The sequence below is a fragment of the Equus asinus genome, chromosome 11 (assembly GCF_041296235.1).
Source record: "Equus asinus isolate D_3611 breed Donkey chromosome 11, EquAss-T2T_v2, whole genome shotgun sequence".
Classification (NCBI taxonomy): Eukaryota; Metazoa; Chordata; class Mammalia; order Perissodactyla; family Equidae; genus Equus; species Equus asinus.
This window is the reverse complement of record NC_091800.1, coordinates 40911919-40984007: the sequence shown is the minus strand read 5'-3', so window position 1 is coordinate 40984007 and position 72089 is coordinate 40911919. Positions and strand designations below refer to the sequence as shown.

General features: G+C 33.9%; 1 pseudogene; it reads right to left on the bottom strand.

Annotated features, from left to right (window-relative positions):
• Positions 1-27587: 27587 nt before the first annotated feature.
• Positions 27588-59830, bottom strand: LOC106827595 (ras-related C3 botulinum toxin substrate 1-like; annotated as a pseudogene).
• Positions 59831-72089: the final 12259 nt, after the last annotated feature.

Sequence of the window (72089 nt, the reverse complement as noted above, 5' to 3'; positions counted from 1 at the left end):
AAAAATTAAAAATAGATCTACCATACAATCTAGCAATTCCACTTCTGTTTATGTACCCAAAGAAAATAAAAACAGGATTTTGACAAAATAAATGCATTCCTATGTTTATTGTAGCATTATTCACAATAGCCAAAATATGGAAGCAATCCAAACGCCCATGAATGGATGAATGGATAAGAAAGATGTGGTATAGATACACAATGGAGTATTATTTAGCCATAAGAAAGGAGGGTATCCTGCCATGTGCAACAGCATTGATGGACCTTGAGCACATTATGCTAAGTGAGATGTCAGACAGAGAAAGATAAGTACTGTATGATATCACTTATACGTGGAATCTTAAAAAATTAAAGCTGTGAAAAACAAAGAGTAAAATTGTAGTTACCAGGGGATAGGGGTTGGAGGGATATGAATGATGGTGTTTAAGGGTGCAAACATGTAACAAATAGTAAATAAGACATAGAGATCTAATGCACAGTATAATGAAATATAGACAATGATATCGTACTACAGAAAAAAAACTTTGACAGATTATTAGGGTTACACAAAAGTACCAAGTGCAATGCCTTTCACTGAGGATATATTCTATACTGAAAGAGATAAATTGGATCCTAAATGCAAAGGCAGTACATACATTTAAAGATTATAAGTCTCAGCATGAACAATAATTAAGTGGAAGCATTCCATAAGAATTTACTCTAAACCAACTATGCCCTAGATTCACATGACATTTCTTTTTGTCCCCAGGAGCATCAAAAAAGTCTCAGGCAAATGAGTAAAACAGACTCACAATCAAATGTGACTATTATGAGTATTAGGATAATAGTCTCTAAAGTGGTCAGCAGAACACACCGGAAAGAACTCTCACTAATAGCTAGATTGAAAGTATAAAGACTCCATCCTTGATATATTAGGCAGTCTCTCCAATTTATATATTCTCTCATTTTTCTTATATTCAGTATCTATATTCATTACTAATCCCATATCACAGTTGAATCTGATTTTAAACCTTCCAGATTTTAAGTAATAATGTGGCTCCTCACATCTTAAAAAATTACTCTTATGTGTAGTTGTTTTTAAACATGAATCAAAGACCTCAGTGTTAGACTTTGAGAGTGGCATTTTGAGCATCATCCATTAAAATATATTTATTTGGAGTTGGGATGAAATTGACATTGTCCAGAAATCACATTTAAGATAAAAATGAGTATTATTATTTGTTGATGTAATAAATTTCTAATGAAAAACAATTTTGACTATTACCCCTTAGAAGGGAATAGTCATCACACTAAAATAATTAAAATTTAAGTCAAAAGTCTAAAGAAAAATGAATCAATTAATATGTGAACTGAAAATCATGTTTTTAAGTTCACATGTACACATATTCATTTATAAGTAATTCCAATTTATTTTATGCTTACTTACTCATGTAACCCCAACAAAGCTTGGTATAATAGTTTCATAATATTATGAATTAAAGAAATATTTGTTTTAATGTTTACAATGTACTTGAACAGGTAGTGAGAATTAACTTAAAAATCAAGGGTTTTCTGCATGAAGAAAATAAATTATAGCATATTCTGACATTAAGACACACATTCAATTTTATATTCAGCTTTTTAATAAGAAATTAAAATGAGAATGAGGTGTTAAATTATGCTGAAAGCTGCCTGGTTGCATTCTTAGACAAAGTGGTTCTAACTGTAGGTAACCATGAAAAAATCCAGAAGCACGAACAACAGCGGTGCAGAAAGGCCTGAAGCTGAGTGAAAGGACAACAACAGTTTACAGGTCAGTCTTGATAGATCTCAGCGTGGATCTTCTTCTGGGGTTAGAGATTTCTGACTTTCCATAAAAATCCTCAATAAAAAAAATATCACCATATCCCTATTTAATTAATGACAGCAGAGCTTAGACTCCTCCCTCTCTTCTGCCAGATTCCTGGCAAAGAAAAGTGTAGGTATCTTGTCCTTTACTTCTAGGCATAACTGTGACCTGCCTGTGACTCACCATTTACTGGAAGCTGCGAAAAATTATGTATTAAAATAATGTGCGACTATATTTCAGCTGAAGTAATGGCATCTTTTGACTGCTGCAGGCGTCTTTGCAAAATGCCACATCAGAATTGCTATCCTTTTCTTACTTTATGTGGTTGTGTAGGGAGCTTACGTAGTGAGTCTCAAATTTTAAAGTTCTTAAAAAGTCCTAATAATATGTATGTCTCCATCTGCTATGTATTCATCACAGTAATCCATGGAGCAAACCCGCATAGAAAGTCTTAGCGCGATACTATGGATGAAGATGAATAAGACTGTTCCCTTCTCAGGTCATGCAACATATTGAGACAAATGTAGAAAAAGTCCTACCCAGAATGGTTATCTGTACTTAGAACATTCAAAGGATGTCAGTGAGGAGATAATCTCTGAGTAGAGCTAGAAAAGAAAAGGACAATTTCATAAAATTAGAATATTTTCATTTAAACTTAATTATATATATTTCTTTTCATTTATCTGTATGCCATCGATATTTCCTCAACTTTGCATCATTTTAACAATTAAAGTGTCCAATCATGCCATATGCACTAAGTTTAATGATAAGTGCATTAAACCGCACTTTAATGCAGGATTTCTAGTCTCATACATGATAAGCAAATGAGTCTATTTCTGCTCACAATTGCATTTGCTCATCAATATTTAGCATAAGCCTGTGAGGGGGAAAAAAAACCCTATGCTTTTTATTTGAATTTCTGTTGAACTTTTGTCTGGTTTTGATTCTGTGATGATTTTTCAGAGAATGGATTTGAGCTATGCAAGTGCTGCATTTCCAGATGTGTTTTTGCACTCCTTTTTTTATATTTTAGTAAATTGAACAATTTCTGAATGTGTTGGATATCTTTTTAACCCACTACCCCACTATAAAATAGAGATGGAAAATGCATGCCTTCAAAAACAAAAATAGTCCTTTTTATCATAAACATAGAGCGACTTTAATAGAAAACTGGCCCATCTCTATAATCGCTGTCAGAAAAAAATGACATAAAATCAACCTCCTCAAAATAAAAAACAACAAAAAATATTTTCTAGCTAATATTTTCCAGGTACTATTTGACATATATTGAAATTTATCAGTGGGTCAATTAAGCCAGTTTCCAAATATCTACTTTACAAATATTTTATCTTAGAGTGTTCTCAAAAATTACTTCTGAGAATATTTTAAGGATATGCTTTATATATATATATAATATATATATTTTCTAGCTAATATTTTCCAGGTACTATTTGACATATATTGAAATGTATCAGTGGGTCAATTAAGCCAGTTTCCAAATATCTACTTTACAAATATTTTATCTTAGAGTGTTCTCAAAAATTACTTCTGAGAATATTTTAAGGATATGCTTTATATATATATATATAATATATATATACATGTGTATATATGTATGTGTATATTAACCTTGTCTTCCTTTCACAATTTTATTTTCCCCGCATCACCTTACTTTTCTTATTCTATCATTGTCTATCGTATATCTTTGCTAATTACTGAAAATCTTCTGTAAATAAATCAGAGAATAAGGGAAGAAAGGAATGAAGGGAGGGAGGGAGGAAAGAAATGTTATATAAGTAAGACCTAACTACCAGAAAACACACATTCTAGATCATCAGGAAAAACATTAAATTCTTGAGACAGGATCAGAAGATGCGTGAGCCACCTGTTGGCCATCCTCTTATTTTATGGCAATGAACAGAAATCTTAACAGAGGGCAACATCAATTGTAGGGGAAGAATCACAATGCTTCATTTCTGGGGCTTTTAAGTTGCAAGATTAGGGAAGCGTGGACCCCTTCTCTCTCATAACCAGGGACCAAGTTATAATAGCAACGAGATGTGGCATATCTTGGTTCCAGGCCTGTCTTTCCAGTTAAGCATTCATGTGTACAAGGAACTCCAGACTCTTCCCTGGTGTGATCATCTTTCCAAACACTGTTTTTATTTCTTGATTGGTGACTTAAATGACTTCTCAATACTATTTAACGTCGTAGAACACTCTCCTGAAACACATTTTTTTCCTAGGTATATCAAGATCATTTTCACTGCAAGTGACACAAATCACATTAACAGTGAATTTAACAATGAACTCATTTATTTACTCAGATAATAAAATAAGATCTAGAGAGCTTCTAAAGTTGATTCATTGATTCAATGATCAAACATCTGGTACTCTCCATATTTCAACTCTTTCACCATCAATGTGTCCCCACACCTCCATTCACATTTATAAGATGGCTTATGCAATAACAAATATCATGTGCTCCCATGACAACATTCAAAGGCACAAAAGCAAGCCTCTCTTCTTTTCCCTCATCCAATTACATTCTAAAGAGGGTAATGGTACAGTTTATACTACTTGGAAAGGGCAAATTTTTCTTGAAAAAAAAAATATTTGGGGAGGACTGGTTTACACATTCTGGGTTAAATTTCTACCCAGGTACACTGCTTAAGTCAATCTGTAAGATTTGAGAATAAACACATGAGAACTGTGTTTGCCACTCTAGATTAAAGGCCTAAATAATAAGTAAGAAAAGTAATACCTTGGCTCTCCCATACTCTGAAATTATAAGAGGTAGGGTGCCACCCAAAGGACACAAGTACTGATAAATCTTAGTGTATCTGTTATATTATAATCAAAAAATAAGCAATTCAAATATTAATAAATGCCTATGAGGGAAACATGTCGAATGTAAGCTAATTCACTAATGAAGGGCCCACTTACATGAAACAAGGGTCTGCTAAATTTTAGTCCCTCTCTTGGGGAAAAAAATTGCTTCAAAATTTAGGAATTTTCATCAGTGAGCATAGCATTTGCCCAAAAGTTCTCTTGCTCTCCTTACTGCTTGTGTGTTACTTAATCCTCTGACATACAGTTAGCATGTGAACTCACAGAAATAAATTCCAACAGAAATAGACGACTTTTTTTCTTCATAATGCAAGGCTCTGAGCCATGGCTGAATTTGAGGAATAAAGAAGGAACTAAAACGACCAGAATCTAACAAAACTAAGTCCAAAGCCTACACCACCAGGCTTTGCCTATTTTGAACAGAATGTGACTTAGCTTTATATCTCTGCTAATATTATTGTCTGCTTGCTCAACATCAAGTATGATCTATTAGTCATGAATATGTTCTTGCTATTTAAGTCTAAATTGATCCTGATACAAGCTTTACACATGACTCACTTTTTGTGTTTGTATGAAAATACTATAAAATCTTCCCTAACTTATAATTTGAGTCTCAGATGAGGTTTCCTTGGCTCTAGAATGACAGAGGATCATAAAAGGATGGAGTGATACATATTATCTAGCAGTGCAGGCACTTTCCTCTATGTAAGGAACCGGCCGTTTAAAAGATGCAGCTGGTTTTGAAGTCTGACGTTTCCGAGAGAGTCTGCCTCAGATCCTCACCTGTTTGCCAAGCTACACCAGGTGTCAGACGTGCCCCATGAGAGTTAGCCTGTTTTTTCAGTCTCTGAATTGCCAGCCAGCTGGATGCTGTGGCTATTGCCACCCCTGCCATTCTACTGGTGGATATGTGTACAGCAGGCACTACAGACATATGCAGTACTTCCTAGGGAGGAACACGGCTGCCAGCTCCTCTGTAGTCGGCTCCCTAGTGAACTCAGCTGGAACATGCCTTGAATACTCCTTTGCTCTTCTAGATTAAGTCCTAAAACCTAAAATAAGCTTTTAAAATCAGGCAGCTCCGATATTTACCCTGGCATCACTCTAGTTTACGTTTGAATTTTCAAACAAAGAAGGGACAGTCACACAAACAAGACGGTGAGAAGATAGGGTTTCTGGGCTTCTTCTTAAGTGGGTAGAGTTCTTTGGCTATGTTACTTCACCAAGCATGGAAGGAAATTATTTGAGAAAAGAATTTTAAAAGAGAGTTATCTCAGAAAGAATACAAAGTAATGACGGAAAAGATGGAGAAAAAATTATTAGCAAAGGGCAAGAGAGAAAGAGAGAAGCAAGAAAGGTAGCTATTCTATATTGAAGATAAACCGATTTTGTCCTCTTGGCCAAAACTAAAATTTCACTTCTGAGGACTGTGGAGGTATTGTTTTCTTGACTATTCCCAAGATTTTTTTTTCTTAGCAATTTAGAAAGTCAGGATTGAGATGGGCAGAAACCATGGCAAGTCAGTCTAGAATTCCTCCTAGGGGCTAGATTAGACAATAACATGAACAATTAATACTAATGATTAACTATTTTAATGTCATTATTTTCCAGGAAAGGCATGGCTACCTGAAATGGTAGTCAATATACAGTCACGTGCTCCATAGTGACATTTTGGTAAATGACTGACTGCGTATACAGCAGTGGTCACATAAGATTAGTACCGTACAGCCTAGGTGTGTAGTAAGCTACTGCATCTAGGTTTGTGTAAGTACATTCTATGATGTTTGCACAATGACAATATGGCCTAAGGACACATTTTTTAGAATGTATCCTCATCCTTAAGCCACCCATGACTATACTAACCTAGTTAATTATGAATATAAAATTTCTTTCTGACCTACCTATATAACTTACATAATCACCTTCCATCTGTGGGCAATGTTCCAAATTATAAGCATAGTATCTGCTATAGATTGAATGTCTGTGTTCCCCTCAAATTGATGTGCTGAAATCCTAACCTTTAGTGTGATGTATTAGGAAGTGAAGATTTTGGGAGGCGACTAGGTCATAAAGGCAAATGCCGCTCAGGGATTAGTGCCCTTATAAAGGAGGCCCCGAAAGGCTCACTTGCCCATTGCCCCGTGTGAGGACACAGTGAGAAGATGGTCATCTGTAAAGTAGGAAGTGGGCCTTCATCAGATACTGAATCTGTTGGCACCTTGATCTTGAACTTCCCAGACTCCAGAACTATGAGAAAAAATCTTTGTTGTTTAAGCCACTTGGTCTACGGTATTTTGTTATATCAGCCCAAAGAGACCAAGATAATATTGCAGGGGAAAAATAGCTTTGCAAATCTACATAAGAAAAATAATTATAAATGCAAACTATATATCAGAAATTAGATTTTTATACTCACTATTCAGCATGTAATCCAGTGCAACTTCAGGTTTTCTTTATTTGTTTTAATAAATCCCATCAATTAGAACTTTAGTGAATAATTACACTTCAGGTTCATTCCCCTCTAAGGACTTAATATGGTAAAAATTGGTAGAAGGCTTGAGTGTTTTTTGTTTTCCCTACAGCAGCAATTTTTGACGTTTTTTCTTTTTCCTGTAGCTCCCTATACAACCTGTTGAGACAATTTTGCCTAATATCCCCCATGAAATTTTTATATAGGTATACTGAATATCTACGTATTACATGTATATCTATGCTTTGTACACAAAAAGAACAGTAAAAAGAGTATACTATTTAATTCAATGAATGAGTAAAAGTGACTAGAATAATACTAAGAAAGACAAAATTGAGTTTTCAAGTTAAAATGTAAAAGGTCATAATATTTAACTTTATAAATATATTTGCTGATTAATTTTAATGTAATTTGATATATATAAATTGAAATGTATGACATTATGAATTTTATATTAATGTTCCACATAAATACACAGTAATAATAATGCAATAAAATATTATTTTCCCATGCAAAATTAAGACAATTAAAATAATAAATAAATTTTCTAAAAATTACTTTTAATGCACCTAATTTTTAACTTTTGTTTGAAATAATGTGTATCTTTAACTACAAAGTATTCAGATGTTATCAACATTTTCTTCTTCTCAGCACTTGGCATAATTAATGATAAGTTGAATACATTTTGCAGAATTAAACAATAAAATATAAATTATTTTCATTCTCAAAGTCCAAGTCACTCACAAAAACACTGAAGATCAAACATAAACCACATCTACGAAGCAGCCAATAGTAGCCCATATGCATATGCAGACCACTTCTGACAATCCTCCCATCATAGCCACATATTTGCACTAATGTATCTTCCACAAATCAGTGTCAATGCTGCTCATGTCAAACCCAAGACAATCAAGCAAGAGTAATTAAATTTTAAGGAATACAATTTTGTTGATACAGTTAAGCTTTGGGGGCCATAACCATGTACGAGATTTTTTCCTTCTTTCCCAGATCATATTTTCTCCCCTTTTAGAGCTACATTGCTCTCACTGAGACTCAAGATCCCAGAGTCATAGATTTTTTTAGGCTATAAAAATCACCTAGTTCAATTTCCTCACTTGTCAGAAAATCAGAATTATGCCATAAAATATTATTTTTATCTTGATTATAAATCAGAAATTAAAGCTTTCTGATACCAAGATATTGTCTGCTATATTAAGGTGATTGTTTTACTCTTCGATATTGTTCTACCATGCATTTCATTATTTTTCCAGTAAAAATTCGTAATTTAACAAAACCAAATTAACCTATTGTTAATATTTAACTTATTTATTAAAAAGTTTTTTGTCAAAAAGTTAATCTCTCAACTTCACTGTAACAGCTCAGTATTAAATAATTGAATCTCTCTTCAATTAAAGAACTGTTTTAAATTAGCTTTTCATTCTAGAAAAGAGGGTGAAATTCAGAATGATAGCAGCCTATGCTTCTGACTGCCAAAAAAACAACTCTCCACTTGTAAATGAATAAACATTTTTTAAAAAATGATAGCTGTTTTCTTCCTAATCCTGAGTTAACATAAGGTTTACTATCCTCATCCTCATGCATCTCTAAACTCACAGGAAAGAGAGGGAACTCCTCTATGTAAAACAATAAGGAAGCTATCTTGTGTGTGTGTGTACTGGAGTCAGTATAACTATAAGTTGCATACGAAATATAAGCAGAAGATAAAACTACTAGGAATAAATGAAAAAGTAAATGATATTAATGGTGAATATAATTCTCCATCCTACAATGAGACTATTAAAGCCTTTCCAACACATTATTTGGATTTTTTTCTGCATCTGTATGGATCATTAAGGATTTTCCTTAAATCATAATAAATACAGCCTTAATAGTATTTTTATTTATTTACTTTGTTTTTGTTTTCATATTTCTTTTTCAGGAAATCCTGTGTGATATTTCTGAAAATGTATAAGGATGATCACCAATGATTCAGAATACAATTCCTTGGGCTACACAGGGACTGCCACTTGGGGTAAAGGATAGAGCATGACACGGGGTTAAACGGTGTTCTGAGCATTTTGAGGTGATCTGAGGTTCTGACCACCTCACCGTGGACTAAAATTTATGCGTAAAGAAGCATTCCCTTGGGTATGTGTTACTTAGTAAAGTTTCTCAGAGGTAAACCAAAAATTTTCAGCAATATTTTTTGAATACCAGACAATATGACTGCAAAGACACTTATCTATACTCTCATTTATCTATTGTTTCACCACTTATTTATTAGATACTGCAGATAATTCCCTAAAAAAGCTTAAATGTGCAAGTGTAGATGGACAAGTGGATCAACAAATACAACACAGTTTTAAATGTGCTGAAATATGCTATGATTGAGATTAGGAGAGCACCCCCAAGTAAAGGCGGTAGAAGGAATGACCTGGGAAAGTTTCCAAAAGAAGGTGAGGTCTAAGCTCAGTTTTTTAAGAAATGTTGGCATGATGTAGTTGGTTAATGAGGAAAGGACTTTTAAAAGAGGACAAAACATCTGCAAATGTGGGGAAGCGTGGAACTCCATGGCATGTATAAGAAACTGTAAGTATCAGTGCAATTAGAATGCAGCATATAAGTGGGAGCAATGGTACAATTTGAGAGGATAGAATTAACATGAATAATCTTGTGACAAGACTAAAGCATATGATGGTTCACCAAAAACTATGGGGCCTGACTAAAATATTGTAAAATGTGAAGCAGCAGTTTGCATTATAGTTATTTTGGGGGCCTGTATGGAGGGCATGTATGAGAAGGGCAAACGTGACGCAGTGAGGTTTATTTCAGTTTGGGGATCTGGCTTTTAATAACGGCATGGTGATTTGGTTGGACTAAATTTCTCACAGATAACAACTGTAGAATTTGATATAAATGATTAATAAATAGATAAATAAAAACAAATATTCGAAGGCACTGTGGAGTGACAAAAATAAGGCAAGAAGTGAAGAAGAATTAGTCTTGAAAGGTGTCTGGGCTTCTGTAATATAAATACCATAGACTGGGAGGCTTATAAACAACAGAAATTTATTTTGTGCAGTTGTGAAGGCTAGGAAGTCCAAGATGAAGGCATTGGCAGATTTGGTGTCTGGTTCATAGATGGCTATCTTTTTGCCCTGTCTTCACATGGCAGAAGTGGTGAGGGAGCTCTCTGAGACCTCTTTTATAAGGGCACCTCCCCAAAAACTCCATCTCAAATACCACCACACTAGGAATTAGGTTTTAACATATGAATTTGGGGAGGACAAAAATATTTATTCTTTAGCAAAAGGTTAGCCCTGAACGAATAGTACTGCAATGACTGAGATTTACCAGTTTGCCACTTTTTGATTTAGATCATCTCTCAATCTGCAAATCTTGCTAGAGGCAATGGCAAGCTGCAGGCTTACTGACTTGAGGGGTCAGAGGACACTTGTCAGGACAAGCAGAACAAGCTGAAAGTTAAAAAAGGAATGGAAAGGAGCTGAAGCTGTGATAAACCCCAAGATAAGCATAAAAACACCAAATATTTGCCTGTTTGCTAAACTAAGCATGTGCAGGGGAGACAAAAGTAGGACTGTAAAAAAGAACAAAAGCAGAAAGTTGAAACCACTGAGTGAATATATTAGCTGCTAACCATCCAAGGGAGGCATAGTCTGTCATTTGATTTCAGACCAGGTAACTAGCTGCTAGAACAAAAACAAATACTCTTTAGGAGAATATAACAGAATTCAGAACCTCTAAAACATACCATCCATAATGTCCAACGTAGGATTACAAATTTACCAAGCCTATAAAGAAACAAAAAAAGTAATCATAGTTGAGAAAAACAGCAATCAAAAGAGAACAAAACCAAGAACCAAGATATAGCAATTAGTAGAAAATAACTATAAAAATGAAAGTCATTGATGCGCTTAGTTGCAGATTAAAGATGGCAGAAGATGGTCATTGGTTTTGGAAACAATTTAATCTAAAATCAGAGAGAAAAAAAGATTGAAGATAAAATGAAGAGTCTTAGTGATGTGGGGAAATATCAAAGCACCAAACATGCATGTAATTGGCGTTCTAGGAAGAGAGGAGAGATAAATGAACAGAATAAAAATATTTTCATAATCAGTAGCTGAAAACATCCCCAAATTAGTAAAAACCTTAAACTTAGATAGTCACCAAATTCAATGAGGTGAATCTCCCAAAGAGAAATAAATACAAATGAAATCCATATACACAAAACACAATCATGCTGCTAAAATCTAAAGATGGGGACAAAACTTTGAAAATACCCAGAGAAAATTGGCACATTACATTCAGGAAAATTAAAATATATTTTGACAGCTAACTGCTTATCAGAAATAATGGAGGCCAGAAGATAATGAAATTACATTTTTAAATGCAGAGAGAAATATAAACATATGCCAAAGCAGAAGTCTATAGCTGGCAAAATAATCCTTTAAAATTAAAAATAAGATTTCTACTATAGGCTATGAGGGTGGAATGGGGACCAGGTTTCCCTTTCTGCTATAAACAATGAAAATAAAAACCAAAATATATGGAATAACAAAAACAAACAAACAGCTTTCAGGCATTAGGAAACAGACAAAGAAGCACAGTGTCCCCTAAGGAAGGGAAAAAAAGTCCTATAATTGCTCCATGTTACTGCCTAGAGAGAGTTTTCAGGCTATAACATAGACAGGAAGTCCAAAGAAATCCCAGAAGTCCCCTTGAGTTGAAACAACAGAGATGAGTTATGTTGGAAGTTACAGTAGCTAAAATTTATGGGCAAGAGAATCAGAAAGGAAGAAACTACTGAAAAAAGAAGAAAACTGAACCAAGAGAGTGCCCAGGAGAACTGCACATAATTTCCCTAAAGTGTTCATCTGAGTATTCTCACATACATGTGAGAAATTATCCAAAGATAAGAAGAAAAAAATAAAACCACTAGAACAAAACAGAAGAAAAAAATCTTTGCTGCTCACACAGGGTGAGTAAATTTCATGTTCTCACTGGCAGCCTGGAAAAAACCTCACACAACGTGGAGAATCAGGTAGAATAAAGAGAAGGACATTATTTCAGTCGTTAGGGAAAAACAGCCCTAAACTGAAGACCTCTCAAGTCCCGAGTGACAAAGCATGCCTCAGAAAAATCAGATTGTTTCCCAGGAACTTAACTTATCCAAGATAACCTACAAGATACTGAAAGAATTGCAAAACATCTAGTCCACAGAACAAAACACACAAGGCCTACTATCCAATCAAAAATTACAAGGCATAGAAAGAAACAGAAAAATATGACCCATTATAAAGAAAAAAAATCAATGTAAACAGACCTAGAAATGACACAGATGATAGAATTAGTAGACAAGGACATTAAAATGGTTCTTATAACTGCATTCACACATTCAAAAGATAAAATCATAACCCTATTCATTAGAGATTTATAAATTATAGATAGGTAATATTGAACTTGAATTCTAGAAGTACAAATATGCAATCTCTAAGATGAAATACACACTTGATTGGGTTAATAGAAAATAAGACATGGCAGATAAAATATCAGTGAACTTGATGCATAGATAGAAACTATCTAAATGAAAAAAAAGACCAAAAAAGGGAGCAGAACAATAACAACAAAAAAATAGAGACCAGTCAGCTGTGGAACAACTTCAAGCAGTCAAATATATTCATGTAGTTAGCATCTCAACAGGAGAAGTGAGAGGAGAAAGAAATATTATTTGAAGAAACACTGGTCAAAAATATTAAACATTTACTGAAAAATTGAACCCATAGATTTAGGCAGCTCAATGAACCCCAAGCAAAACCAACAATAAGAAAACATCACCAATGACATCATAATCAAAGTGCTCAAAACCCATTATAAACACAAAATAATAGATGCAAAAGGTTAAAGAGAATTTTGTACAGAGTAAAATTACAGCAGACTTCTGATTGGTGCGAACAGAAATGAGAGGAAGTTGAAGCAATATATTTAAAGTACTAGAAAGAAAAAAACAATCATTGAAACTAGAGTTGTATACCTAGCAAACAAATATTTCAAACACAAGAATAAAATAAATTTTTTCATGAATACAAAATCTGAAAAAAATTCACTAGCAACGTACATCCACTACAAAAAATAGTAAAAGAATTTCTTGAAGTAGAAGAAAAATGATACTAGATGGAAATCTGGATCTACACAAAGGAATTAAGATAAATTAAAATATTAAATAAAGATCTTGTAATTTAAAAAATTCCTAAAAGATAATTGATTTTTTGAGGCACAAATAATAAATAACCCACTGTGAGGTTTACAATATGCAAAAATAAAATACATGAGAAGTACTAGCACAAAGAATAGGAGATGTGGAAATGAAATACACCACTGCAAAATTTTTATACCCCACATAAAACAGTATATTGTTACCTGTTACTTGATACATCCAAACTACATACTAGAAACCCTAAAACAACTATCAACAGAACACAAAAAAGAGCTATGATAAATAAGCCAAAAAAGGAGAAAAAATTAATAAATTTTAATAAATTAACCTATTTAATAAATTAATTTTACCAATAAAATTGGAATTAAATAATAAAAACTGTCAACTCAAAAAATGAGAGAAAAGAACAATCTCAGCATATCAAAAATCACATTAGGTTAGAGCCAGCTCTAATAGCCTAGTGGTTAAAGTTGGGCATACTCCACTTCAGTGTCCCAAGTTTCGTTCCCAGGTATGGAACCACACCACTCATCTGTCAGTAGCCGTGCTGTGACAACAGCTCACATAGGAGAACTAGAATGACTTACAACTAGAATATATAATTACGTACTGGGGCTTTGGGGAGGGAAAAAAAAAAGAGAGAGAGAAGATTGGCAAAAGATGTTAGCTCAGGGCCCAACTTTCCCAGCACACACACATAAACACACACACACAAATCACATTAAATTTAAATGGAAAAAACAGTCCAATTAAAAGGCAGAGATTTTAAGATTAAGTGAAAACTTAAGAACCAAATTTATTCTGTGTAAAAAACATACACTTTAATAAAAAGACCCAAATATCTAGAATTAAAAGGATAGAAAATGATACATCATGATAATGCTAATTGAAGGAAAGGCGGAATGACTATTAATAACAAAGTACATTTCAGAGCAAAGAATATTTCCAGGGATAAAAACAATCATTTCATAATCACAAAGGGATCAATTCATCTAGAGGGTATAACAATTCTGAATATTTATGCCACTAATAATAGAGCTTCAAAATACACTAATTAAACTACAGGAAGAAATTGAGATATCCATAATTATAGCTAGAGATTTCAAAACTCTTCTAATAATTATTAGAACGCGTAGACAAAAAAACAGTAAGAACATAGAAAACAATCAATCAATCAGCTTGACCTCATTGACTTCTCTCAATGGCACACTAAATGCAACCACAGAAAAACAGACTCCTTATATGCACATGAACTAAGTAGACTATATTATGGTCCTATTATCTGAACACATTTAAAATATTCATATTATACAAATTATATCACTTGACCACATTGGGCTTACTGGAAATGAAAAACAGAACTCTGGAAAGTTTAAACATTTGCAAAATTATATATATTTGCATCCTCCCTAGCAATGTGTGATGAGTTCTTGTAGCTCCACATATTCAGTAAAATTTGATGTTATGTTTATTTTCAATTCTTGCAATTCTAAAGGGTGCACAGTAGTATAACATTACTGTTTGAATTTGCTTTTGCCTAATGACTAATGATTTTAGCACTTTATATATCTTTATTTGTCATTCATATATCTTTTTAAATTCCCTATTCAAGTCTTTGGACCATTTTTTATTTATTTATTTTTCAATTTGTGTCTTTTTGTTACCAACTCAAAAAGTATGGAAGTACATACATATACTTCTAAACAAGCCATACATTAAAAAAGAAATCAAGGGAGAAATTAGAAAATGCTTTAGTCTAAATTTTAAAGACAATACACTTTCAAATTTGTGGAATGAAACTGAAATAGTAATTACACAAAAGCTGTATCCTTAAATAAGGCTTAATATAAATTGACTAAATTCCCACCTTAAATTATGGAAAGGAAGAGCAAATAAAATCCAAAGTTATTACAATGAAATAAATAATATAGGAAAGAGAAAAAAAGAAATGAAACAGGATACAATTATTTTCCTTGAAAATGTTATTAAATTTGAAAATATCTTCAGAAGATTAAAGGAGAGAGATGTTATTAAATTTGAAAATGTCTTCAGAAGATTAAAGGAGAGAGAGAGAGAATTTGTGCACACCAAAATACATTGTTAAGAAAATAAAGAGGCATACCAGAGACTGGAAGAACATATTTGGAAAATATATATCTGACAAATGTCTGGTACCAGACTCTGTGAGTTGATAACAAAAAGACAAAAAGTTTTTAAAATAACAAAACGTAAGCTATAGACTTGAATAGGCACTTTAAAAAGACATATGCATGACAAATAAAGTTATATAAAAGTGCTAAAATCATTAGTTACCAGGGAAATGCAAATTCAAACAATAATGTTATACTACTATATATCCTTTAGAATTGCAAAAATTAAAAAAACACGTAACATCACATTGTTAGTGAAGATATAGAGCAACCAGAACTCTCAAATATTGCTAATAAGAATGTAAAATTTTACAAATGCTAAGGAACATATTTTGTCAATAACCTAGAAGCTGAAATACATTTCTTACTTTAACCAAGGGTGGCATGTGTAGATATTTACACAAAAGAAATAAAAATAATCATTTGATTCATAATAGCCAATACTGAAAATTACCAAAAAGTCCATTTATATGAGAACAAACACATAAACTCTGGCATATCAACAAAATGGTACACAGCAATAAAAGAAAAAAAGACTGCTATATGAAACAACATGGGCAAATTTTACAGATATTATTCTGAACTAAAGAAGACAGCCACCAAAGATAGATTGTATGATTCCACTTACACAAATTTATAGAGTATGCAAAAGATAGGTAGACGGGTAGACACATGCATACACACATACTCACGTACATACATGTCACCATAGCCTCCGAGGGATGAATGCAGTTACATGATGGAATTTCCTGGCTGATAACTTCATAGAGTGTGGGGAAAAAAGCTTTATACGTTAATTAAAATTGCAAAATAAAGATTTGTGCCTTTCAAGTTGTGAATATGGATAGTTAATGAAGCTGAGTGCTGAAGCTTGTTGTCTTGTTGACTGTGTCAAAGGGAATGGGTAAGAAGGAAGAATGAATAAGAAGGAGGTGCTTTGACTACTTACAGGTTTGTGGCTTGACTCTATGAGTAGATAATTATATCTTTCTCTAAGAATAAAGTTAGCATGACTGGAGCCTTGATGATGTAAAAGTGAAAAGCCCTGTTTTGGACATTATGAATTTAAACTCTCTTTTGAATATATAGCTACAAGGGTCCAGTAAACTTTGATTATATAATTTATTAGAAATCTATACTCAGATGTCCTGTTTTCAGAGCAACACACACACACCCACATACTCTGAGTTTTATATCTCTGATGAATCAGTAAGTGCATATTTTTTACTTAAAACTAAGGATTTAATTATCAAAAACATTGATGATCATCAACCAGCATAACATTAATTTCTCTATCTGTGCAGAATTGCTACTACTACTTGGCAGTTGTAAAAAGCTGAAACAATATAACTATTTAGTATATGCTAAGAGAAGAAAAGTTAATTTCAGTTGAAACAATACCTTTTAAATTATGGGATGATTTAAAACTAAACTGTTGGAGCCAGCCTGGTGGCATAGTGGTTAAATTCGTGCGCTCAGCTTCAGCGACCTAACGTTCGCAGGTTCGGATCCTGGGCAGGGCCCTACACACCACTAGTCAAGGCACATTGTGCTGGCGTCCCTCATACAGAATGGGGAAAGATTGGCACAGATGTTAGCTCAGGGACAATCTTCCTCAAGCAAAAAAGAGGAAGATTGGCAACAGAGGTTAGCTAGGGCCAAGCTTCCTCATCAGAAAAAACAAAAACAAAAACACTAAACTGTTGAATTTTAATAATATTAGAGTTGCCTGAGGTATAATGTAGATGAACATTATATATTTATGAATTCAAATTCATATCATTTTTATATGAGAAATCTGATTCTATATTGTTTTAAAATCCACCATCAGTATTACACCGCTTGGATCTATTTTTGTATTCATAATACCAATGTTGAATTTTCAAAAAACTTTTAAACACTACATTTCCACATGTAGAAATGTCAATTCCATTGTACTTGAGATACTCTTTGTTGAATTAGAAACATAGTGGAAACGCACATCTACTTTGCCTGATGTTTTACAATGAATTCACATTTTATTTTCTGTCCCCACAGACTCAAAATAAATATTCAATAAATCCCTTTTATCTGTCTCTAGGCAAAAGTGCTTTGCAAAATAAGGGATTCTTTGTCAAATGCTGATGTAAACCAAGAGCTTTTGTTATTTTATATATCTCCAAGGCATACTACCTATAGGCTAGCAGAAGGGATGATAATTGCTGAATAGCACCCAACAGAAGTGACGGCATATTCAAGAACAGCAGTCTAAACTGACAAATAAAACAACAACATATGCAAACATAGGATGAAGAGAAACTTATGAAGGAATAAAATATTTAAAAATTCCACAGTCCATTATGAATTATGGACTGTCAAGAAATAAGAAAATACCCAAATAGAAAAGAGAACATTGGAGAAATAATAATTGTTTTTCTATGGCTTTGTAGACAGTTTAGAGAAAGCACTAAGTCGATATAATGCTTGAATGTACACTATAGTAAGAGGGCATATTTTTAAAAGAATGTTTAATGAATTCTAAAATTCTATAGAAAGACTCAGAATTTAATATCTGCAACCTTTCTATCATTTACAAAGAAACAGTTGCAAATTAGAACTTTTAAAAAGCTGAGACCACTTATAAACGGCAGCATAAAAAATTACACCATTTTGAAAAATTTAAGATGTTATTAGAAGAATATAAAAGCTTAAATGAAAATGAATAAAAAATCAGTATAGTCACTGCCAATGGTGTTTAAAAAATGATTTAGAATAATACAAACAACTAAGAAAATAAACTACTTCCCACCAGAAACCTAGAAACACTTTTCCGCCCAGGTAGAATTCATGTGAACAGCTTATAAAACAAGACTGCTGAGTCAAAGTTAAAGCTGGATATGAAAAAAGTCATATTGCTGATAGCTTGAAAGAACAAATTGCCTTTGAAATGGGAAATCCTTGACCAGCCAAATGGAATTTGTTTTTCTTTTTCTTCACAAGAAAGTAAAAAAAAGAAAGAAATCGTTTAACAACCAAACCATATATTGGTGCTGAGTACTGGATTTGTGAACTCTTAGTTATTTCTCAAACTGAAGTTGAATCAATCATCTCTTTGTTACAGAGAAAGATTTAAAGACATTTGATTAACCTTAAGAGGCTCAGCTCAACTGAGGGCCACAGATGGTCTTTCTTTGATCTGTTGAATGTAGGAATTCCAATAGACTATTATACTCTATTCCACATTTAAAATATCAGAAGAGTAATCGTTATCTATGAGCTTGCGGACTGTCAAATAATATTTGTGAGAAAGGTATAATTTTACTAATTAGAAAATGTAATACATTTGTTCTAAGGATCCTCAAATTCCCTATTATGTTGGACTTGGTTGGATTGTTTTATCCTATAGTCATAGAACCATATATGGGACAAAATTTACCCAAGAATTGCCCAAAGATATATTCCTTTTGAAAAATAAAGACAGTGCATAAGGTTATTGATTTCCAAAAAAATAAATAAATAAATAAAAGCCAATAGGATATACTGGAGCATATGAGGAAGTCATTTGGTTCAAAACTAATTTGGCCTGAACTTGTTTTTCCAAAAGGGCCTGACGTGGCCTGTTGAGCATGGATTGTATATCTGCTTTAAACATTTACCACATCCCATAGACAAGAATGATACCCTTAAAGATAGAAATATAACTTCCCCCATGTTGGCATTTCCTTTAGGATAAGCATCTCTCCCTAAACTAAGGATTAATTACTGACCTGCTGTGCTCACCTTGTGACCACTCACCTTGTCACCACCAACCTGCTGTGTTCACTGATCTGCTGTGCCAGCAAAGCAATCTTGTGACTATTGTAAAAGGGACACTCCTGTCATATGTGATGTATGCTCTTTGTTCCAAGGTGGTGTATAACCACTCTGTACACCCCACTTCTTTGGTGCCCTTCCTTCCTTCCTTGAGGAAGGAAGACCCCAGGCTAGTCTTCACATCTGGCTCGTAATAAACTCATCCCAATTTTGATTTATAGATGGATTATGGATTGTTTGCATAGATCTTATCAAAGTAAATATATAAAATTTCAGTCTTTTAAATTTTCTTTAAAAAATGACACATGAATAATTATTTATTATTTTATCAACTTTATCAATGTATATTTATCAGTCCCTGTCCTTGGTAAAGTCCCAGGGAATAACAAGGGGTTAAATCATTGTATAATTTGAAAATCTTTGTAAGTTCCCAAAATGGTGACAATGCATTTAGCATCTAGAGAAATTTGTTTGATTAAAATAACTTTACCAGATGAACAAACAAAAATCTGAGCTAACATTTTACATAATAATCTAGATTCCTGGATTTGGCTTGTTCTTTAGCTCATCCTAGTATCTCCACTCACATAATAAATGTAAGGCTGTATATTTTCATCATCCTTTATCCTGCCTTCTCTCTATAGACTTTTGAGACTTTTAAGACTATCATTCCTGATCTAAGTTATAGTTGTGAATTACCACTAATAAGTTGTGCAAATGTTAGCAATTCACCTAAGCATTGTAGTCCTCAACTTCTTCATGTTTCACAAGAAATTGAACTAAATTATCATAAACTTTGTCCCCTGATCTCTGTTACATCTTCTGTGAAGCATTCCTTATATATCCAAGCAAAGATCGACCTTCTTCTATGATCCCTTTAAACTTAGTACAGAGGACCATTTGTGAATATTGTGGCATTATTATTGATTTTATATCCTCCTAATAAATTATAGTAGGGAGAACAGGATTGTCTTTTCTTAAGCCACAATTATTAGATACACTATAGATATGTTGATATTTTGTTCAATAAATCAGTGATTGTCTTAATCACTCTTACCCCTAGGATATGTTCATCTCCTATTCTACAAAATGCACTTGAATAAAATACTTCAAAGAATTTGTATAGAGAATTACTTTTGGTGACTAACTTTTATATTAAAATAATATTGTAATAAAATCTGAAATCAGAAACGTATATAGCAATGAAAAACCCCAGGTTTTTACCATATTAAAATTGACCTGAAATGAAAAAAATCGCTGCAGCAATGAAGTACTGGAAAGTCACAGATTGAACGATTGTCAGAGAAGAGAGCCAGTTTATGTGAAGTAAGAAAGACACTTCCTGTATTAGAAAAGGCAAGAGAGCAGAACAAATAAAGCGCAGAACAGCTGTGAAGCAGCTTGCAAATATCCTCTGAGAGTTTTAAAATAACGATGGCAGTTTGAATCAGGTCTTGATATGAATGAGGCTTCAAACCACTAGTAAGTTTGAGCTTAGGATGATAATGCTTTTCTTTTTATTCATGAGCAAAAGGCAGTTATATTATTTGTTTCAACAAGTTAGGTAAATAATAGGAAAGAACATTAAAATGGTCCATCTCAAGGATTCAGTTTCCCGAACGTTGCTCTTTTATGTTTGTGTTTAATGATACAATAGATATTTTTATTCCCATATCTCCTAACATCGTGTGGACCATTAACTGTCACAGAATTTGTTTGCCATATCTATGGTACTTCCCCTGGTATGGAAAATAATTCCCCACCAAACGAAGACTTTAAAAAGAATAATAGGAAATGCACATTCTGAATCCAAATGATTTCTATCCATTAGCTCAGTTCTAAGAGTGGCAAGCCAAAACTATCATTATGATTTTTAGTTATTATTGTTTGTTTTGTTTTTCTTTTCTTTTATGACAAATATTTGAGCAGGGCTTTTTGAATGTCTTTTTATAAGCAGTAATGTCAAGTAGATGAGGATATACAGGCTTTGTGTATTCCTTGTAAAACAGCATAACTATGTTTTTAAGTTTAAATTGTAAATTTTTGTTAGCCAGTGAATCATCAGTTTAATGCTTATATACTGTTGAACACTTACAGTTGAAAGGGATGTGTATTAGAGATATTTAGTATTTGAGGAGAAAGATAAACAAGAGAAACCTTATCTGCCTACTCAGTTCTCCTTGATTATGTTCTTATGACCAATAGCTTTGAGTGGTCCCCTGGTTGGGTCAATGCTGTTCCTTTCCTTTCATTGCCAGCAAAGTACAACAGACTTCCTCTGTTATTTTCTATAATCCTCTGATGAGGAAGCATTTTGTTGACATGTAAAATATAAGAAGCTCTGCACTTTGTTGTGGACTATTAAATATCAAATGTGTCAAGAACTCTGGCATAACATAAAATCAGAAAACTTTTCATCTTGTAAGTTTTTAAGGAACTGTAAGTGGCAAAAATACGAACAATGAGGGAAAAGTAATGAATAGTGGAATTTATAGTATTTTAAATTTATTTCTCCAAATCTGAATATTATCTGACACCTAAAAGTTGTGTCATCATTAGCATTTTCTAAGATTCTGTTGGACCAATGATCATTGTGTGCTGTTAAATTATACTGGGACCCCAGGAACTGCACGAATCAGAAGTAAAGGCTCCTGGTACTGGGAGCATATGCATAAAGAGGTTACTACAGAATAAAACATTTCTATCTCAACTTAACCTTTTAACTGTATTACATATTAATTAATCTCAACATTCATACAATGTCATCATGCCTTTTGCCATATTACAATGTCTTCCTGAAATATAGTTAATAAACTCTGAGAAATCTAACTTAACCGCCAACACTCACTTAAATGTAGCCTTTCTGAAGTGTTGTATGACCTCTACATGCCAAGGGTAGAATTAACCCATTGTTCTCCTATAATCCCATTTAACATTTTTCATGTTTCTAATCACAATTTTTGCTTAGATATCAATGACTTCTACAGTGCCATGAGCTTTTTGGAATTATGTCTACTTGTAACTATATCATCATTCAAACTACAAATTAATGCAACTTATTTTGGGAAAACTATATATTTTGATATAATTGCAAACTTTTCCCTCATTTGCTTTATCATTCTCTCTCCCTCCATATATGTATATATGTATACACATACCATTAAAAAACATGACAACAGGCCCAAAATGGAGTCACTTATGCTAAGCCCCACATCACCAAACCAGGACTTAATTACAGTTTCTGGCTCTCCCCAAAATGGATTCTTAAACCAGTCAATCAGGAATCATCTGATTAGCACTAGTTAGGTCATCTGCATGATAGACCCCTGCCATCCCCTAAAGGAAAGTAACATTGCAATAATTAACTCATTTTTTTTTTTGCCTGGCATAACTTCCTTGTTCCTGCTACCTTCTGCCTATAAAAGTCTTTCATTTTGTACAGCTCCTCAGAGCTCCTTTCTATCTGCAAGACTGTATGCTGCCCAATTCAGATTGATTTTTGTTTAAATAAACTCTTAAAATTTTTAATATGCCTCACTTTATCTTTTAACAGTTCTGGTGTCAGAAGAAGGAACCAAAGGAGACACCCCCAACAGTCCCCAGGAGCAACGAGCAACCAGGAGTAGGTACCTGTCAAGCCCCTTGAGTTTGCTGCTTTCTTGCTGCCTCCGGCGGTCACAGGCAAGTCCCTCATGGATCTCAGCTGTGCAGTTCTTGCCTTAAGAGCTTTCAGAATTTCTTTGAGCATTTATTTTCCCAGACTTGGCCTGGAAACCAGCCCAAGTTGGACTGAGTCTGACTTAGAAACTGGACTGGGCCCACTGTGAGGCCTCAGGTGAGTAAAAGTTTGTAGTAAGGCTGAACAAGTAGGTTAAAGTTACCAAGACAATCTTGAATACAGAGGCCACAGTGGAGGACTTTTAACCTAGATAAGCTTATCCATTTATATGTTGCCCTAGAGAAAAAGGGATCCAGCAAAGTACTCACCATAAAGGGTAAAGGGAAAATTATTTTTCCTCCTTTCCAGTGTCTGGTGACCAGGATGAGATCTGGAACACCCCACTCTCTCCAGAGCCTGCAGATGGATCCTGGGAAGACTGGCAGAAGCTGGCAAAGAGTGAGAATTCTTACTGAATCAACTCTCTCAGATCTCTGTCTGTGGTGCCTGGTCAAGAAATGAAGGTAAAATTTCATGTTGTCTCTTCCTTTCCAAATTCAGACTGACAGGCAAAAAACATTTTTAAGAATTAGACCTTTGAATTGTGACTTGTGAATCTGCTTTCGGGTACTCACTGGTTGGCGATCATTTTTGTCCCAGGGATAGCTATTGCCTTCTTGTTTGTCTCATTTTGTGTCCTGAAAACTTGATTTGGTGACCATCAAGTTAGGGATCACAAAAATATGGCCAAACAGAAACATGGGTGTCATTCCTTTTGTGCCTGGGCTCCCACTGACTGTTGCCAGCTCTCAGGGGATTTGTCCAAGTCTTTATTTCTTTTGATTATCTGTGACAGTGACTCTGGATCTTGGGAGGGCAGTATTTTTGCAGCCTCTTTGGGGACACCTTTGGCTTCCATGGGGTTGTTCAATACTGCCAGAAATATTTACTCTTTGTCCCAGGTGCAATTAGACAACATATTCAAAAGAAGTTTTTTTTTAAGCTTTATGGTCAGAAGTTGGCCAAATTTGACGCTGATATTCAGAGTCTGAGAGAAATGTTTTTAGGCTTTCTCCCCTAAGCTAGAATGAATCTATGTACCCAGAGGGAAAGAAAATATTCTGAAGCCTTTGTGGCAGGATTTACTAAAAGATTCCAAAGACACATAGTTTTAAATCTAGAACATAGGAATCTTTTGATTTCTATCTTAGTTGAAGATCTTCTCTCTGATATAAAGAAGCAAACTGAAGATAATGTAGCTGGATGGCTGGGTCAACACCTTGATATTCAAGTTGTAATCCAGTCCTTTTCTTGCAATCCAGTTCTTTAAGGAATTAAAAACAATTGTACTTGTCTTACAAGTCAAGTTTTACAAGAACAGAAATGTGGCTTTAAAAATAATTCAACTCCCATCATTCTTTTCAACAATCCCCAAACCTCCCTTATCCATCTCAAAAGATTTGCAAATATTGGAAAAGATCTGGACTCAGAGAACAAAAGTCTTTTATGGTGGAACTTAGACTCTTTCTCCTTGTCTGTTGAGATGTAATTATTCTACCCAGTCTTCCCTAGGAACCAAGGTAATTCTTATCAGAAGGAGAAAAAAAAAAAAAAAAGAAAAGGCTATTTTGAAAAGTAGGCCTGTGAAAACCTTTAGTGTCTCTTCCATAAATATTAATAACGAGCTTTAGCTATGTGTCATATGAGAAAGTAACTTAACTTTAATTTGTGTGCAAGAAACATAATTTGGATGCAACTGTTCTTTTATAAACTAGTGAGTTTTGCATTGTCATACCTGTCTTGTGGCTAAAATTTTAAAGCAAAATCATAAGATCTCTATGTCCATTTTATGTTTATGTATATCTATGTATTTATGTTATAAATGTGTGATATTTTTTCTACTTCTGGATGATATTACCAAAATTATTTTGTAAGGATCTCTATTTAATTAGCTTAAAGATGTGGGGAACCGGTCTTGGCTGTGCCAAGACATGTTTCTTTGGCATGAAGATTATTTGAGGCTGGTTGCTTTTGATAAACTGGGACAGGGAAGGAGGCTCTGAGGGGTGGAACTTGCTTGCCTTTTGTTAGGAGAGATTTACATTTGTAACGTAAATCTCTATCTGTAAAGGTGCCTCCTTCTCTGTACCAGGAAGAAGAGAAGGGATGACCTTGTCTCTGGAAACTCTTAATCAATGGGAAAGGGAAGGACTTAAATCTGCTTTTGTTTACTGTGCTTGTCTGGTAACCTCCTGTAACTGGCTCCCCTCACCTCCAGCGTCCTCCTTTGTCTTTTGGCTGGATATAATATTTGGGGTGGTGGTTTCGGCCATTTTGGTGAGCTGCTCGGCTTGCCTGAGCCTCTCCCATCTATACATTGACAAATAGAAATGGCAAGCAATAAGGATATATTGGAGTACATGAGGAAGCCATTTGGTATAAGCCTAATTCAGCCTGACTTTGCTATTTTTTCCAAAAGGGCCTGACTGTGGCCATTGAGCACGCATTGTATATCTGCTTTAGATATTCCCTATGGCAAGAACAAAGACCCTTGAGATAAAGGTGACTTCCCACCCCCTCCCAACATTGGCATTTCTTTAAGGATTAAGCATCTTTCCTTAGGCTAGGAACTGATTGCTGCGTTCACCTGTGACCACCCAGCTGGAGACAATAGACTTGCCTCCTGCTACGCCCACCAAGATAGCAGACTCACTATCTGCTGTGTCTTTCAAGCGCTGTGATGACAGGGCAATCTTGTGACTATTGTGGGAGGGACATTTCAATCATATGTGAAACACCCTGTTTGGGGGTATATAACCACTCTGTGCACCCCACTTCTTCGGTGCCCTTTCTTCCTTCTGGAAGAAAGGCCCCTGGCCATGGTCCTTATAAAGCTTTGTTTAATTTTCTCTTGCTATTCTGTCTCATGTGAATTTAATTCGTTCTCCGGCCAGACGCACCCACATTAGGTAGAGGAAAAGTCTTCCTCTCCTACAAAGACAAACAAGCGTTTATATAAGTCAAGCATACTCTCAGAAATATAGAAACTAATCCAAATATTTGTCAAGTTCACATGATCTAGGATAATCTTTGGTAAATAAAAGCTAGTTTATGTTTGTTGATTTAATTAAAACAGGCATGTCTTTAAAGTTATCAGCATTAAATATAATAATTTTATTCTGCCCGGGTTCACTAATCAAATAAGTTCTGTTATCTCTTATAACATTTGTCAGCTGGAAAAATAACTTTAAATGAAGTGGTTTTGAGGTTTTGCAAATCTGAACATGGTGGCCAGGACCCAAATCAGAGACATGTGCAATATTGATCTTTTAAGTCAAATCCTAGGCTCTGTATTCTTTCTATTAGAAATATGACTCAGTATTCTTCCCATTCTCCCAGCTGTCTAGTTGTTAATGTCCATCTTGGTCTTGGTCTCTGCCAAAGAAAAATTAATAGGTTGCCATGTGAAAACTCAGAAAATTGTCTGTTTCTTACTTGGAGTATTCCAAATGTCATTGCTTTTATTATGCAACATGTCATCTATATCAAAGCATATTCAAAACTTCTATTTAAACCATAAACAAAAATTAAAAAATAAATATTTTATGTACGCAAAATGACTTAAGAAAAAGTTTTTATCAATATCTCAGAATTTGCCAATGTGCCCCTAGACCTTTTTTCTTTCCCTGAAAGAGTAATTCCTTATCATACCACATATATATTTATAAATATATATTTTGTTGTTATTGACTTGATATAACGTAATCATACAATATGAGATATTTTGTCACATACTACTTACTTTGTAATCAACTATAAATTTTTATTTTTTTTAACTTTTAAATTTAGCACTTAAATCACACCATTTTCTTTGTGGCTTTACTTTTGTAACTTTTAGGCACCTACCTGGTCAAGAGTAAGAGCATTATACATTGAAATAGTCAAACCAAACAGTGACAATGAAAATATCCAAACCAGAGCCTTTAGAAAAAAATGAACAACCACCCTTGTCCGCCACTTATGAAGACATTGAAAATGACAAATTCTGAATTCATATCTTACAAATGTAGAGCTAGTGTATAAATAGAAATAAAAAATGTACCAGAAATGACTCAGTCATGAATCTTTAAAGAAATAACTCTTGAATAACCACGCCTCTTCTAACTAAAATGTCCACACTACAATATTTTTTAAGAAATATTTTTGTTTCTTCTTGATTTCCCAAAAGGATTGGAAACGTACTAAAAGGGAAATGGATCACAATAAATCAGCTCACTCACAAGAAATACTCCTGGGTAGTGATATCTGTTGCTGAGAATATCCAATATATTATTTCAAAGTGACAAAATTCAGGATGATCCAGGAAAGAATTCAAAAGAGGCGGCTACATTTACTGGTAAACTCGCATGGGATCCACACACATACAACTTCTACCTATCCTTTCCAGTGTATTTTTCTAGGGACCAAGACGATTGCCAGTAAAATTAGTTTTTTGTAGATTACAGTGCTCAGAACAAGAGAAGGAAAGTGACCAAAAGACATTCTCTAAGACATTCCTGTCTTCCTGAAATGGAAGGATTTGAGCCTAGTGCCTATGGTCATTATCTACTTGTTCCTTTTTCCTTTTTTAGTTGCAGTGGTTTTTGTGAGTTCCATTTTCTCTAAATCTTCTGCCAGCTTCTCCTCTTCTTGCTCTTCCTTCTTCTTCTGAATATAGAGGTCCAGGAACTTCTGTCCTACTTGGCCTAGAACTGGTCTGCACAGTTTAACCCTTTGAACTTCTTTGAGCTGCAATGAAAGCAGGAATAGGTCAACTTGATCTCTTCAGTCAAAGGCCCCCAGCCATTCTCTCAACCCACAGGCAGTTCCAGTTAATGTTGCCCTTTAGCATCAGCAATCCTTTCTGCTGGCAGCAGTCCATTGCTGCAGCTGCCCTCACAATGGTGGTGGTGGCCGCTCTACACTGTGTCTTTTCTCCCCCTGTCAGGCAGGCTGCTGCTGGGCCCACGTGGACCATTCCAAATCTGTGTGCTGGGTTCCTAACAATATATTTTTAAGATTAAGCTATATTCATTCAAATTGTTTTTTTTTTATATTTTGTGTTATCTATATATACTGATTTAGGTATCTACTCTTCTAGTCTTATTCCTATTAGGAAAAATAATTTTTATAAATATTTTTCTACGTAGTTTCTTTAGGGCATATTCTAAAGTATAGAAAGTTCAGTTCATAGAACAGGTACATCTTCACATTTTCTCCATTGGAATTAGTTGTTCCCCAATATAGTTGTGGTAATTGTATCTCCCATTTCTCTTCCTTTCCTCTCTTCATGTGGGTAAGTATATCTCTCTTGCTGCTACTCCATTTACATTGGACTTGGTCACATGCCTTGCTCGGCCAATGGAATATAGAGGGGCCTAACATATGCTCAAACAGAAGGTTGAAATATTATTGTGTTGTTTAGTTTGAGCTTGCTTCCCCCTGTGCCTGTCAGATAGGATCTCTTTCACACCAAAATATAGAATGAAAAAGCTTATGGATTAGAACTAAACTTGACCCACAGCTTGAAAACCTGAAGAGCCATGGATGTTAAACTAAAAGTTAAAGTCAAAGTTAAGCTTTTGACATGTAATATGATCAACAAATATCTGTTGTTGAAGCCACTGAGTTAGATTTCACTGAATGATTATGGCAGAGACAACTTTGGCAAGGATAACTGGTAAACTGTCAAAATTCATTTTCCCCTCCATGGTTTAGAGTTGTTTCTGGGAAATGCCAACTAATCCATAGACTATATTTTCCCACTTCTTTATGGATATCTAGATAGACTTTATGACTAGTCTAGGTGAATGAAATATGAGTAGAAATGATGCATATCAATTACAGGCCAAGGCCATTAAGGGACTTTTGTGTTATCTCCATGTCTTCCATTTCCACACTGAACTCAATAGCCATGTGTTAAGAAGGCGGCTTCAGAAGACAGAAGGAACATGGATTCCCTAATTATTACTCTATCTTTTCTGAAGGAGGACAGTATAGAAGGTAAAAAGTTTTGAAAAATTGCGTGTATAAACTTATTTATTCTATGCTTAAACTTCATTTATATTGAGACTGGTACAGATGTCAAGATTTGAAATTATTTTCACTCTGAATTTTCAAAACATATGTTCATTTTCTCTAGCTTCCAGTGTTATTGTTGAGGAGTGCAATGCCAATCTCTGTGTGTGTGTGTTTGTCTTTTCTAATAGTTCAGGATAATGTTCATTTATGTAAATCTCTTTTCATTCATGTGCTTCTCACTGCATGAACTCTGAATCTAGACATTCTTCACTCAGTTCTGATAAAAAATAAACTCATGAAAATTAAATTTCCTTACTACTTGCTTTTCTTTTCCTTTCTTTCTTTAATATTGTTAAGTGGATATCTGGATCTTCTAGACTGTTCTAATTTTTAAAGCTGTTTGCTCTGTTTTATGGGAGATAAAATGTACTTCAAATTATTCTACTTAATTTTCATATCTGGCATCAGAACTTTTTTTTAAATTTCCAAGGCTCTTTTTAAAATTTAATATTGTTCATTTTATAAATATTTTCTGAGTAATATACACACATATACAGATCTATACAGATAGAGATAGATGCATAAACAGATAGATAGAAAATATTTTCTTCTCCCTGCCATACCCCTGTTTCCCTTTTTTTTTCTGTTTGATCCCTCTCTTTCATAAAAATGGCTTACTTCAGATCTTGAATCTTTGGGTGTCTACTCCTACTTTAAAACTTTTTTTAAAAGGTGGTTACAAACTTTCTATCTTTGTCTGTTCAAGAGTAGACTTCATTATCATGTGATCTGGTGTTATGTGAAGGCTTTTTGTTCCAATTTGTAGGGGCCCCAGATTCTGTCTCCTTCCATTGTATAGCTGTGGAATGAAAATGCTAAGACACTTGAGATTCCGCCGTCTTCACTGAACTTACTGGCTCGGTGCTAACCTACCTTTTTTCAAATCATGCTTTTTCCTTTTTTTTACCTCTGTATTTGTTTGTTACTTTTTTGGTCTGCTTATCTGGATTTGTTAACATGTAAGATTTTATTTAGCTCTTTGGTGTTTCTAATGAGAATATTTCTCTAGATATCTAGACCAAATGTTGGAGAAAATGGAATACATACATGGATACTTTCAATGGGGATAATTGCTATTATTTTCAGATAGGATGCCCTTAGATCTCACTTGTGAGTTCAGGATTTTCAGATATTATTATCTTACGTGTTTATACCATGCTTCCTTATCCCTGCCTAATATCTCACTAAGTGAAAGGTAGGCAGTAAATTCAGCTTCTTTAATACTACAAGTTTCAGCCATCTTGGAATGTTGGATGCAAACTAAAAGGGCTTCCATTAGCAAGGTCCCATTTCTTTTTCTATTTCCAGATCTATCAGTTATGATTCCACATGTTCCTTTCCTACAGGACTTTGCTGAAGATTATGGGAGGTATTTACAACACTCCAACATACTGACTCACTTGACCCTCTCCAGTTCAGTTTTTCTAAATTTCCAGGCTAGAAAGGCAAACGATCTGAGTTAAAAGTTCAAGCAACTGCTTCACTATCCCATATCAGGGATTGTTGACTTCCCCACAGGGGATGCAGGAATCCTCATTGCCCCACAACCACTCCTGACTCAGCCTATTACAAGTATTCTTATCCAACCAATGCCACACCCATTTCTGATATCTACATAGGTATTTTTCAATATTATTAGGTTCAAGTGACAAAAAGCATAATTTAAAAGATTGTGTACATCTTATTTCAAGACGTCTCAATTCAGTATGAAAAACAATGATATTGCTGTTAAATGTCTTCCCATTGCTAGACTCTACTTTCTCTGCAAGTTGAAGTACTGGGCACTTGTCAAGATATTTTGGTAAAGATAGGCACCATATCTCCAGACTAACAAATCACCAACATCATATTAGAAAGTATTTCCCACTGGGAAATATTGTAAACAATTGGAAGCATTTGGGAAAATTTCCAATATTTCCCAATGAAGTACTTCAGTCAAAGCACCCACATTGATTCTGATTGGTCCAAGTTGAGCCATTCACTTATATCTGAGTCAATCATATTTTGTGGTTCTTAGAATATGAATCATGTGACCAGGATCATAAACTACTCTGGGATCCAAGAGATTGGTTGAATTCTAAAATGACTATTGTCTAGAATGAGAGAGGGGTGATTTTTCAATGAGCTCCTAAGGAGATGATAGAGAGAGAGAGATGTATTTTCTTCTCCCTGCATTATATCTGTTACCCTTTTCTTCTCTTTGTCTATTTGCATCTCTCTCTTCTACGGAAATGTTTTTTTCCACAAAAACAGGCAAATAAAAATATGTCTGGTAAATATTATTCAAGACATTCATTTTGAAAACAGTCAAGAATGTATCTCTTTTCATTAAACATTTTCCAAGTTATAAACTGTTAGAAAAAATATAATATTTTTTCTTTATTAAACAAAATAGGAATTTTATCAATGTGATAATCTTAAATAACATATACTTCCTTTTACATACACAGGTACAATTCTGTCCCAGTTTGATTTATCTAGGAAGGCTCTAAAAATGATCCCTTAAAGATGTCAGTGTCTTAATCCTCAGAATCTGTGAATTTTGAACATAGGCAACAAGTCTAAAGAAGGAAATATTTTATTGTTTTGGATTAAATAATTTTTCTGCTTTTGAGTATTTGGTTGAAACTATTACCAAGCACAAGTTTCAACTCTAGAAAAATATTTGGGCAAACATTTAGCATCTGGTGAATAATGAATGCTTAGAATATTTTCCAATTAATATCCTCTTGACAATAGTATTTTTATGAAACCAGTACCATGCATTCATCAGTTAGTACAATTATTCAATTTTTTAAGTAAATACAATTTTAAAGCTAAGAGCATTCTACTAAAGTGTATACCACACTATATACTGAACAAAATTTTTTTAGTATATAACAGGTCATTCTAACATAGAAAGAGGAATTAACATTCTGGAAGTATCTGTTTTGAGATTATACAGTTCATCTTTGCCTTTTCCGTCTATGCCTTTTGAATTCAAAACAGTGCTATTTTATTGCTACTATAATTTTATAATAGCTTAGAAGTACAGCAATAGAAGCCATTTACTTCTCTCAGTCTAGTGGTTCAAATCCTATTACCAACACGTTTCCTAAACAACAGTCAGTCTTTTAATACCTATTTTTTCCATTTGTCTTAGAAACAACTTCAAGTAGTAACATTAGCAATTTCTAAACGTGCTATTTCCAGTTGTATCATACAATGTTGCCTGAATTTAAAGTAAATCTGGTACTGTGTCAGGATTCAAATATCAGTGCATCAAAAGATTTAAGTTCAAGATCAAGGTTCTAATTTGCTACCCCACAGTTATAAAAGAAAATATGAATTCTTCTTAATGTGATTGCAGCCTCAATCCAGTTAGAGGTACACAGATATAAGGTCCAAGTTTGTTTTTTGTCTATCTTATGTCTAGATATTTTACCTATTATACCAACCTTTTAACTCTAGTAATATCTTCCCGATTATCAACCTTTTTCAAGGAAATCTTTTGAAGTTCATCAAAGTCATAATAAGAAAGATATAGCACTATATATCTATAGCTACTGATCACTCAAAAGTGATCATATTGATTCTTCTATTTCAAGAGAGTCAGAGAGGTGATACCAGTGTCCTAGCATTGCTGCTAGTTCTTCATCTGGCCTGAGTAAAATTCTACTTCCAAAGAAAAAGGAAGATGAGTCATCAAATGAGAAAATAGAGGCTTCAAGTAGAATTCAAGAAGAATATTTGGTTTAGTAGAGCTCAGAAAGCTAATCTGTCACAAAGTATTTCCTTCTTTAGACTTCTTGCCTATATTCAAAATTCACAGATTCTGGGAATTAAGGCATTGAGATCTTCAAGGGGCTATTTTCCTGCTTAACACAGAGGTAACAGGATGAGTCTTTCTAGAAAGATCAAACTGGGATGGAATTGTACCTGTGCAAGTAAAAGGAAATATAGAAAGCACTGATCACATAGGTGGACTTTTTCAGATGGCCACAAAAATACATTGATTTTTTAATATAAAATATAAGGGAAAATAAGATCTCATCAAGATGGTGGCATAGGTAGACTCTGAACTCACCTCCTCCTATGAACACAACCAGGTTACAACAATTCTTGGAAAAACTACCCCAGAGAGAGAACTGAAAACTGGATAAAAAGTATCCCAACAACATGGGACAGTCCTTACTGAGGTGGAAGAGGCAGAAATTCCTGCTGGAGAGAAAAAAAGCTATCTTTGTGAGTGGCAGATCTTCACAGCCAGCCAGGCAGGAGGCACCCTAAGGTACACTAGCCTCCCTGGAAGAATGGGGACCTGAGTGGGGATGCATTACCACTATAAGCATCCTTTAGACTCAGCACAACTGAGATGAGTGTCCTACTATTTGTCTTCACTGGCTATTAACTGCAATAGGGAATACCCCTAGAAAAGCTATTGGAAGAAAGCCAAAAAAAAAAACCCTGGCTCTTAAAGGACCTATGCACAAATTCACCCATCTCAGACAGCAACATAAACTCACTAGAAAGAAAGCTGCATAGTCTTTTTGTGAAAATAGTCTCACCTGCTAGGCTCTGGGTGCATCTTGGTGAGAAGTGAGACCTCTCTGGAGACTGAAAGATTGCTGGCAGCCATTGTTATGACCTGGTACAGGCATGCTGACCCAGATGCTGGCAGACTCCATTGAAGTTCTTCCCCTGGGTTGTTAGCCCTAGGGTCTGCCACAACCACTAGAGTGCAGATTTAAACCAGTTCAGCCAGGGCAGGAAGCCTGCTCTAGGGACTGGTCCCACCCAACAGCAACTCAGGCTACTTGTCAGCCTGCATAGACTGGGTGCCTTGATCCTCCATAGGCAGGTGAGTGTGTCTGCCTTTGTGGGGCAGGGCCTGTGTGAGGACCAGGTGAACTGTGGGGGATGTTGGTGGAGAGGTGAGGGCCACTGCAGTGAGGTGACTGGGTATGAACCAGGGGCTCGGGAAGTATGCACAGGCCAGGACCGTGTTGACAGTTTGTCTGGATCTGCCATAGGTGGGGCTTATCAGTGGTAGAAAACTTGTGCTTCACAAACAGCCACAAAGAAAATCAGCCCCACCTTCCAAAGGCTGAAAGAATTGGATACTCCCATGCCTGGGGCCAGCCTCACTCAACTGCAGTCCTAACAAAGCTGACAACAGCCTTGCAGACCTGAGGCCTGCAGCAACTAAGCCCCTGAGCCTAGCAACCAGCTACACTGGGTGGTACCAATTTAACAGGAAAACTGTAACAGGAGTGTGCTATTTGACCTTGTAGCCAAATGTAGTGGGGCTCCCCAAATCCAATTTACAAACAGCTGCCAGGGAAGGGAAAGCCTAGACTCCCTGGGTACCTGCAGTAAGAGCAACCCTGCCACAGCAGAAGGACACAAGTAGCCTACACAGGGGTCACTCTTGGAACATTTGGACTGGTGACAAGAGGGAAGCACATTGCTGGGCTTCAAAAGGCATCTCTTACATGAGGCCACTTCTCCAAGATCAGGAAACATAGCTGACTCACCTAATACATAGATATAAGCACAGAGAAAGAAGCACAATAAGGAGGCAAAGGAATAAGTTCCAAGCAAGGGAACAGGACAAAACCCCAGAAAAAAAAAAAAAAACTAAATGAAACAGAAATAAACAATCTACCTGACAAAGAGTTCAAAAAAAAAAAAAAAACTCATAAGGATGCTCACTGATGTTGGGAAAAGACTGCAGGAACACAGTGAGCTCATCAACAAAGAACTGGAAAATATAAAAAAGAACCAATCAGAAATGAAGAATACAATACTGGAAATGAAAAATTCACTAGAGAGACTTAATAACAGAGTAGATGATACAGAAGAATGGATCAACAAGCTGGATGAAAGACTAGAGGAACTTACCCAAGCTGAACAGACCAAAGAAAAGAGAATTAAAAAGAATGAGAATAGTCTAAGGGAACTCTGGGACAATATTAAGTGCACTAACATTCATATTATAGGTGTCTGAGAAGGAGAAGAGAGAGATAAAGGGGCAGAGAATCTATTTGAAGAAATAATAGCTGAAATCTTTCCTAATCTAAGGAAGGAAACAGACATCCAGGTACAGGGAGCACAGAGAGCACCAAACAAGGTAAGCCCAAAGAGGCCCACACCAAGATACATTATAATTAAAATGTCCAAAATTAAAGATAAAGAGAGAATCTTAAAGGTGGCAAGAGAAAGACAACAAGTGACATACAAAGGAAAGCCCATAAGGCTATTAGCAGACTTCTCAGCAGAAACCCTACAGGCTAGAAGAGAGTGGCACAACTTATTTAGAGTTCTGAAAGGAAAAAAACTTACAGCCAAGAATACTCTATCCAGCAAGGTTATCATTCAGAATGGAAGGAGAGATAAAGATCTTCCCAGACAAGCAAAAATTAAAGGAGTTTATTGTCAAGAAACCAGTTGTACAAGAAATGCAGAAGGGACTCATTTAAGTAAGAAAGAGAAGACTATAAATAGGGATAAGAAAAGTATCAAAACAAAAAATCAAAACAGGCAATAAAATCACTGATACAGGCAAAAATACAGTACCTAGGTGCCCATCAAGGCACAAGTGGATAAAGAAGATGTGGTATATATACGCAATGGAATACTACTCAGCCATAAGAAATGATGAAATCCAGCCATTTGTGACAATATGGTTGGGCCTTGAGGGTATTACGCTACATGAAATAAGTCAGAGAGAGAAAGTCAAATACTGTATGATGTCACTCATAAGTAGAAGATGAAAACAATGACAAACAAACACAGAGCAACAGAGATTGGATTGATGGTTATTAGAGCAGAAGGGGGAAGGAGAAGTGTGAAAAGGGTGGTTTGGCACACATGTGTGGTGATGGATTGTTGTTAGTCTTTGGGTGGTGAACATGATATAATCTTCTCAGAATTCGAAAAACATTACAATGTACACCTGAAAGTTATACAATGTTATAATCCAATGTTACTGCAATAAAAATAACTAAATAAAATGTAAGGGGAATCCACTATCTATTTTAAGATTTTCTCATTGATAAAATTCCTATTTTTGCTTAATATATTACTGTATTGATTCATTTAACCCACAAACAATTATTGATAACCCTTTATGTATCATGAATTTAGTAAATCATTGATCATAAAAATAGTGACAAGAGAAAGATGATTTTTACCATCAGGGGACTTACAATATAGTGGGGGGAGATAGTCATTAATGATAATTAATGATATAAAATTATTTGTCATAAGTTATTTGAAAATCTTCTGCAAAAGGGATTTTGTTGTTTTCCTCCATTTATTAATTTCTCAATAATTTGTGCATATCATGTGGGCATTTGAATATTTATTTTAAGCTTTGCATTATAATCCAATACTACATTATTTACTTGTTGGTAAAACTGTCCCCACTTTGGCCATTGGAAGTTCTCCCAGTTGCCTCCTGTGCACCTTTGAGCTACGCCATCATTAGTTTTTGTTTGTTGATTGGTTGGCTGGTTTATTAGCCTGTCACTATTTTCTGCTAGTCCAAAATACTCTAGGCTTATCCTGAGTATTTCCTGTCCCAGCATGGAATCAGCCATTTCTCCAAGAAAACCTGGATATTTTTATTGGAAAACAGTATTAATCTGCCATTTTAAAAATAAGTCACAAAAAAAATCACTTTTCAAATGGGACAGAGTTAAAACAAATTCATTAATTTTCAATTTGTGTGTGTGTGTTTTATTGCAGTAATATTGGTTTATGACATTGTATAAGTTTCAAGTGTACAACATTATAATTGGACATCTGTACATACTAAAGTGTGCTCACTATCAAAAGTCTAGTTTAAGACCGTGTGATATATAATTTCAAGATTGATATATTTCCCTCAAAGAACTCACCAACAGGAGATGGGAAGAAAGTTGCATTATGTGAATTATTGCGTTATGTTGAAAATGTAAAGTGCACAACTGCGTATGTACAGTGTTACATTCATGTGAAAATCACATATGCCTGCCTGCCTCCAAAATATATCCTTGAAAGAATACAGATGTGACTGGTAACAGTGGTTACTTCTTCAGAGGAAAGTTTGACCATTATAAGAACAAGAGTTAGAGTGAAAATGATTAGGTGTAACTTTATAAAACTTCTAGAAGCATATATGACAGAAAACCTTTGTGACCTTGAGTAAGGAAGCTGGAGAAGCAGAATAGAAAAAAAAATCTAATTATCTATTGGTGTATAGATGTCCAATTTCTCCAGAATCCTGGACTCTCTATTTGGTTTTTATCATTATATATAACTATATTTTCACTAAAACATACTGCTTTGATTACTGAAACTATATGGTGAGCTTGGAATCAGTTAATATTGGTCATTCAAATTTGTTCTTTTTCAAAATTGTTTTGAATAATCTAATTATTTTTCTTTCTATCTAAATCTAAAAATCACCAGTAGATTCCTACAAAAATGCTGTCGAAATTTTGAATGAGATTACATTGAATCTATAGAAGATAATTGATATATTAAAATACTATGTTCCAACTCATACATATGTTAAATCAACCTACTTATGTAGCTCTTATCTAATTTCTTTCATCAATGATTAGTGCTTTTCATGATACTTTTAAAAAATTTATACTGAAGCATGCCATAGTTTTGGTGTAATTGCGTATGGTACTATTTTGAAATTTCAATTTCTGATTGCTCATTGCTATTATTTAGCAGTACAGCTATTTTTGCTGCTTGTTCTTGTATATTGCAAGCATGTTAAATGGACTTATTAGATGCAGTACTTCTTTGTGGATTGTTATGGCCTTTTCGATAAAGATAATCATGTCATCTGTGAAGAGAGAAATTTTATTTCTTCCCCTCTAATCTATATGCCTTTTGCCTCTTGCCTTATTCCACTGGCTAAGATGTCTACTACAATGTTGAATGGGAGTGGTGAGAAACACATACCCTTACATTTTACCCATCTGAGGGCTAAAATGTTTAGTCTTTCATCATGATGTATATGATGTTATCTGTTTTTCATAGATGTTCCTTATCAGTTGAGGAAGTTGCATTTTACTACTTGTTTGCTGAGAGATTTTATTAAGAATGGATGTTGAAGTTGCCAAATGTTTTATTTCGTTTTGTTGCTCACATCTATTGATATTGTCATGTGGTTTTCCTTTTTAGATTGTTGATATGCCATCTTATATTAATTGGTTTCCAATATTGTATCAGCTTTGCACTTCCATGAAAAACACCACTTGGTCATGATATGTAATCCTTTCGATATATTTGTTAGCCTACTATAATTTTGAACAAAAGGGTGGAATAATATGATCTTAGTTTTAAAATGCCTTATCTGACCACTGGTTTGATAATAAACATCAGGGGTTAAGTGTGGAAGCAGATATTCCTGACTAAAGACTATTTTAATAATTCAGATGAGTGATGAAGGTGGTTTGGGCCATGGTTATTACAGCAGATATTAGGGTCTGTGGTTGGGTTTTTATATAAATTCTAAAGTTAGAATAATATGAATTCCCATTAAACTTAATATGGGATATTATAGAAAGAAAAAAGTCAAGGTTTCTGACCTAAATAACTTGAAGTACAGAATTGCCGTCAACTCTGATGGGAAAAATTACCAGTGTCAGGCTTCAGAAAGAAGAACAAAATTCATTTTGAGATGAACTGAATTTGAGATTTATATTAGCGATACTATTGAAGATGTCAATAGAATGTTTAATATATGAGGCTAGAGTTCAGTAGATTCAGTAAGACTGGACTAGTGATTAAGAGAAATAGCTTATTATTTTGTTTCATAAGACAAAATTCAATTCCTTGTTTACAGGATCTCTTTTTATTATAGTTGCTGGAATGCTGGTATTCTTTAACCCCTTTTCCTGATATCAAGATTCTTGTAAAATCAAGTTAGTAATCATACTTCTTTTGTGAGAAAGGTGTTAGAATCCATGGAGAACATGTTGATATCTGATGAAATATCTCTACCCAACAGGAAAACCCTTCTATTAACCATGTGCACATGCTCTTGTATCCAGAGTCCCTCTCCTGGCATTGCTATAAAAGCACTGATATATTCTTACTAACTAATGTCCTTTTGGCTTTAACAGTAAGTGTCCACATGGAGTCATGATTACTTTGGTTCGTTTTCTAAATTGGAATCACTGACATCTTGAAATTACCTAACCTACATCAGAATTTTGAATGTTTTACAATCTCTTCCATGACAGGTTTCTGAATCTTCCATGAAGTAAATAATATGTGGGTGTTTGTTTTATTTTTGAGGAAGATTATCCCTGAGCTAACATCCTCCACCAATCCTTCTCTATTTTGCTGAGGAAGATTGGCCCTCAGCTGACATCAGAGCTCGTCCATCTTCCTCTACTTTATATGTGGGACGCCTGCCACAGCATGGCTTGATAAGTGGTGCGTAGGTCCGCACCCAGGATCTGAACCTGTGAACCACGAGCTGCCAAGGTGGAGCAGGTGAACTTAACTGCTGCCCCAACAGGCCGGCCCCATGTGTGTGTATTTTAAGAGGGAACTTCTTCATAAATAAAATATATACCAAAATTATTGAAAGAAACTCTCAGTTGTTACTTTCTTTTATATTTCAAATAATGTTTGTCCTACAATTAACAAATTATAATAAATTTATATCAAACTAACAGCCAATAATTTAAGTAATTTTCTTTATACATTAATTAACTACCCAACACTAGCATGTTACTGTCAAGTAAGACTAAATTTAAAAAGAAGTAGTTAAATAATTAACTCATTCACCTTTAGTCAGGGAGTACTATACTTTTAAAATGACTCAGACTATGTCTATGAAAATATTTATTCTTATTAAATGTTTATCAACTCATTTCTCCTAGTGGAAATAATAAAGAGATTTATTAAATCAGTGTTATCTTGATCAAATCAACATTATGCAGTCTGATTATTAAGCAAGTACATGAGCAACTGAGGTCATTTTTTGTCTTGTCTATGTGGGTGTGCATTTGTGCATAATCAGAAAACCAGCACATAAGCAGCTGAAGAAAGATGTGTTTGTTTTATTATTATGTATATAACTTTTTGTATTGGTGCATTGTGTTTGGCATTATGTTTGATGCGACTGTCTGTTCTTATTTGGAAAATAAGAGGTAGAAGGCTGTGGGAAGCTAGAATAAAAGTTATCTATGAAGGGACATCATTTGCATTATTGTCAAGTTAATTGAATAAACAAAAGAAAGGAATACATTGCACTTTAAAAGATTCATGTGATAATTTTACTTTATTGCTTGTATTGTTTCACATAGACCAAAAGGCAGAGTAGGCGAAGATAGAGAAAGAATTAGTACCACTTCAGGCAAATCTGCAGTGAATAAGAACACCAACACTTTCCACTTTTACCACTATCAATTTCACATAAGTTTTACATAATCATTTGTAAAAAATATCTTGCAAATGCTGAACAGTTTGCTTTTCTATTTTTCTAGATTAATACTATAACTCTTTCTCTGGACTTTAATGAGATTAATAACTAAACCCAAGTATGTCATTTTGTACTGTTAAGAATTACTAAGATCTCCTTATTCATAATTTCTCAAAATATAAAAGAGTCATTATTGGGGAAAGTTACTTTTTTACACCAGATAGTGAAAAATAATTTGAATTTCCCACTGAAGTCACTGACAGAAAAATCATGATGGTATCCTATGGGATACACTTGTTCTGCTATAACACATATCATTTCAAAACCTGGCATTGTCTAATAAACAGAGTTAGGATGTGATATTACTTAAATTCCTTTTATTGGTATTTCAAACTGAAAAAATTATAAATATATGTTCTATTTACTTTAAATTAACTTTGAATTATACACAGTTCTCCTTATAAAATTGTTCACAGCCAACAATTCCCTGTAGGAAAATTCTAAATCCCGTATTCTGATATGTGAGGCCTTTAAGTACTATCCAGAATCAAATTTTTAATTGGATCTGCAGTCACATCCTAGAAGATTATACTGTACAGTTCTCAGATATAAACTTCAATTTATGTCTCAAAATAAATTTCTACCCAATATATAATCTTCACAATGCCTAACAAACTCTTATCCATGCTTCAAATTTCATGAAAATGTTTCTACTTTCTGGATATCCAAACTAAAAATGAATGTAATATTCTTTTGTGTGACTGTAGTAAATTGTAAAGTTTTAGCTCATTAAATGATTAATGCAGCACGATATATATCATAACTACATTGTTATATCATTATATATTATTGTATATAAACATAATGGATATATTCATATACACGAGTATTTATCTCTTCCAGTATATATTACATTACAATCATGTGCCACATAATGACATTTGGTCAGTGATAGACCTCATATATGACAGTAGTTTCATAAGATTAGTCTCATATAGCCTAGGTATGTAGTAGGCCATACTATCTAGGTTTGTGTAAGTACACACTCTATGATGTTTGCACAACAAAATCACCTAACTCTGTGTCCCCCTCATTAAGCAATGTATGACTATATAACATAGTAATGCTTACATCTCTTTCCTTTTTATCAGTTTTGTTATATACTACTCAGACTGTAATAAGCATGATAAAATAACTTCCTAAAAGCATTTTGTGGCATATTAGCTTACAATAGTGAGATGTACAATAGTGTTAGAATAGCTACAATAGTGATACTGATGTGGATTAAGGCTGCCCCAGCCAGAGAAGCCCAAGGTGACATGGCCTACATGCCAAACTATATGACCCAGTGGACTTTTTTTATGGTATGAATTAGGACTGCCCCAGGGAGCGAAGCCCAGGGCATCCTCACCTACATGCCGATCTATATGGCCAGATTTGTGTCTAAAGTTATATGACCGCACAATAACCAGACCCCATCTGCACTGAAATCATTTAATGACTTTTTACATCATCTTTTCTTTTTTTCCAGTAAAAATAAGTCACGTACCCATGCCTTATAAAATTAGCCCTAACCCTCAACTCGGGGCAGCAGCAGGAGCTCTGACTGCCCGTGGGTCCTGTCCCCACGCACCAGCTCTGACTGCCCATGGGTCCTGTCCCCATGCGGCAGCAGCAGGAGCTCTGACTGCCCGTGGGTCCTGTCCCCACGCACCAGCTCTGACTGCCCATGGGTCCCGTCCCCATGCGGCAGCAGCAGGAGCTCTGACTGCCCGTGGGTCCTGTCCCCACGCACCAGCTCTGACTGCCCATGGGTCCCGTCCCCATGCGGCAGCAGCAGGAGCTCTGACTGCCCGTGGGTCTTGTCCCCACACACCAGCTCTGCCTGCCCATGGGTCCTGTCCCCATGCCAGCGGGGGCAGCAGAAGCGGCAGCAGCAGGAGCTCTGCCTGCCCATGGGTCCTGTCCCCATGCTATTCCACACTATTCTCTAAATAAAAGAGCACTACTGCCAGATCTTGAGAGTCTAAGAAATCTTTCTTTCGACTCCTCGGCTCACCGACCCTGCATCAATATGGCGCTTGACTAGCAGTGTACAGGATAATCCGGAGTAAAGATGTATGCTTGGATTTGCTTGACTTGTGTTGTAGGATTAAATCTGGAGTTAGCAAACTTTTCCTGAAGAAGGACCAGAGAGTAAATATTTTAGGATCTTTGGCCCATAAGGTCTCTCTCATGACTCAACTCTACCATTGTAGTGCACAATTAGTCAGAGACAATACTTAAATGAATGTGTGTGGCTGTTTTCCAATAAATTTTTATTTACAAAGACAGGCAGTAGGATGGATGACCCATGGACCATAGTTTGCCCACCTCTGAATTAGTCTAACGCTATCTACTAACATCCTCCAGTTATTGTCAAAAACAAGTAAATCTTGAATGCACACTGATGGCCTATGCAATTTCATTTGGCTGCAATTCTTATTCTCATCATCAAAAGAAACATTAAAGGCCTACCAATTAATGTCCTGGGAGAGAGAGAGATTTCAAAAATTGTCTAAAAGAATCTTCAAATGCAACAAGTGAAAGAGCCAGGAACATTCAAATGACAACTTTCAAATTTTCCACATTGATGACATCAGGAAAAGGTGGTGATTATAAGTACTTCCAGAAAATTGGAAGAGTAAATATATACTTAACTTGGTTGTGAATTTATGGTTTGGAAGGAAATGATTTTGATTTTTATATGAAAAATGAAATGCATGGGCTGGAGTTTAAAATAATAATGTCATTTACTGAGTGATTAATATGTGATAAGAAATATTCTCTATGTACTAACTCACATATTCTCAAAACATCCTTGACAGTAAGGTGCTATTATTACCATTTCTATTTTACAGATGATGAAATTGAGGCGAAGATATATTAGAAAATTGTCTAAGGCCTATACAACAGGCATTTGACAGACTCTGTTTTCAAACCCTAGCAGTTTAGCTGTACAATCTGCTCCAATTCAAATAAGGCTTCTATTTTGCCTGCTTTATATTTCTGATTGCACAGTTTCTTAGCTGTTGACCACCAGAAAGTGGTTTAAGCTCTTTGGATTTCAATTTCTTTGTGTGTGTAATGATTAGCTTGAACAAGATAATCTCTAAGGGCTTTTCTAAATACCATGATTAAATTCACTAAAAGTCTTAGCTGCGTAAATATTTTTCAGGTTTTGAAAACTTTACCCATAGTGTTTTTACGTAAAATATTATTCAGATATTCTAAAGCCATTTGCATTTTCTCTTTAGTAGCACCTCTTATTAGAGGATGTAATTAAAATTCCTCGTCTGGGAAGAGAGTGAAATGGCAGAATCCTAGTACTGCTGTAGAGAGGTTGCGGGGATTGGAATCAGAGAACCAGAGTCACGGCTGCTTCCCTTTCAATCTAGCCAATTCTCAGTTTTTTTAAACAAGAGGATTCTTAATAGAGGGGGACTATGAAACTCATCTTAAAGAGTTGCTATTAAATGAAGTATATTGTGATACATGAACGCTAATTTTATTGATTCAACCTATATAAGCATTATAGAATTTTCTGAAGGAAACATTAATAAAGAACCTAAATATACATAACTAAATTCATTTTAAGTGGGGACAGTTTTCAGAGATCAAGATGGTTTCAGTTTGAATCTTGGTTTCAGTAGGGATCCCACAAATTTAGATACTTAGACATCTATTCAGGAAATAAATTAATGGGATTTTCTTCAAGTGGGATTTTCTTTAGAATTAAGGTAGAGAATATTATATGATATGATAAAGAATAAGATAAGAACAGAAACAAAGGCCTTCTTCAACGTAAAATGTAATATGTGTATATCTGTATTTTGCAATGACATGAAAAGGTCACTCAAGTAAATACTTATATGTTTATGATTTCATGTATTCTTTTTATCCTGACAGGCTGCCACTCCTTGAAAGAATTCATTTAATCAATTTTAATTCTACTTATTTATAAATGAAAATTATTTTCATTTATATAAGTTGTAATATGTCACAGAATGATCTATTGCCTAAATTTTTACATCACTTGACCCATAGCAGGACTTTAAATGTCATTATCTTTATCATTGTCATAATGTAGTATCAGCAACTATTCTTGGAAAATAGAAGTAAAAATAACAATGCTAATACTTAAGGCAAATTACCAATACTTACCAAGATATTGACATCTGGAAATCTTGAAACTATTAATATGCTTATATCCAGAGGCAAATGAAATCCTTAGGTGATTCTCTGTTGGTAAACATGTTAATAATTTTGCGATTTCTAGTAAAAAGTTAACATCATAAGAGAATGAAAGTGATGATAACTCTGTGCAGATGGTGGAGAGGCAAGAAGGGTAAGTTCCCAAGCATGAACAAATAACACTGAAAACAAGCAGAAGGAAGGAAACAATGAATATTAGAGGGAAATAAATGAAAAAATGCAATGGAAATCAACCAAAATTTGATTCTTGGAGAAGAACATCTAAATTGACAAGCCTGTATCTAAACTGACAATGAAAAAAAAGAGAAGACTCAAATTACTAAGTTACTAAAATCAAGTTGAAAGAGGGCACAACACTGCTGACCTTAAAGAAATAAAAAGAATTATAAGGTATCCACCAGTAAATTAGATATCAAAGTTGAAATGTTCAATTTGCTAGAAAGACAAAAACTATTCAAACTGACAAGAAGAAATACAAAATCTAATAGTCTTATAACAAGTACGTAAATTGTGGTAGTAATCCAACATTTCCATGCAGAAAAGCCTAGGGTCACATGGCATGACTGGTGAATTCCAGCAAACTTTTAAAGAGGAATTAACACCCTTCCTTCACATTTTCAAAGTTAGAGGAGGAGAGTACAATCCCCAATGCACTCTACGAGGCCAATATTACCCTGACGCCAAAGTCATACAAAGACATTACTTAATGAGAAAAGACGATATACGTTCCCCCTAAAATCAAGAACAAAGCAAGGATGTCTTCACCACTACTATTTGACATTGTGCTGGAGAATACGGGATAAGAGGCAGGAAAAAGAAACAAAAAGTATCCATATTAGAAAAGGAAGACATAAAACTATTTTTATTTGCAGATGACATGATCCTGTATATAGAGAACGCTAAAGATAAAAGTATACATACCAAAAAACAGAAAATAACAATTAAAAATATTAGAAATACTATTAGAAAAAAATTAGAAATATTAAATGAGTCCAGCAATATTGCAAGATATAAATTCAACATAGAAAAATAAATTGGATTTCTATGCATTAGCAATGAAAAATCCACAAATGAAAGTAAGAAAACAGTCCCATTACAACAGCATCAAAAAGAATAGAAGACTTATGGTTATAGTTAACAAAAGTACACTGAAAACTACAAATAATTGCTGAAATAAGTTAAATGAGAACTAAATAAATGAAAAACATCATCAGAGGTAATGGACAGAAGGAAATATTATTAAAATGGCAATAATCTCCAAATTCATACCTATCATTATTTCAGTTGCCTTACAAGTGTTCCTAAAATCACTAGGGAAACTCAAGGGACCCAGATTAGCCAAAACAATCTGGATAAAGAAGAGCAAATCGGAAAACTCACTTTTCATGATTTCAAAACTTACTGCAAATTAATGGTAATTAAGACCGTATGGTAATAACATGAGGTTAGCTATATGGATCAGTGGATTAGATTTGAGAAACTCATACATGTATGGCCAATTGATACTTGAAGGAGTGCCAAGACAATTCAATAAGGGAATATTTTTTACAAATTACAACTGGCTATACACATGCAAAAAAAATAAATAAATAAAAGGGCCCAGCCCCGTGGCTGAGAGGTCAAGTTTGCAGGCTTCACTTTGGCGGCCTAAGCTTTCGTGGGTTTGGATCCTGGGCACAGACACGGCACCCCTCATCAGGCCATGCTGAAGTGGCTGCACACATAGCACAACCAGAGGCACTCACAATTAGAATATACAATTATGTACTGGGGGAGAGAGAGAAGGAGGGGGAGGAGGAAGGGCAGTGGAGGGAAGGGGGAGGAGGAGGAGAAGAAGAAGAAAGAAGATTGGCAACAGATGTTAGTTTAGGTGCCAATCATAAACAAAAAGAAAAAGAAAAAGGGAATTTGAACCCCAATTTCATGCAATATGTAAAAATTAACTAAAATTTATTGTAGAATTAAATATAAGAGGTAAAAGTATAACACTCAGAAGAAAACACAGGAACAAATCTTCATGACCTTAGATTGGCAATAGTTTCTTAAATACAATTAAAAAATACAAGTGAAAATGACTAAATAAATTAATTGGATTTCATCAAAGTTAAAAACTTATGTGCAAAGGATACTATCAAAGAAATCAAAGGAAAACCCAAAGAATAGAATAAAACACTTGCAAATCATGTCTGATAAGGGACATCCATACAGAATATATAGAGAATATTTATAATTCAACAATAAAATGACAACTCAATTAGAATATGGAAAAGAATCTGAATAGACATTTCTCTAAACACATATAAATGGCCAATAAGCACATGCAAAGATGCTCAATATTGTTAATTATTAGGGAAATGCAAATCAAAACTACAACGAGATATCCTTCACACTTACTAGGATGACTAAAAACAAAAAGATAAACAATAGCAAATGTTGGCAAAGACATGGAGATATTGGAAATTTCATACATTGCTGGTGGGATTGTCGAATGGGTCAACCATTTTGGAAAATAGTCTGACAGTTCCTAAAAATGTTAAACATATGACCCAGCAATTTAACTCTTAGGTATATCTCAACTTAATTGAAAACATATGTCTACATGAATGCTTTATGTAAGTGTAAATAATGGTATTATTCATAACAGCCAAAAAAATGGAAAGATCCCAATTATCCATTACTTGAGGAATGGATAAAAATGTGTGGTATTTTTATACAGTGGAAAATTATTTGGTCATAAAAAACGGTGAAATACTGATACATGATACAACCTGGATGAATCTTGAAAATATTCTTCTAAGTCAGAGAAGCCAGTAATGAAAGATCACATATTATGTAATTCCATTTATGAAAAATGTCCAGATTAGTAAAATAAATGGAGACAAAAAAGTAGATTAATGGTGGCTAGGGGCTAGAGGCTGTAGGAATGGAGTGTGACTGCTACTACATATGAGGTTTACTTTGGGGACAAAGAAATGTTTTAAAAATAAATAGTGGTGATAGTTACACAACTGTCAATACACTAAAAACCACCGAATTGCACAATTTGAAAGAAAAAATTTTATGGTATGTGAATTATATCTCAATAAAGCTGTTATTTAAAAAAACAATGCTAAGGGGCTTATGATCATTTACATGTCTTCCCATTTATAAACACTAATTTAGAAATGATAAACTCATCTCAGATATAAAATTTTTTATAACAATAATGAGTGATGTTAAGGGATAAAAATGATTAGCCATTGGAATTTTAATACAGCACTCTGAAGATAAACACATCTCAGTTTCTGAATTATAATTCAAAGAAGGATGAATTTACCAAAGAAATGATCTCTCACAGTTTCAAGTGTCAACATGTCAGCTCAGTTTCTAGTGTATTAAATTTTGACACCACAGGATACCAATGACAGAAATGTAAGTATTTGCCAGAATCCTTCTAATCATCACAGAATATGCTGAAGAGTGGAAAGCGAGGCCGGCCCAGTGGTGTTTGCACCATTCCACTTCGGCAGCCTGGGGTTCACGAGTTTGGATCCTGGATGTGGACCTGGCACAGCTTGTGAAGCCATACTGTGGCAGCGTCCCAAATAAAACAGAGGAAGATTGATGCAGATGTTAGCTCAATGACAGTCTTCCTCACACACACACACACACACACACACACACACAAAGTGGACAGAAATATTAAACACCAGATATAGGTATACTCCTGTGAAGTATAAATGAAAAATGTTGAAAGAGTCTATTATATGATAGGCAATCCATAAATAGTTGCAATATTTGATTAACTTATTCTTTCAGAGGGCATATAACAAAAAAGCGTATATTAATAAAACCACACGGAATGTAATAAACACATCTTAATAACTTAGAATTATTTTTGTATTCTGAAAATATCTAAGGATCATTCTTAGGAAAACTCATTATTACATTCTATATGTCTAACAAAGATTTTTATATAAAGAAAATTTACAGTGTTTCCTTATTATGCATTGCTAAAATGGCAGAAGCCAACATGTGTGAAACATTACTTGGAATCTTATAATTAAGATAACAAACAGGGAGATTTTTGAAGTCTAACATTTAAGATCCAAACTTCTGTGATTTTAAAGGACAACTGGGCACAATGAAATGAATAATGTTTTTAAAAAGAAAGACATCTTTCAAGATAATATTAAGAATGTAATCTTGAACACTGAAGGATGATGATTCAGTACAGCAGTTTGGCAAAACAATCACTAACAAACAACGCAACAAATAGAACCCATAAAAATAATATATAATCCAGAGGGATTAAAACATAGTATTGTATGTTAATATTTGTAGGCACTTTTTGTTGTAATAAAACTTAAAAGATTATACTCTCCTTTACCTAAAAGAGTTTCCTGCAAGAGAAAAACAAAACAAAACAAATGATTCTTTCCTTTCCAGCTCAAGAGAAAAAGTCACAAATCAAAGTGTCATCAGCGAACTTGTAGTACTTTAATACACAGCCCATCACAGTCTTCTTAGTGTCTTAGAAAAGTATCCCAGAGGAAGAGCGTTGAAATAAAACCCTTTGAGGTGCTATACAAGAACTCTTACTGTAAATGAACCGATACCCAACACTGCCTTTCAGGCTCCTGTCCCCATAGGAGGAGTGAAATTACTGAAGGTAGGGGTCCATCAAGGCTGACTCCGTATCTCATGGCCATCAGTGTACAACACTCCTGACACTAGAAGTCAAATTATTCAATATTAGAAATTAATAGAGAGGAATTCATTTTTTCTAAAAATCTAATTCCTTTCCCCGATACCCCTGGGTGTGTATTATTACTTTGATTGTAAAGTCATTTCCAAATAATGTCTACAGATGGACTTCTGAGTCTAATGTCAAATATAAAAATCTGAGTGTGTACGTTTGAAAGAATGGAAAACAGTTTAGAAAGATAAAGCCTCTAGAATAACGAGGTAATATTGTGCCTTTTGTAGCACATTTTATTTCCATATTAGGTAATTTTCTTATAGAGATAATTTTAACCAAAATCATGTGTGTGATTTGGCAAAGAAGGGTTGTATAATATGCCACTGATATAGAAGATGGATCAGGAAGATAATTTTACTCTTAAAAATATATAAGTTTAAAAGATCTTGGGATTTTATTAAAAAAAATTAAAGGGAAGAAAATGAAACAAAACTCACAATTTTCCAAGCTCAGATTTTCTGCAGGGGTAAATGTACGTCTGCATGTGAATTCCTTGGACTACTATATATGTATACGTATTCAGAGCTTTTCATTTTTTGGAAGTGATTTTCCAATGTACTTGTCATGTATCTCAGTTAAAATCCACAGTGAGCCTTTGAGGTCTCAACAGCATTTCCTTGCTCCTGTAACTGATTTCATGCTCTATTAAATTTATGAAAAACACCTTTCATTTTGTTCTCTTAGTTATTATAGGAAAGTTAAAAACAGAACTGTTACTATGTGTAAATAATGTAAGGCATTCAGAAAAAGTACAATATACCAACTTTCATTCCTATAAACTTATAAACAGTATTGATGAAACTTGCCACAATTTGGTCTGGATTTTGTTATGTCAAAATATGACGAATAATATGAAATATTTCTTAAGAATTTAACAAGAGTCTTATGACATATATTTTTGTTGAAAATCCACTAGTTTTCTATCAATCAGGAAACAAGTGCTTATGAGTCCACGCTCTATCAGCTTAAATTTAGGCAAGTCTGAGATTTGATACGGGTTCTTGTCATTAAAATATGTCCAATGTAAATTAATTGACTATGGCATTTAAAAAAAGACACATAGGAACATTATTTATATTTTAAAAATAAGAGAAAATAACTGCTTTCCCTTAGGAATTTTGAGGTTAAATGATTCTTCAGTACCAGACTGACCTTGCTGAGTGGCGTGCAGATGTAACTCAGTGGCCTAACCTCAGATGGTAGAGATACTTTCCGTTTACCCAGGACAGTGAGTCTCAAGGAAATGAGCGGCTCTGTAAGAAAAGACTTGTATATACATATAGACTTGTATGTATAGAAGACATATGGTATTTTGTGTTATAATGGGAATAAATTAATAGGAAGATAAAGCTTTTCAATCAGAAATTAACTATGTGTAAAAGTAAATTTGAATAGAGAAAAGCCAATATCATTTTATTTCAGGCTATAGTTTAAAGATATGCAAATATTCCACTTTTTATGCATTCAGGACAGAATCAGAGAGAAAATTATATTCAATGGAGATTTTGGGTAATTGGAATTGCATTCCATAAACAAGGATGTGTATTAATGTTTGGATTCTGTTTATGGTTTAATTTAAACATCCTTGGTCTGCTCAGGATACTTTCATATATATCATTAGAAAAGCTTTCAGTTTAGTTGAGGAAATACTGGTGATAAAAACACCCGTCCATGGAAGCCTTAGACTTAGAACTGTTATTTCATCTGATTTAATATGATAGGGTTCATACTTCTCATAGAAGTGCTATGATATTCTAATTCAATTTTGGTTGAATTAAGAAGATAGTTTCTGATTTGAAAAGTTCTTTAGCAACTATATAATCCTAATATCAGAAAAGTATATATTTTTAAAAGAAAAGGATGATAAACTTCTTACATCTGAGATTTATTAATAGACAAATGAAGTGCTGTATATAACTAGGGTGGGGCTAGATATCAAAGGAACTATCAAAGCCATTTAATTACTGATCATACAAAATTAGATATCAGATATTTTTGACTTCCATAGTAATTTTCAAAGATACTCATGACTGTATTTTCACAAACATTATATTTGAGTGGAATTTTTTCTGGGCCCTTTCTCTGGTTATATTTTTTCTCATGTCATTGAAACGTCAGATTGACCTAGGTGGCATATTTAAATAATGAGAATAGGTTATGCTGATTTGATATTTATTATTTTAATTGCCCCCATATAGCACAGAGATTGAAACTCTGGTAATAGTCTCAGCCAGCCTAGATGCCACATTTAGGACAGGATGCTTACTAGCTCTGTGACTTTGGGCAAGTTATTCAAACTAATGTGAAAAAAATAGATAAATATGATAATTAAAAGAGATAGAGCTTGGTATATATCATTACTAACAGCTGTTATGGTATGTTAGATAAGAAGCAACAACAGTTTTTTGACACTCATTATAGTTAAAAAGGATTTATTGTTCTTACAGGAGAGATCTTTAAAAATTTCTTAGGAATTTCCTTTAAGTGGGTATCTGTAAGCCTACAGAGAATTATCAAGGGGTTCAACAGAAAGAATTACTGCTATTGTTGGAAAAAAAGATACAACTAAATATAGATCTTTTGTGTTAAGACTGTTTGGGTCTTAATGATGTAATCTTTTCCATCTCATAGCCCACCTGTTTCTTAGTTCCTATAATTTCATTACTTTAGTTATTATGCTACTCACAGGGTCCTTTTCCTCCTGCTGCAGCCACATTTATCCTGATAACAGATTTCCCAGTTTATTTGCCCCCATATTTTATTAGTTCTCCTTTCATTATTTTTTCAAATAACTAGTTCTGATTTTGGTAATATTGATTCTATTGTTTACAACCCATATAGGTACACACAAATTTAATTTCAGCAATTTTGTTTTCCCTTTTGATTATAAGATTTCCTATTCTCAGATTGCTATTTTTAAATTAATTTTTTATTAAATATTGCTAGTGCATTTTTTAACAAGTCAAATTGACAGACATCTGCTTTGGTCTGTGATTGAGTAACAGAGACTGTGTTACTGCCCTCCCCTGCCCACTTAAACAACTAGAAAATTGGACAAACTATGTGAAATATAGAGGGAATTGCTAAAAATTTAAAAAACTGATAAAATCAAGTATTGGAAAGAATATGGGACAATTGGAACTTTCAGAATGAGGATTATACAGCCACTTTAGAAAACATTTGGCAGTTTCCTGTGTTTAAAAGTTAAAATTATGCAATCCACTTCTCAGTATTTACCCCAAGGTAAATAAAACGTGTGTCCATAAAATCTTTTTCTTGAATTATCATATTTGAGTTATTGAAAATAGCCTTTTGTGGGGGCCTGGCCCCGTGGCATAGTGGTTAAGTTCGCGGTGCTCCGCTTCAGCAGCCTGGGTTTGTGGGTTCAAATCCCAGGCATGGCCCTACACCACTCATCCGCCATTCTGTGGCAGCAACCCACATACAAATAGAGGAAGACTGGAAACAGATGTTAGCTCAAGGCTAATCGTCCTCAGCAAAAGTAAATAAATAAATAAAATAGCCTTTTTTCTTTCAGTTATGTAAAGATATAATTGACACACAGTATTGTATAAGTTTAAGATATACTGCATAATGACTTGACATACAAAATGATTACCACAGTAAGTTTATTTAACTTACGTAATGTACAACATGATGGATATAGTTAACACTGCTGTTTGGTATATTGGAAAGTTGCTAAGAGAGCACGTCTTAAAATTTCTCATCACAAAGAAGAAAATAATTTTTTTGTAATAGTATGAGGTGATGGATGTTAGCCATTTACTTTTACATTTCCACTTAAATATTACATACACATACATGATAGTATTCAACTTATATACTCACCATGACAAATACGCTAATATAATTAATGAATGTTCAACATTACCAGAGTTGTTAAATAATAAAAGGAATCTATCATTTCATATGTGAATAGTTGCAGTTATTAAAATAAATAATTCAGTGAAAAGACAAGGAAGAAATGCTTTATCACAAATCAATAAATTGTTATAACTATAAAATAAGTTCTTATATTGGTATAGCAAATCAACTTTTTCTATTAATATTTACATTGTCAATACTAATTTTTACTTAGTTTTATGTTGGTTCAGTCATATACATTTTACATAAAATTTTAAATTGACTTATATGTAAATTTTAGCATTTTTATAAATTGCCTAAGGCGTAGTGTTTCCCAATGAACTAGAGCTCATTCATGTATTCATTTCTGAGCACATACAGTCATGTACTTTATATGACTTAAATAAACATGTAACTTGTAAGAAAAGTAGAAGCATAATTACAAAATGATGTTCTTGTACTGATTAGCATGAGCACTTTGAGGATCAATAATGTGCAATTAAGCTTTTCGATTCCCAGTATTCTAAGGGATTACCACTAGTTTCTTTCATTAGAGCAATTAATTGGGCATTAAGTTGAAAGTGAGAGTCTTCATTAAATGATTTATTTACCAATCTTTAAAAAATGACTTGTTAATGAACTTTAATTTTTTTGTTGTTGTGTTTTGTTTTAAATCTGAGCACTTCTTGGGATTGCTGGTAGGAGAAGAAAACTATCAACTTAACATTTTTCCCATCTAATGAACCATTGTTGATTATAGTACATGTCACTATCAAATGCGTTTTTCAAAATCCAAAAAAATATAATGGCATGTAATGTTTATTTTCAAAAGAAAGAATATGCTGGTATGATGCTAAATATAAGGTCATTTGTATGAGCACTTTTGAGAAGCACCTCCACTCAGCTGAATCCATACTATCTGAGATCCTTACTGATACACATAAGGGTTGCTGCCCAAGAACGAATTCTTTTTATCTGGAGACAGTCTATACCCTTTCATTCTTATCTCTTAAGTTTTTCAGTTTTCCTCAGTTTTTTCCTCATGTCATTTTTCATTTCAGTACTGCAGCCAAGATACCATATTTCATTTAGTTATGTTTCCTTAGCATCCTCCTGGCTGAAAGAGTTTTTCACTTTCCTTATTATTGGTGACCTTGAAAGTCCTGAGGAGTACTGGTGAGATATTTTTGTAGCACGCCCTTCTATTGTAATTTGCTGATAATTTTCTCATGATTAGACTAGGATTATATGTTTCTTGGAGAATGACAGGAGAGCTAAATGCCATTTTTATCACATCATATCAAGGCTATGTACTACCAACATAATTTCTCACTGTTCATGTTGACCTTGATCACCTGGTTGAGATGGTAGGGTTTGTCAGGTTTCATCACTGTAAGATTATTCATTTTTCTCTCCCCTTCTCAATACTTTAATTTTGGAAGGAAGTCCCCATGTGTAGCCCATATTTAAGGCATGAGGAATTATGATCTCCTCCCTCAAAGGCAGAATGTCCATATAAACGTTTTGGAATTTTTCTGCATCGGAAGAAAAATTTATTTAATCAACAGTTTTTATAGGTCATTTTTTAAATCAATAGTTTATATCAGTATGGATTTAGGAATATTTATTTTATACTTTGAGTTATAATTCAATAGTATTCTTTTTCTCCAGTTGCTCAAATTGTTCCAACTTTGGCTATCAATTCTTTCAGTCAGCTCCTATATCCCTTTGACAAACCTTCATCAATGTGTTTGTGTTGTTCTTGTTGCTCTTTGTTGTTGTTTGTGAGCACTTTCTTACTTTCAGGCACTGTAAAATGCTCCAGACTCATCTTCCATTATTCCATACTAAGTTACTTATTTTAAATATTTGCTGTAGGTGCTTGGATGAATATAATCTAAATTAACATTAGATTCTAAATTAAAAAAAAGATTTTTTTTTGTATTTTGATTGGAATGGCTTTAAATGTATAGAATAATCTAAGGAAAACTCATCACTTTTACGGTATAGAGGTGTCTCTCTGGCAGTCTGGCAGTCTTACCATTTATACAGGTCTTTTATGCTTTTCATCAAAGTTTTACAGTTTATGTGAGCATCTTTCACATTTTTTCAGATGATTTTCCAATATTATCTGATCCCCCATCCTGGGATCAGCCACTTTCCAAGGAACCCTAGTTCTTTATACAGGAGAAAGACATTAAAAACTAAGACCTGGGCATTGCTAATGGCGTGCCATCACTCATTGGTCCTCTCAGCTGACAAAGTAAAGATAAATATTTGTGTGTCCTAACCTGTGTATATGCATACATCTATAAATATTCCTAAATGCAAGCATTTGTATCTATATTAAACTACACATGAGTTCCGTCACAGTGTATAATTTTTTAATACACTTTTTGGTTCACTCTGCTGATATTTGGTGACAATCTCTGTAGCTATGTTCATGAGACATATTGGTCAGTAGTTTTCCTTTCCTTTAATGTCCTCCACTGGTTATAGTACTAGGGTAATGCTTGCCTCTTAGAATGAGTTAAGATGCGTTCTGTTTTTATTTTATGGACAGTTAGCTGAGAATTGGTATCATTTTTTCTTTAAACGTTTAGTAGAATCCCCTAGTGATACCATCTGGGTCAGATGCTTCCTTTTTTGGAAGATTGTGAATTGTTGATTCAATTTCCTTAATAGATATAGGCTATTCAGATTATGTATTCACCTTATGTGAGTTTTGTTAGCTTGTGTCATTCAAGAAATTGGTCCATTTCATCCAAGTTTTCAAATTTGTGGATAGAGTTGTTAATAGAATTCTTTTATATGATGATTCAAGGATTTATTAAACCATACTTGCAAAATACACTGATAACTGCATTAGCAAAAAATCATTGTAAGAACATCCCACAATTCTGCAACTATCAGTTGTAAAAAGTTTGTTCTTGAAAGTGGGAATGGTCCAACATTGTATTCTTCCAGTTTCTAAGTTTGTTCTGAACCTTGTTAGCACTAGCACTAAGTTTTTGGAACCTCACAAACACAAAGAAACATTTTTTAGGCAAAGCAGCAATAGAAACTGTCTGTTCATGTAGCTGAAGTAAAGAGTAGGGTCAGGATTCCTCAAGTTACAGTGTTGGTAATCTGGCAAGACAGTGATGGTAAGAAGATTCATAGTTTAAAAATAAAATATTTTACAGACTGTAAACCTTTAAAACATGATTTTTATACCTACTTTATAGAACACTAAGGAAAGCATGTATAGTATTACCTATAAATAAAGCAATGTGAAATCAGGAATACATTTTACTAATCTACCTAGTAAAAGGTTCTACTGATTTATCAGAAAGATTTTACAATACACGGAGACGTATTGCTGAATAAAGAGGGGTTCTATAAGAAAAGCACTTACTAAATTATCAAGTACAGAAATGACCAGTTCAAAGATGAATTAAATGCCCAATTTGGGGTGAGATGGCAGATTTAAGAAAAAGGAAAATCCTAAGATAACACTGATAATACCAACCTTTCTTCATCATCTACTGCATTTGACAGAAATTAACCTTTAAAAATTTTACCCATGACACTTTTATTCAGCTTAATTATTCCATGTCCAGTGTAGTGTAAGTTAATCACCACTTCATGCTTTGTCAAAATACTGTCTTCATCTTTTGATCACGTCAAGTGTTTCACACGCTCTAGCCCAGTACACCCACAACTAAGAGCAGCCTACTTCATTAGAGGAAACGTGTAAGATTTCTGTTCAAAATCTCACAAAAGCTAATAAACTAGTTTATAGTCATTCCACTATGGTACACAGTACATTATGTAGTGAACATTGGTTGACAAATTATTGAATGTATTAAAAAGCAACATTTCATTAAGAAGGATATTTTGCTTTACATATCTAAAACCTAGTTAGAAAGTGTCTGAATTTCCTAGTATCAGAAGCTACAGTCTTTTTAAAGACAAAAGACTTTAAAACAGTAAAGTGCTTACTGTTTGTACCACACAAAGCAACTTAATTCAGAGTATTTTGGCAACTCAATCTAAGCAAGAATAGGGGCTACTGAAAAAGAAGTCTTTAAGAAGCCTTGTCATTTTAGGGTTAAATTTTAATGGAATGTAAAGTTTGAATTCTTATAATTTAAACAAATGAAACTTTGAAATTTCTAATTAATTCTAACTGGATTTATGGAAAAATTAATCTGTGAGAAAAACGTAGCACAGAATGCAAAGTCTCCACCACTTTTAAGCAAAGTGTATAAAGGTTCTAAGAGGGTCAGGGCAAGGAAGGAGGGGCTTTGATATTTACGACAGGAGGCATTTTCTCTCCCTCTTCTTGATGGGAGTGGGCAGAGAACTGCTATCATAGCTTCATCAAACACTGTCTTAAGGCTTTACTGTGCGATAGCCAAGCACTTCGTTATTTACAGCCCTGATCCCCTTAGCCATTGCTAAACCTTGTGGGTAATGGTGGGAGTTAGCTTCTTCTCCTACAGTTTCTTAATCATGTCTTTATCATCTCTAGGATCAAGTTTAGTTCCCACTAGGATGATGGGAGTGTTGGGATAATGGTGTCACACTTCAGGATATCACTTTGCATGGACATTTTCAAATGATGCAAGGCTCACAAGGGAAAAACAAATGAAGAATATATCTGTTTGTGGATAAGATAGGAGGCATAGTCTGTCAATCTTCTTGTCCAGCTGTATTCGGTAAACCCAGGTGGACTGGTTTTCTATCTACCATAATATTGTCAGAATAGTTGTCAAAGATGGTGGGGATGCATTTTCCAGAAAATACACTGGTTGTGTAAGTGTTTAGTAGGCAAGTTTCACTTACATCTCCATCTCCTACCACCACAGTTGATGGCCTGCATCTGGGCCACTTTGGGGGTGCTGTCCTGGGTGTTGAGAAAGAAGCAGTGGACTGGTTAGTCCAAAGTCCAAAGCTTCACAGTTATACTAACTGCTATTTGCCAGGCCAGACACTTAGGGACTAGCTCCTTCCTATGTAATATTTATCTTAGAGAGTGAAAGCCCTAGACTCAGAATATCTGACTTAAAATCCTTTATTAGCTGTCAGACATTGGAAGTTGACTTTGCATCTCTGTGATAGAGTTCCCTCACTTCTCAGATAGGTATAGTACAATAAATACAATTGTGAGAATAAAATAAGATTATATACGTGATGTGCTAAAAATAATGCCTTGCTTTCGGTATGTTTTCAACAGATATAAATTTAGCACTACTAAAACTTCTCAGTTTCCCTCCCACATGGTCTGAAATGTCTATCATTATTGATCTTCTCCTGTGAATTACAAGCGATATTCCCTGGGGAGGATGGGGGGAAACAGCAATTAATTCACTTAAAGGGAAGTAGTTAATCAATTTGTAGTCACTGGTCCTTTCTGTCCTCTTCCCTTAAGGAAGGGAAGTGACATCCAAGACACAGTTACTTGGGTTTACACTGAAACCCTAGCTTTTGGGGGAACTCTGGGTAATGACTTGAGAGCTTAAATGAGATTCATTTTTCAGGAATAAATAATCAGTATGACATTTGCTAGTCAGTAACTGATTTTTTCATAATATTATATTCATCTATTCCTAGGATATCATTCTTTGATTAAATAATAATGTGAATAAATCATTTACAGTTTATTTTGTTTGAAAAGAGAGATTGTTTCTATCAGATGTAGTTTAGTTTGGAGAATGGTAAGAGTTTGGACTATCCATTACTTATGCAAAGATTTCAAAATTATAGTGAGTATATACCAAGCCAGAATAGCAATTGCACACAGCTTGACCTCTTTAGAGGGCAAATGCATCACAGAAATGGTAACAAATCCATAATGTGTAAGCGTCCAAAACATCAGTTAATGCAAAAGGTATGATAATCGAGCTTCTCCAAATCAGTCAAGAAGCTGTATAATGAAATTTCTTATCATTGGTTATGCTTTGTTAAGAATGCACTTAGCATGATAAATTATTTTTCAGATATAAAATCAAGCCTGGTCAGGGTATCTGCCCTTTACTGAGGAAAAGGATTAACTTACTGCCACTTAAATAAATATGTTCTAAATATCCAGTAGTATATTAAATTGTCTGAGAACTCTTCAGAGAAAAAAAAAAGGAAATTTTAATAAAATACAACCTAAATCTTAGCCATCTTTTCTGCAAATCTCTTAATTTTCAAAATCCTTAGTAAAAAGTATCTACTAAGATGTGTGAGTGTGACCCATTAGAATCCCAGATTAAGGTAAACTGTAACAGATCATTTTGCCTTAGAATGTGTGGTGAATTTTTGGTCAATTGGCACCAATATCCTTTCATAACAGCACCGCAATTTCTTTTTACCATAATTATTTTAAAGCCTAGTTTTCTACTTTACTCCACCGATTCCACTTTACCCTTTAGCTAAGCGGCCAGAATCAGATTCTGTTACTTGTATCCAAAGTCCCATAACTAATATAAAATCTTCCAAAATTTTTTTGTCCACATAGATTCCTATACACTATAGAAGCAAGGCAATTCTGATACAAAAAGGGGAATTTTATAAACCTGGACATTATAATAACTTCCCTAGAATATGGCAAGTTCTAGTACCTGGCATTTCTATGGTAATACACATAACAGAGGACCAGAAAAATCTTATCTCTCCAGGATAATTTTCTCTTGATATTTCTTGATATATAACAGCAACAATAAGTTCAGTATTATAAATTCATTATATCACATTTTCTAAAGTAGACATGTTACTGCCCAGAGGGATGTGAGCAATTGCGTGGTAATCTAAAGTAACCAGTTCGGATGCTAAAATGATCTATAGGAACAACAGAAAAATGTCTGTGTGTTCACAACTTTTGCACTCTGAAGAGAAAATAGCCAAGTGCGAGATATAGGATTATTCAAAAGTTCTTCTTCTGATTTAACCCAATACTGTTTGAATCTTAAGCATATTGGGGAACTATTTAGCTTTCTGTAGCCTGAAAACCAATAGCCCTCAACTATTTCTGTTTACAGAATTAAGTAAATTACCTGGAGAAATTATAGGAAAATAGTTTTCTCTACAATTCTCTGACTGACTGACTAAAAGGGCTTGCTTAACTTCAGAAACCTATGTCATCCAGTTATCTGGATCTTACTAAAAGGTAGCATAAATGATTGAAAAAGTGTTGGCTTTGAAATTAGACTATCTAGATTGAGTCTTATTATGCAATTTAAAGTCCTGGTTTTCTCATGTGATACATGGGCATAATATGTCAGCCAAGGGAGTGTAACCGTATTGGATGCATCACAGATTCATAAATACTTGGCAGAGCTTGTGACATGAAATCATGTATAACTAGTTAACATAAAAAGATCTATTTTGCGGAATTAAAGATAAAAAGATTAAACAATTCTTGAGGCTAACAGCCAGTCCTCAGTCTGAACTGTTACAGAACAAAAGCAACCATTTAATTCTTTAAATAATATATAAGGTGAGGATTTTATAATATACATGTAATATTTCTCATGACCATAGAAATTTTTATTTTTAATTATTAATTGATAGTAGTATAGTACAATTAGATAAATTCCATATTGACAGAGAATTTAGGTAGTTTCAAAAAAGTCTCAATTATAAACAATGCTGTAATTTCCATTTTTCCAAGTGACATATAACTAAATCCTCTTTCACACTTCCAAGTTTTCTGAGCTCTCTTCTTCCCACCCCTATTGTTCTCAGTCTACTTTATGTTATAGCCACTTTTGTTTGGATCACCATTTTGAAAAATCTATTTTATCTCCCTGTCTCTGTTATTATATTGTTCATCATGCAACTAGCCATTTTTTGAAAAATCAAGTATATGATTATGCCACTTCCATTCTTAGTGTTCTCAATAGAATGAAACTGCCCTCACGTTAAAAATCATATCTTCAACTAACCTTTTATAAAATATAGCAAACCAAAACTAATACTGCCAGTAAATCTTAGCAGCTGCACTTTCAAATTATGTTTAGAATCAACCATCTTTTTTTTCAGTCAAATCAACCACATGGATTTGAATGCTTTATTATCTTTGTTCCTGCATCCATCCATTTCTCACCATCACCACCGATACAGCCCGCATATAAGCCTCTCTCATCTCTCACCTGGATTTTGCAAAATTTCCAGCTTGATCTGCTTGAATTTCTTGTTCTTCAGTCAATTAACTATCACAGCAGATGAGTGTCTTCTTAAAGTTTATCAAATCATTTGCCCACCACTCAAAACTTCCACTTAAGGGGTTTAAGGGTATTAGATTAAGGGGAGCAGAATATAGACTCAAATGGGTAAAATCACTTCAAAGGTGTGCTGTCTTAGAAGTAAGGGTTTATTCAATGTGTTGATTTTAGTTCCCTCGAATGGTGTTAATAGTCTGCTAGTTTAGTTAATCAAAGCCTGGGCTCAATATTGGACTGCAGTTAATGAGTTTGAAATGACTGAATTTCTCAGGCCTACTATAGACAAAAAAAGATCTTGGATTGTAGGAAATGGGTTTCTTATAATGAATCAATTGTAAGCAAACTTCTTAACCAGACCTGCAAATGCCTAATAGGATATTCCATTCCCCAGGCTGAGCAGGACACCAGCATCTTTGAAGACTTTTGTGATGACTCACCTTTGTAGGTCAGAGACGATATATGAATACTGCAATGAAATTTTATTCTATTTCAATAGAAATAACGTGATCCTGGAGAATTAGAGGTCAAGTTATGTTAACTATCTGAGAGATGAGCACAGTTATCACAGTAAGCCATGGGAATGGAATAATAACACCAAGTACTGTTTAATGAGAAATCTCTAGTGATGGTTAATTCATCACCGAGTTCCTAAAAATGAAATAGATAGGCACCCTGTTAAAGTGCTACTTTGGGGGAAAATTTAAGCATCTTAACTCAATTCACAGTAGTGGGAATTCATGGTCTATTACTTGTTTTCTAAAACTAAGCTAGTTCTCAGACCTGGGTCTCTTGACTGTGGTGGAGACTTTCTTTTTGAGGAAAGACTGCTCTTCATAGTCATATGTGTAGACTACGAGTCTTCTTTCATGTGTTCTCTATTTTCCAGGTGATTGTAAACCTGAGAAAGATAAATAGCTATACCTTTGGGGGTTATTAGATACCAACTCTGAGCTTATATTGACCCAGAGAGATTCAAAATGCCACTAAAGTCCAAGAGTGAGAATGGAGACCCAAAGAGTTAAGGGTTAAATAAAGACTAAGCCCAAGTACATCTAACAGCACTTCCAGTGCAATCACAGACCCATTGATAGTCCCTAGACTCATTAAGTGAGAGCTACTATTGTAGTAAAGTCTAAGTGGAAGCCCCAGGAAGTGGCCACACTCACTCTATCTAAGTATCTACATAGCCCATAGGTAGCACCCTCTGTCACTTTGATAATAAACTAAACGTAATGCCATCTCTTTGGGGAAACTTCAAAAATTACTGCCACCATTAAAACTGTGAGAGGAGGAGATATACTTCCTGTATTAGTCACATTGAATTTATCTAATAAGTCTCTACAAGAGTGATTTGTGAGGTGAATAATGGCAATATATTATTACAACCTTAATCAGATTGTGATGCCAATCAGCTACAACCTGTTGTAGCTACAAGATCTGTTACTTTTCTTGGAGGAAATATATACAGTCCTAGAGAGCAGCTATGGACCCACTAGTCAGTGAAATCTGAAGCAGTTTACATCTATCAAATGAACACTAACCTTTATTAACTTACCTCTCTCTGTCACAGCATAGCTCAGAGAACTTTTATTTAGCCTGTTAGTCATCTTAGTTTAGGATTTTCCAAAATGAACCAAGAATTTGAGTGTAGTGTTTGTTTGCCAAGTTATTTCAGGACTATGAGCCAGTTGAAGGCGTGGACAGTGTCTAAGCTTTAATTTCCAGAGCAAATAACTTTATTTGGGGCTTTGTAGGCATTCAATAAATGTTCTCATGATATGTGAGTAAATAAGTGAATTTACTTATTATTACAGAAATTACTTATTATTACAGAAAGGAGATGGGTTTACTAACTCAGTATCAGTTCCTTGGAACTATATCTATTTATCTGAGTATTACAATCCTAAGAAGCAGAGAAGTTCCTGGAAAGAAAGATTCAAATAATGCCTTAGGATTTTGCTTCAATTACACAAAAGATAAAATTATATAACTACCTAGATACGTTTCTAGAATTCCCTGAAATAATAGAGTGGGCCACAAACTATTCACATATGTATAATACATATGTATAATATGTATGTGTGCATATGTATAATATATGCACATATGTTTAATATGCATATATACATATATAGTATATGCATATACGTTATATGTTATAAATAATACATAATTTGAGTTATGTATATATATTGGAGTATGTGTATATATACACATATATATGTTAGCTGAAGACAAAATTAAAATTAATTTTATTCTAAATTAAATAATAATTTTTTTCTGTTGTCCTCCAGTATTTAAGGATTTTTTAGGTTTAATTAGAAATATTCTTAATATATGTTTTCAGTTATGCTTAAACTTACACCCTTTACTCATTAGGAAAGAGAAAAACTGATTTGTAAAATTGAACATAAGAATTAGATTTACAATATGAATTTTATTATAAAAACTTGGAGTATCTAATACTCCATTACTTTCTTGAACATTTAGTATTATGTGTAGAAGAAGATATTTTACAGAAGCTAGCAACAAGTAAAACAAGTGTTAAGAGCATCAAGAATTCTTCTGTCAAAAATTCTTTTCCATCCTCATTTAGACCTGTAGTCAAAAGTGTTTGAACTCATCTCCAAATAATTTGTGTAGCTTTCAGATGGATATAACTAAATGTAAGCAATTTTACTTCTCAGATGTTTCTACATAAGTGAAATATCATATTTAAATTATAAAATATAATGACAATATTCAAAGATTTAGTAGTTTTGATGAATAATGAGTTGGAAAAATTTCAGGAATATGTTTTCATTGAAAATTTGAAGAAAATACAATTTTGTTTGTCACTTGGTAAACAATGCCCTGTTTAAATTTAAAGTTTCAAAAAGTTTCAAGAAGTGCTTAATAATTGGAAAGTATCTTAGGCATTGAGAAACTTTAGTTCCTATGTAAGTAATTTATTGTTATAGTGTTGCTAAATAACAATAAAAATCCCCAATGGCTTACGAAATAAGTGTTTATTGCTTGTGCACCTGAAGTCAGCTGGTGTCCATTAGGAGACTCTCATCATCTTGCTAGGATTGACCAGCTGGTGATTGATCTGCACTGGTTTTGGCTGGGGCCAATATGGCAATTCCCCTCAATTTATCCTCCAATAGGTTCCAGTGGTGTCTTAATCAGTGTTCTCCAGAAACACAGATCCTATAGGATGTCTTTATATAGAGAGAAAAAGATTTATTATAAACAATTGGCTCAAGCAGCATGAAGGTTGGAAAATCACTGCAGGGTTACAGATACAGAGAGAGAGAAACAATTGAAGTTATTAATGCAATCATTCTAAAACATTTTTTAAAAATCTTTGGTATAATTTTAAAAAATGGATCTTCATTGCCTGATTGTATCACACGTAACTCAGAATGCTTCCGGACAAGTTAGTCCAGATAAGATTAGTGAGATATAAACTTGAAAGATATCCGTTATTGTTTGGAAAATGATTAACAACCATATTATTAACATGCCAGACTTGCAAAAGTTAGAATTTTTAATCACTCTAGCAAAAGAAATAAGCCAGATGTTTACTTATCTATCAACAGTTTTGCGACCTGTAGAGTATGTAGCGTTGAGGTGACTGAGCATTTACGCACTTTATGCCCTGATTTAAAGTTGGATCTCCAATGCTTGATAATTATACGCCTTAAATAATGAGCATTTAAATTTCATCTTTTTGTCCTGAAATGAAGCTCTTTCTTTTTTCTTCCTTCATAGATCACTTTATAGAAGGAAGAGGTTAGAAATTTTCATATGAATGATGCCAAGGAAAACTAAAAATTGAAGCAAGATACAAATAATTTCACAAAAAGTATTGACAGGAATTTTTCTAGGTTAGGAGAAATTTAAGTAATCATTTTATTCATGGCCTAGCACACCAATATTTGAAAAACAATGTCAAAGTGAGAAAAAAGAAAGAAAAGATGCGTGAAGAGATTTTCTGATGATATCTGAAAATGAAAACTGTGATACAAGTAGCTACAAGGATAGTTATAATTGTTAGGAAGAAAGTATTTTTAAAGTTTTCTTCTCTATGTTGGAAATGCTAATTTGACTTGATAATGTTTTAACTTTCATTATTCATGAAGAATATTTTTATCAAGCTTATTTGAAAAGGCTTTAATTTTTTTATTTTTACAATTTCCTGTTTTCAGATTTAAAATTTACTCTTTGTACCGGTAAGGATGATAAAGTCTCTTCTAAATTTAAATGAATTATGCAAACAAACAGCTAGCACTTACAAAATATTTTGTATTGCAAATTAGTTTTAAATACTGGGAAGTGGCTAGTAATACTCTTGAAGATAATTAACTCAAGTCCAGTAAATCAATTTTCTATTATTCACAGATAAATTTTTATCATATAGCATTACCTTTTGTATCAGCGTCCACATTACCCTTTTCAGGGCAATCCCAAGCTCCCTCACTTTTCTAAAATCATATGGGGAGGAAACCTGTTGGTCTCTCAGTTTAATTCATGTTGCCTGCAAGCATCATGAAAGCAAACACATGATTTTTGAAGCATAACTCAAAGTTGTAAGTAGTTGTAAAGATTCATATACAGTTAAGGACTTCTTCCATGACATGTACCTTCTCCCCAGTATAGCCTCCTCCTAACAAATTCCAGAGTAGGCAAATAGATCATGTCAGAATATGTAGGAAGAATAAACTTTAAAATAAATCTTCATCTTCAAATCAAAAATGGTATTTTTAGGGAGGTATTATTCCTTTGTAGAATTTTGCCATTTTTGAACTACTATGATACTAATTGATCTGTGAATATTCCAAATAAATCAGAGGAATCTAACTTTCAGGAGACCATGTATCACTCTGCAATGTCTTTGATCTTCACATAAAAAATTTCAGGCTACATAAATCTTATGTACCAGAGAGGAAAAATTTCCATCCCTATAATATAATTAAGAACTGGAGTACAATAACAAAAATAAAATATTTTCATGTGTTCCGCCAGATCCCATCTCTTGAGATGAGTAAGGGCATTATAAGATTTGGGAAAATGCATTCTTCAAAATCAAAGTTAAATAAGAAAATAATATAAGCTAAGTAGGAGTTGTTAAGCAAGAAAAAATGCAAATCAAGAAGCAACATCACACTAGTTTTTAAAGTTAGAAACACCTAAATTCCAAAAATGTTAGAATCTGACATTACTATGTAGGGTTGAAGACTTAAAAATACTTCAAGAATTCTTATTTTTTTCCCTCAGGATACAATCATAATAATGTTTCAGTAAGAAGTTTTGAAAGTTAAATGAGATAACTTATGTGATGTATTTGGCACATTGTAATTCCTAAATACATGGTTGTTGTTATCCTCTATATTCTGAGCTTTACAGGGAATAAATCTGTCTTTTCCATTGTTGTGTCTCCAGATTCTAGGACAATTCCCAGAACATATCAGATGCATAATAAATATTTGGTGAGTGGGTTAATGAATACAGCTGGCAAGCACAAAAAGAAAGAACAGATGAGAATTTAAAATGCTATACTTCTCAAAACAGTGCACTATGTCTTATTACATTTAAAATAAAGCCTTTCCAATTAATTGAACAAAAAGTTATAGTCTCATTTATCTTTAATCTTTTATTACATTAATGTAATATGAATTAATGTAGTTGAATTAATTTATGGAGAATATACATGGGATCTGACAGACATTCCAAAGAAAATAGTAAGGTATTCAGATCAGATCATGAAGAAAATAGTGAGTAATACTGGAAAAGATTTTTAAATTGTGATTCTCAGGAACTTAATGTTTTATCTTTGCCCAATTTGTAAATTATTTTGTTCCCAATTTTTAAAATATATGAAAATTTCTTATAACAGTAATTTCTCCTTACTTATCACATAGCTACTTTCCATATACTCCTATTTCTTCTCATATAAATCCCCTATGTCTATAGTTATGATAGCAAATTACATATTAATATGTTTACTGAACTGTTTTTGCTCATTTATGACCTCCTTTTCCCTGATGTTTTCCACTCACTTTTGTATCCTTCTTTTCACTTTGGCAACTTTCGAATGATACAGTATGTGCTTATCAACCAGAGTATACAGATCTAGTGTCTTAAATCAAAGAAACATTATTTAAAAATAGCGGGAGAATTATTTCAATGGTGGATTAAGAAGTTTGATGCAACTGAAAAATCTTGGAAAGTACTTTATTTTAAGTCTGATTGCAAACCTGTGAGAGACAATAAGGAAATAAAAATTACTGTGACAAAAATCAGGAATGGAAAAAAACCCAGAGGGTTAAGCTGAGCTGAACATTTGAGGTCCATTTTCCCCTAAATTTCCAGTTTCCCTGGCAACTTAGAAAGAGGTAAATGAGGGAGACAAACCTATTTTCCAGAGTCTGACAAGGAGAGGTAATAAACCATCCATATTTTGAGTAGAATACCCCAAAAGCAAAGCCATATTGAGGTAAGCCAAATGTACTTAATTCCTCAAAGGGAGTGAAGGCCAGCTTTTAATCATTTCATTTCCCAAAATTGAAATAAGAAGAAATAAGATTGCTAAGTCCACTGGTCAGCAGGCAATCTCTCTGAAGAAGATAATCCCATCTTGACTTTCTTTATATAACTTTGTATATACAGTACTACCACTCAATGAAAAGAATAATAATGGGGACACATGAAGAAGAAACAATGTGAATTAGCCCACATGATATAAGAGATGGCAAAAACATCCCCACAAGTCATCCAGCCACTGGAGTTCTCAAAAACTAAATTTAAAATAACTATACTTAATATGTTCAAGGAAATTAAATATAATACTTAAAATTTCAGCATAGATTTAGAAAATATAAGAAATCCAAATGAAATATAGGGAACTTGAAAATAGAAACCTAGAAATGATACAGATAGAAGAGGAGAGAGAACTAAGATTTTTTAAAAATGTAGAAATTCTTTGACAATTATCCAATTCCTTTAGAAAGGACAACACTAGGATAATCAGATCCAAGAAGGAGAAAAGAGAAAAGAACACAGAGCTTATTTAAAGAAACAATAGTTGAGAACTTACCAAACCTGGAGAAGGAACCAGATATACAAATCTATGAAGCTAATAGAATATCCAATTATCTCAATATAAAAAGACATTCTTTAAGACACATGATAATAAAACCGTCAAAAGTCAGAGACGAAGAAAGAATATTAAAGGCAGCCAGAGAGAAAAACACAATAACTTACAAGGGAATCTCCATAGGCTATCAGCAGATTTCTCAGCAGGAACTCTACAGGCCAGGAAACAATGGACTGATGTATTCCAAATATTAAAAATAAAAACTGTCAGCAAAGAATACCCTATCTAGCAAAGTTATCTTTCAGATAGGAAGGAGAAATAAAGGCTTTCCCAGAAAACAAAAGTTGAGAAAGTTCATTGCTACTGGACCTGCCTTACAAAAAATGTTGGAAGGAACTCTCCCACCTGAAACAAAATGGCAAAGATATACAAAATTTTGAGCAAGATGACAAGTAGACAGAATTAGAAAATTACAACTCTATATCAGAATAAGTTAGTAAACAATTATAACCTAATGAGTAAAGGAAAAGGAAGGATTAAAAATAGCTATAATCACTTCAGTTTGGTAACAAACTCATGACACAAAAAGGATATTTTGTGACAACAAAAACATAGAGGGGTAAGAGGGAAAAGAACCTGCATAGGCAAATAAAGATAAGATGCTATCAGCAGAAAAATGACTATCTTATCTATGAGACCTTTTATACAAACCTCATCACAACCACAAAATAAAAATTCAGAGCAGAGTCATAAAACACTAAAAAAGAGAAAATTGAGAAACACATCACAGAAAACCACCAAACTGAAATGTCAGAGAGAAATATAAGGAAAAAGAAACAATGAAAATATTTAGCAACCAGAAAAGAAAAGATAAAATGGCAGTATTGAGTCCTCATATATCAATAATTGCCTTAAGTGTAAATGGATTGAATAACCAATCAAAAGACACAGAGTGGCTGCATGGAATAAAAGCCAAAACCCAACAGGGACTGGCCCAGTGGTATAGTGGTTAAGTTCACATGCTCTGCTTTGGTGGCCCAGGGTTCACTGGTTCAGATCTCAGGTGCAGACTTATGCACTGCTGATCAAGCCATTCTGTGGCAGTTGTCCCACACATAAAATAGAGGAAGATGGGCACAGATGTTAACTCAGGGCTAATCTTCCTCAAGGAAAAAAGAAAATAAAGACTCAACAATATGCTGTCTCCAAGAGACCAATCTTAGCTTTAAAGAAAAATACAAGCTCAAAGTGAAGGGGTGGAAGATGATATTCCAAGCAAATGGCAACCAAAAGAAAGTGGATGCAGCCATACCTATATCAGACAAAATAGACTTGAAGCCAAGGTGACAATAAGAGACAAAGATGGACATTATATTATGATTAAAGGGACATTCAATCAGGAAGACATAACATTTATTAATATATATGCACCTAACATAGGAGCAACAAAGTATATAAAGCAACTATTAACATACCTAAAGGGAGAAATTGACAGCAATACAATAATAGTAGGAGACTTTAACACCCCACTTACATCAATGGATAGATCATTCAGACAGAAAGTTAACAAGGAAACATTGGCCTTAAATGAAACACTAGACCAGAAGGACTTAATAGATATATACAGAACATCATATCCAAAAGCAGCAGCATACACCTTCTTCTTAAGTGTACATGGAATATTGTAAAAGATAGAGCATACAATGGGAAACAAGACAGGCCTTAATAAATTTTAGAAGATTGAAATCATATCAAGCAACTTTTCTAACCAAAATGGTATAAAACTAGAAATCAACTACAGGAAGAAAGCTGGAAAATCACAAATATGTAGAGACTAAACAATATGCTGCTGAAAAACTATTGGATCAATGAAGAAATCAAAGGAGAAATCAAAAATACCTGGAGAAAAATGAAAATGAAAACACAACATACTAAAATAGGATGTAACAAAAGTAGTACTAAGAGGGAAATTTATAGCAATACAGGCCTATCTAGAAAAAAATAAGAAAAACTCTCAAATAAAAAATCTAACAGTATACTTAGAAGAACTAGAAAAAAAACCACACAAACAAAGCCCAAAGTCAGTAGAAAGAAGGAAATAATAAAAATCAGAGCAGAAATAAATGAAGTAGAGACTAAAAATATAATAGAAAGGAGCAATGAAATTAAAAACTGGTTCTTTGAAAGATAAGCAAATTTGACAAACCCTTAGCTAGACTCAATAAAAAAAAATCAGAAATGAAACAGGACAAATTACAACAGATACTACAGAATTACAAAGGATTACAGGAGAATACTATGAAAAGCTATATGCCAACATATTGGGTAAAGTAGAAGAAATGGGTAAATTCTTAGAATCATACAATCTCCCAAAACTGAATCAAGAAGAAATAGAAAACTTGAATAGACTAATCACAAGTAAAGAGATTGAAATATTAATCAAAAATCCCCCAAAAAATGAAAGTCCAGGACCAGATGGCTTCTCTGGTGAATTCTATCAAACATTCAAAGACGATTTAATACCTATACTCAAGATATTTCAAAAAACTGACGAGGATGGGGTGCTTCTTACATCACTTTACAAGGCCAACATTACCCTGATACCAAAACCAGACAAGGACAATGCAAAAAGGAAACTTAGAATCCAATAATTGCTGATGAACATAGTTGCAAAAATACCCAAAATATTAGCAAATTGAATACAACAATATATTAAAAAGATCATACACCACATTCAAGTAGGATTTATTCCACAGAGGCAGGTACGGTTCAAAATCCACAAATCAATCAAAGCGATACACAACATTAACATAGTGAAAAATAAAAATCACATGAATCTCAATAGACACCAAGAAAACATTTGAAAAGATTCAACATAGTTTATGAGAAAAACTCTCAATAAAATGGGTAGAGAAGGAAAGTATCTCAACATAATAAAAGCCATATACTACAAACCCACAGCTAAAATCTTACTCAATGGTGAAAGACTGAAAACTATTACTTAAGAACAGTAACAATACAAAGATGCTCACTCTTGCCACTCTTATTCAACATGGTTTTGGAAGGCCTATACAAAGCATTTAGGCAAGAAAAAGACATAAAACTTATCTAAATTGGAAAGGAAGAAGTAAAACTGCCACTATTTGTGGATGATGTGATTTTATACGTAGAAAACCCTAAAGAATACAGCAAAAAACTATTAGAAATAATAAATGAATACAGTAAAGTTGCAGGTACAAAATAAACTTACAAAAATCAGTTGCATTTCTATACACTAACAACAATCTAGCAGAAAGATAAATCAATAATACAATCCCATCTACAATTGCAACAAAAAGAACAAAATACCTAGGAATAAATTTGACCAAGAGGTGAAAGACTTGTACTCTGAAAACTATGACATTGTTGAAAGAAATCAAAGAAAACACAAAGA